Below are 72,089 nucleotides of genomic sequence, written 5' to 3' on the forward strand. Positions count from 1 at the left end.
GGTTACGATTTGAGTGTAGAGTTATGAAAGTAATATGGAGTTTCGAGTTATGTGTTTGGTTATGAGTTATAAAAATAATTTTTTAATTGAGTTTTGTTTTATGTGTTTGGTTATGATTTGAGTGTAGAGTTGTTTTTAAATTTAAAATATTAACATTTTAAATTATTTAAATTTCTTGAATATTAAAATTATTTAATTTTTTACGATTTAAATTTTTTGAATATTTATTTTAATTTTTTACTTATTAAATTTTTTAGATTATTTAAATATTTATGATTAAAATTTTTTGAATATTTATTTTAGAAAAAAATTATTTCCTTTGTAGTATTTTCAATTAAAAATTGATTAATGTTATTTTCTCTTAATAATAAATTTTTTTAATTGAATTTTAAAAAGAGTTTGGTTATAAGTGTTGATTAGAATTTTCAATAGTGTGAAAGTAATGTGTTTTGTTATGAGTTATAACAATTTAAATTAAGTTTTGAAAATTTTTTCCAAAACTCATAACTAAACAATTTTTTTTTACTTCACATGTCAAATCAAACTTACAAAACTCAATTCCACGAGCAAGGATCCTCTAGAGTGATTTTTTCCTAAAGTTTCCTAGAGTGCTACATTGTGTGGTTGAGATTTACTGGCAACAATGTAGCACTCTAGGAAACTTTAGGGAAATTTCACTTTGGAGGATCCTTGGTGCAATTCCACACTCAATTCAAAACTCAATTCAACACTCTATTCAAAAATCATAACCAAACAAATTTTCTACACTCAAATCATAATTTCACGACTCATAAACTCAAAATACAATTTATACTCTCAAATCATATTTACAAAACTCTACCAAACGCAACCTAAAATTTCACTCGTTTTTCATTTTAAACTTTAATATTTTAATTTTGAAAAATCAAACTCTAGAGTTCCATCTGTGTTTAAATGTGCCCCTTCCGTCTATCTCTGTCTATTTAAGGTAATGAAGAATCATTTTGGGATTTTAAAGTGAAATATGCGTAAAACTTTGAATTTTTTTTGTAATTAATCCTAATATTTTTTTTTTTGTATATATAACTTACATATCTTATTGTATATGTACATGCGTGCTTGTATATATAGTGAAATTTTTTTATTCAAATTTTGATTTTTTTGATGATAAAATTTTGATTTCGTCTCTAAATTTGATGACTATATAAGAAAGGTTACTTGAAATGTAATTAATTTTTTTTTTTTTTAAGTCTATGTTAGAGTGTTTGATGTAATTTTTATTTACAACTTGTGAGGTAAAAATAACTTAAATAAGTTATAAAAAAAATAATAAATAAAAAGACCTTTTTGGTGTTATTTGGTGAAACTTATCTGATTTGTTTATAATTTTTTATTTTGAGAATTTGTGACAGCCTGTTTGTTACAACTTTTACATTATTAGCTAAAAATAATTTAAATAAGTTGAAGAAAAACATATTTATGAAATTTGGCCGAAAGGTTTGTCTTTTGTTTTTAGATTATCAGCTTTTAGCTACACCAAACACATCATTTGAAAGCAAGAAATTGATACTTTTCACTTATATTTTTTAATTATTAATTTTTAACTTATAATAAATTACACCAAATAGCTCGTTGTCTTTTGATGGAAAGTAATAATAAAGTGAGGTTGATACATGAACCAATCGTCCCAATGCTTGGCTCTTAAATTCATGAACCTCATGTTATTATTAAATTGATATCATTTTTAAATAATTTTTTTAAATAAAAAATATGAGTTATTTTAAAGTTATTTTTTAAATTTAGATTATTTTTAAAACTTTATTCTCAAAACACCAATCGAAACTCAAACTCGTGTTTCAAAAAACAACTTTAAAAATTTTAGCAGGCCTAGAGTCCTGTTTCGAGATGGGATTTTATAATTGTTTTTTTAATATATATATATTTTAGTGGTTTTAATTTTTTTTATTAAAAAAAAGATTAATTACAAAAAAAACCCAAAATTTCACATATTTTTCACTTTAAACCTAAGTATTTTTCATTTTAAACTCTAAAACGATTCTCCATTACTTTACATAAACAGAGTTTAAAGTGAAAAATACATAAAACCTTAAGTTTTTTTTTTTTGTAATTAACCCTAAAATATAAATATATACTAATATATTTTGGGTGGGTTCCACTTTTACATAACACACCATTTAACACACCTAACTATATCAGTGGAACACGCAATTACTATCTAAACTAGCAAACACTAAGGGTGTGTTTGGTAACGTTTACGTTTTCAATTTATATTTACAAAAATTTAAAAAATTGATTTTTGTTTATTTTTTGTTTATTTTTAGAAAAACATAAACTACAAACGCATTTGGTAATTGACAAAATATTTAAAAAAATTTAAAAATATAAAAAAGAGTGAGAAATGGCAAGTGGTGGCAAGTGACGGCGGAAGACGGAGGTGGAAAGTGGTGACGGTGGGTGGTGGAGTAGCTGGTAGTGGTGGGTGGTGGAGTGTGGGTGGTGGTGGTGGGTGGGTGGGTGACGGTGGCGGGTGGTGGGTGGTAGCAGTAGCGGTGGCGGTGGCGGTGGCGCTGGCGGTGGCGGGTGGTGGTGGGTGGTGGGTGGTGGGTGGTGACGATGGCAGGTGGGTGACAGTGGCGGGTGGTGGGTAGTAGCGAGTAGGGGGTGGTGGTGGTGGTGGTGGTGGTGGTGGTGGTGGCGGGTAGGTGGCAGGGTGGTGGTGGTGGTGGGAAGGTGGGTGGTGGTGGTGGTAGTGACGGCGGGTGGCGGGTGGTGGGTGATGGTGGCAGGTGGGTGGCGGATAGCAGGTGGTGGTGGGTGGTAGCAGGTGGGTGGTGAGTGGTAGCAGGTGGGTGGTGGGTGGTAACGGTGAGTGGGTGGGTGACGGTGGCAGGTGGTGGGTGGTAGCGAGTGGGTGGTGATGGTGGTGGTGGCAGTGGTAGCGGGTGGTGGTGGCAAGTAGGTGGCAGGTGGTAGGTGGTAGCGAGTGGGTGGTGGGTAGTGGTGGCAGGTGGGTGGCTGGTAGGTGGTGGGTGATAGTGGTGGCAGTGGTGGTGGTGGTGGCTGGTGGGTGGTGGTGGCTGGTGGGTGGCTGGTGGCTGGTGGTGGTAGGTGGCTAGTGGTGGCAGGTGGTGGATGGTGGTGGATGGTGGTGGCAGGTGGTGGATGGTGGTGGCAGGTGGGTGGTGAGTGGTGGTGGCAAGTAGGTGGCGCGTTGTGGTGGCGGGTGGTGGGTGGTGGCGGATGGATGGCAGATGGGTGGTGGTGGTGGCGGCGATGGATGGATGGTGGTGGCGAGTGGGTGGGTGGTGGCGGATGCTGGGTGGTGGGTGGTGGTGGCTGGTGGGTGGTGAGTGGTGGTGGCAGGTGGTGGTGGTAGGGGGTAGGTGGTAGGTGGTGGCGGCGGAAGACGGTGGTAGAAAATGGTGGCGGGTGGTGACTAGCGTTGAGTGGTAAAAAAAAAAAAAACTCAACACGCAAAACGGAAACACATTTTTTGTGTTTTCATTTTTTGACCAAATTTATAAACTGAGACCACTGAAATCATTCAAGAAGATATTTATTCTCAACCCCAATTCAATGAAATCATTCAAGAAGATATCCTCTCTACCTTGAAAATCAATAGCCAGCTCCTGGGCCGTTTGGGGAGAGCTTTATTCGCATGATCCAACAGACCGACCTGAGGGTCCTGCTCAGCTTTCCTTTGGCAAACCCGATTGTCGCAGATGCGAATTGCTTGTGTGGACAAAGAAGATTGCGATAATGAAATTGGAAGATCATTTGCATAGAATTCTTCTTACCCTTATTAATTACCTTCTTTTTTCTTTTTCTTTTTCTGGTTTTCCCTTTTTATGAACATGATGAAAGGCATCCCTCCCTAGCTCCATTAATGATTTTTTTTCTTTGGAGAGGTCGTACTTTTCTTGTTAATATTAATTAACTTATTGAATTGAACATGAAACTGGGATTATGTAAACAATACTAGTCCAAGTCCAAGGACTTGGAGATCGATTGATTGTCTTTTAGTTAGATGGATAATAAGTTGTTCAAGTTTAATTTAAAATTCTCATAGATTTAAAAATAAAATAAAAATTATGAGTTAACTTATAAGTTGAGAGCGGGCAACATATCTGTTTGGCTACTATTAATGTATGTGATTATATCTAACAACTACAACACACACGGTATAGTCACTCTCGATTTGTAAAGTCAGTTCTTACATGATAACTCTATTGAAAAATGTGTTTAGATTAGATTAATTTTTTTTATACAATTTTTTCGTAAATGTAAATTTCTTGAGTTCAAACTGAGTTAGAAAAAATATTATCAAGTTGCAAAATATATCTAAATTTAGCTCATTCACATAACGAATCAATTTTCAATAATTTTTTTTAACAAACCTAACACAAGTCAATCTTAAATATATAGCCTCATTGGTTACTTAATAATCGTTACACCACATTAGCTCATGTACAACATGACCAACTATTTATTTTGAGAGTTCTTGTACTAAACAAAACAAGTTACACAACACACAAATAAGTAGACAAAAACATAACAACATAATCAGAGTTTTTACCCACACTTTTATCAAGAAACATCAAGTAAAATTCTGGATAATATTTCTGGATATATAGTTTTATTACCGTAACTCTGCCGCGGTCTCCAAATCCTCTTCAACCACAGATGCCGAGTCCAAATTATCCGAATTCCTCACTGAGCAATTCGCGCGAATCTCTCCTTTCCCACCCGTCAACACGCTCAACTGGCCCATCTTTATCATCGCGGACACGAATTTTTCAAAAAACAGATTCTGATCATGAGCAAAGCTCTCAACAATGTCGCGAGTCCTCTCATCGGTGTACAAGTCTTGGTCGGAGGTGAAGAGGCCTTGCCGGTGCACGAGATCAACATAGTACTTGTTGTCAAATTTGTTAGGGGTCCTGATATCTAGCACAGCTGTGTTGGTTGAGTTTGTTGTTGGGCATATGACTTTGAGGTCACTAGCAAAGTCTGTGTCCATGGTTGGGTCTTGAGTCGGGTAGAGCCTGTTGTTGTTGGGGATTTAGATATTATAAACACGTGAAACATATAAAATTCACTTTCAACTTGCGAAAAAGTCATGAAATAATTAAATCAAATGACAGTAAATAATATAATGTGGGTAAATTACACTTGCAGTGATTGTTGTTTGCATCTGGTTGTTAATTTGATTTTTTGTAAAATATATTGTATCCAGTTTATCTTTAAATTTTGGGTAAATTATAAATACACTCCTGAGGTTTACTTAAAATATGAATTGCCTTCCGTGATTTGGAAAATTACAAATATCTCTCCGTCAAAATTTTTTATTTAACAGAATTAATTGAAAAAGTGAAATTTCTAGTTGTTTATCTATACAATAATAAAATTATCTGAATTATTAATTGAAATAAAATTTTAACATTATTAAAAACTGCTAATTAATTTGATGATTTATTAATAAAATGATCTATTTGGTACGAAGTTAGAAACTTTAAGGAGTATAATGTAATTTCTAAAATTACATAATATAATTTGTAATTTAAGTGAATCTCAAGAAATATGTTTATAATTTACCCTTAAATTTTTTATGTTACGTGAAATTAGTCCAATTGACAATCTCACTGTAAAAATTGTATTATAAATCAAGAAATAAAATAATATATTCACTCAAGATTAAGAGTTTTTTTTGGGGAGCAAGAATTGACCCTCAGGCCCCGTTTGTTTGGGGTTATAGGGAGGGAATTGGGTTTGTTTGGGGTTTTAACAATTCCTTACTATTAATCCCCTCACTATTAATCCCCTCCATTCTATTTCTGAAAATAAACGACGCCTCAAGATTGAGAGGTTGACCTCAATTTGAATGGTTCATTTCCTTTTAAATGAATTATTTTGCCTTTTCTTTTGTCTAATTTCTTTCTTGATATTATCGATTAGATTAAATTAAACATAATATGAAAATTTTAAAGGCAAAACTGATACAATTGGAAAAACAAGGCTAAAGCAATTTTTCCACAATAATGGTGTGGAAAGAAAATAATTTGTGAGATTGATGAGGTTGTTGTTTAAAGCAATATTCAATGGGTTTAGTTTCAGTTTTCTAAAAATTGAATTTTTGTTTTTCTTGTTTTTTTTGTTTTTAGTAAATATTTTTAAAATTTTAAACAATTTTTTTACTTTTTTAGATACACCTTACTTAGATTTATCTAACTAGTAAAATATTTGTGAAAAAAATATTTTAAAAAATTAATAAATACACAAAAATATGAAAAATGTGCTGATTTTATATATATATATATATATATTTTTGTATTTTTTGATATTTAGTGTATTTTTTAAAGATTGTTTTTCACAAATATTATACTTTTAAAGTGTTTTTATGTTAGGTGTGTCTAAAAATAAAAAGAAAATTGCTTGAAATATTAAAAAAAATTCATTGAAAATATTAAAATACGAAAAATATAAAAGTATGATTTTTTGAAAATTGTTTTCTATAAATCAGAACCAAACAAGCTGATTCATCTCCTTTCCAGTTGATAATTCAAGATACAATTCAGAATCTCAAAGAGTACTACACGATACACGACGCATGACAGACAACGACGATAATTATGTTGTCCAAAAATTTGGATTGGGCATTCATTGGACCGAGCCGGATTCGAGCCGGATTGACACTGTATAATAAGAAATTTTGTGTCTACTGAAGCTAAACTCGGCCAAAGCTTAACATCGGGCCTCTACATTTGCCCAAGTCCAGCTCAAAAAATAATTATAAATCTCAAGCCCATCAATCCAACTATATGTTTAAAAATAAAAATAAAACATTCCATAATTAAATTCAATCACATATTATATTTATTAAATAAATATACTGATATCATTATAAATTGAAAAAATTTGTATATAAATTGAAAGATTTCTTAAATAAATTCAATCACGCATCACCACAAATGTAAATTTTAATATAGTCAACAAAGATAAAGTATAGATCCCAATAAAAAAATATATATTTTAATACAAATAATTAATTAATTTAATAGCGGGCTGGGCCGGGTTGAAAGTATAAATCCCAATCTCAGCCCATTAATATATCGGGTTGAAAATGTCGGCTCAAGCGACCTTATGGGCTAAAACAATATTCCCAAGTCCTAAAAATATAGGATTAAGCATGGCAAACTAGGCGGGCCAATGAACCGATGCTCCCAAAAATATGTTAAAAATAGTAACTTATAAATAAATAATTATGAAATCAAAAATAAATATGTAATTATGCACCAACATATGTAAATATGAAGGCAATAATAAGGATATGGAGTTTTCCATATTTTAGGACGTGAAGGTTGTTCCTACATATATTGGACCATGGGTACCCATTTGCAATGGGCATGCCTCTGGGTTATGTCTATTCTTTTGGGACTTGGAGTAGGTGTTGTGGCTTTAACTCAAAAGACATACCCTTTTCGTTTGGAATTTGAACAAATTATAATGTTACTCTCCATATTTTGATTTTTATGTTATTTTGGTTTTTTAATTGAATCGATTTTTATCTTGAATTTTCAAGTTTTTCTCAAATTGATTCAATTGATTCTAATTATTAGGCTTTTTATGACAAATACACACATAAATAGCGTGTCACACTTTTATGAGTAAAAGTGTAAATTTAATCAATTCAGTGATTTAGGGTTGATTTGGAATGTTCTAAAAAAGTACACTTTTTGATTTATTGGCTTATATGGGTTGGGTTTGATGTGATGTGTTAGAGAGGTGATATAATTTAAATAAGATGATGTGATTTAAATAGGATAGTGACTTTTTGTATTATTTAGTTTATGCCAAACCAACCCTTAATCTCAACTTAATTTAGTGAAAATTTTCTATTAAAAACTCTAATTGCATTATTAATTTGATTAAATCGACACAAAATCTAAAATTAAGAATTAAAATTAAACCAATTGAAGCTATATGAATTAAAATGACAGAAATGGAAAAATATATTGACTACTGATGTAATTTGTCGTTTAAATTTTGAAACCTGGTTTCAAATACCTCTTTTCGAAGGAAGTGCAGTGGCTGCGGCCAATGGTATGGCCACCAGAGAGGGCCACGACGTCAGTGGCATCAAACTTCTTCCTGGCGAGGGAGGTAAGGATGACGCTGGCGTTGTTTGTTGGTGCTGGAAGGTTGTCTAGTGTCACATTCGTCGTTGCGAAAGTGAGGCTATCTCGCCTTCCCAAAGGGACATCGTACTCGGGCCCTCCTGACTGCACTTGCAACAAATACATATGAACAATTTGTTAGTTAAATCATCCCAATAAAAAATCTCGTTCAATTTTTTTGGCATGGATTGGATTGGATTGAATTCTCAGCCAATATATAATGTCGTTTGACTTCATAAAAAGTTGCATAAATGTCAAAATTTTAAATTAAAGAAAAACTACTAAAGTACTAAGAAGGAAAAATCACGTTTTGAGTTTCCAAATAATTGAAAGATTTAATTTTTTATTTTGTTTGTAATTTTTCATAATTTTTTTCATATTTTAGTCTGTTTTTTAGTTTTATTTTTTAAATATATCTAATCTAAATAAACTTTAAAAATACAATATTTGTGAGAAAATTTAAAAATAATTCAATAAATCCAAAAAAATATTAAAATATGTTTTCACAAATTTTATATTTTTGAAGTGTATCAAATTAAGTGGATCTGAAAGTTAAAAAAGATTTATTAAAATATTTCAAAAAATACTAAAAACTAAAAAATACAAATTAAAAATTTCAAATATGATTTTGTGAACTTCAAAACTAAACAGAGTGCATGATTTATTTTAATGATTTTTATATTCACTAGATTAATGTAGTTGTGATATGTTCATAATTAAAAGACAACTTTTTGGCTCACAATTCAGTAATTTGTATAGCATTACTCAAAAGGATAGATTTTTCATGTTCTTTTATACCAAATTCTTTTTCTTTCACATGATCTGACTTGATCGTGTAACGAGTACACAAAAAACCTAAGTTCCTAGCCGTTCGCCTGGTTATACATTTTCGTATCTTTAAAGTCTCAACTACATCATGAAATTAGAAGTGCATGGTATTAGAGGGACAAAATTTACAACCATGCATGCATGTAGCATTTAGTTCAGCATATGGTGACACATTGTTCTGTGCTTACTAGACTAGAAAACAAAATAGAACAGTGGATATGAGCTCTATTGCAAACTCCCTATTCCATTTGCTACTTTCTTTCAATGGCACAAATACCTTCTATAGCCTTGCAGGCAATTTAAGCTCCAAAAAATTTGATTTAGTGCATAAATTATTGGGAGAACTAGATAAACTTGAGTAATTTTACCAAGTAAACAGAATCGCGTGCTGCAAGAGCAGTAATATCGGCACAGGAGACGACTCTGCCACACTCCTTGTGAACAAGTGCACGGAGGTCGTTGATGATCTCAAACGCGGTCGCCCTCAGACTTAGATTAGGTGGTGCTTCCTGCTCGCTCGGCCTGGTAGCCGATCCTTCAAGTAGCACTGAACCATCACATCCCTACCATATGCCATAAAATGGAGAACCATTTATAGACCTTGCAATATCAAGTCACACAAAGTCCTAATAGCATGACTAAAAAGTGCAGTAAATAACAAATTGATAATGTTATATATCAAGAAAAATTTTACAAAAAGGTATTTAGAATGCAGTGTGGCAACTGCAAAGCGACACATATTTATTCATATGTATTTTGTGTGTCTTTATGTGTTCGAAGCACACCTGGCATGGTTTTATGTAAAGTGGGTAGTAATACTGCAAATTCAGACGTGATTACTCATAAATTATCCAAAATTATTATATTGTGATTCAAATTTATTTTGCATATACACCTCACACTACACAAATTTAATTTCCACCACAAATCAACCACGTAGAAAAATCGAGATGGATATTGACTAGTGTGGGCTATTATAGTACAATTGTTGAAAGTGGGAAAATGATCCATTTTCACAAAAATCTCCTGCAAAAGCATCATTTCATAAACTTTGACCAATAAGAATTTAGCACTACAGAATAAGTGAATAGACTCTAACTGGTCAGAATCTATGAATGAATGCTTTTGTAGGGATATAGCACAACTACTGAAAGTGACAACACTGTTTGGATTAATATAGAAATTGATTTGTGCTATCATTTTCTATTTTTGAAAATAAACAAAAAAAAAAACTTGTTTGATTGTTTTTGAAAACTACAATAAAAAAAAAAAGGGGTAAATTACAAATACACCTCCTGAGATTTGCTTAAAGTACAGATTGTTTGTTGTGGTTTGAAAAATTACAAATACCTCCTTATAGTATTTTTTATTTAACAGAATTAACTAAAAAAATGAAATTCAAAATTGCTTTCCTATGCAATAATAAAATTACTTAAATTATTAATTGAAACATATTTCTAACATCATTAAAAACTGTTAATTGACTTAATGATTTATTAATAAAAGAGTGATTTATTATGAAATTAGAAACCTCAGGGATGGAATGTAATTTTCAAAACTACAGGGAGTGATTCGTATTTTAATCAAACCTTAGGGAAGTGTTTGTAATTTACTCAAAAAATAATAAAAAAATAAAATAAAATATAAAGAAGAAACACACACACAAATAAAAGTTGGTTTTGAATTTCAAAAATTACTTTTGCACAAAAATAAATACGATCTATTTCTGAATTAAGTTTTTTAAAAATTGAATTTTTTATTTTTCATATTTTTTTAAATGAATATTATTTCAGAATCTTTTTTTTTTACTTTTTTCGATGCATCTTACTTAGATGTATCTAAAAAGTAAAATATTTGTAAAAAAAAATTTAAAAAATTAATAAATACACAAAAATATACTGAATTTTATTTTTTTATTTTTTATTTTTTGGTATTTAGGGAAATTTTTAAAGGTTTTTTTCACAAAAATTATACTTTTTAAGTGTATTTATGTTAGATGTATCTAAAAATTAAAAAAATTGCTTAAAATATTAAAAAATTTGTAAAAACAAAAAAAATACAGAAAATAAGAAAATATAATTTTTTGAAAAGTGTTTTAAAAAAACTAAAACCAAACATAGAAATAATAAAAAAAAGAAAGAAAGAAAACACAATTAACCAAAATGCCCTTAGATTTCAAATCTGAACATAGCGGTCATGTTTGGGCTTGTGAGACTTAACATTTTGATAATTTAAATTATTTATTTGGTTGGGTCTTTCTCGTATATTATTTATGAAAAAAATTAAATTGATCTAACAATCGTATCCATTTTATTTTATTACATTTATCTCGAAAAAATAAATGATTTATTTTTTAAAAACAGATTTATAGTTCTTTTTTTTTGAGAAAAAATGTAATAAAATAAAAATGTTACGATTATGGGGTCAACATAAATTTTTTATGAATGAAACACACCAAAAATCATTCATAAAGAACAGTTCAAATCATTAAAACCGAACATGTGATAGACTCTATGAACCCAAATATAACTCACAATCAAATTTAAATTTAAATTTAAGGGAACCTAACTCTTAAATGAAATAAACCAACTGTTTTTTGAAGTTTGGGGATGTATAAACTTCCACCAATGGAAAATCAAAAAATAGACAATAAAAGAAAACAAAACAAAACAGGACAAAAAGAGCATGAATATACAATCATTTTTTAAAGCGGTATGTGTGTGTTTGAGTATGAGTAGTTATTTTAGAGAGATCTAACAAGAATGATCCATGAAATTAACATCACAACTAGCAGGTTTGATATGTTGATGATTAGTTACCTGAACAAAGCAATCATGGAAGTGAACGCGAAGCAAGCCAGCAGCTTGGCCAATATCCTCCTTGAAAACCTTCTTGAGATGTTTTCTCACAATAGATTCCAACTTAGGACACTCATATTCATAGAAACTCCATGAAAGTCCCTTCACTAAATGGTGATGTGAAGATGATGAATATGATGAACTGGCCTCTGATCCACCAAACACAAATGGTGAACAAGATGCCAACAAAAGCAGAGTGGTTAAAGAAACAGCTGAGAGGTTAAAAGCCATAGTTGATTTTTTTGTTATTCTCCATTGGCTTGCTTGAACATGATATTTATAGCAATAAAGCTACCTACTTAAAACTCACACTCAGAAATTTATTTTTAAAAAATAGTTTATGGTTCAGATTCTACTCTTTTTTTAAAAAAAAAAAAAAAAATTATACATTTTTTTATAAAATGCCAAAAAATACTAAAAAATGAGAAATTATTTTTTGCTCATCGGACAATGCCATATGGTGTTCCAACTTGATATTCATTGATTTATTACTTTTTGTTGTGTTTTGGGGAACAATTTGAGGAGTGTTAAATCATAAATAGTGTGGAACAAGACCACCAAATAATCACTTTTAAAAATTCAATTTCCAAAACAATTTTGTGTGCTTTGGACATGTAAATTTTATTGTATATCCCTTTTTTTTGATTATTTACCTTTTTTTTTTAAAGAGATTATGCTAAAGTTGATCAAAGATGTAGAAACATTAGAGTTCAAAGAAGCTACAAGGGAAGTTACAGTTGATTTTTATTTTTGTTCTTTTGAAAAATTCACATGGCAACATAAAAGAGGGTTTATTTGGGTCCGGGCATGCAAAAAACACCATCAACCCTCCATCTACGTAAATCAACCCTTATGATTTGAGAAGGTGAATGATTTAAGTTAGACGGGATTAGAGGTTAGATGATAAAAATAGGCAAATCAATTATTTTATGCATACAATTTGATCTAATCTGCTTATTTGAATGTGCACAATTGGATAATACCCATCCTTCATTTTTTGCAATATTTTATTTTTTCTAATTTGATTGTTTTATATATTAGTTTGTGAAATATGATTTTGAATAACATTACGTATTCAATTAATTTATGAATTTTGTGTCAAGATTTGGAATGAATAATAAATTTTTTGTTTGAAATTGTAAACAAAAATTAGTTAGAAGTTTTCTATCACTATATATTTTAAAACCACCTAAACCACTCAAACCATTCCCACTACTATATTAAAATTGTTAAAACATTGTACAACTTGTTTGTATTTTGAAGATTAGATGTGCATTTAGGGCAGACCTTGACTTCAAACCATTCCAACTAGTATATTAAAATTGTTAAAACATTGTACAACTTGTTTGTATTTTGAAGATAGATGTGCATTTGGGGCCGACCTTGACTTTTTGAGGGTCTAAAGTGAACTCAGAAAATAAAATCCCGACTTTGATATATATTTCAAAGTATATATATTGTTAAATAGTAACAATTTTTAACTTACTTTTTATATTTTGTTTCTACTTCTATAAATTTGTTGCATATTGTAGATATAATTAAGGGAAATTTTTTTTTAAAATCCCTGATATCAAGATTTTAGAAGATAAACGACATATAATATTTTCATTGTAGTTGTAGTCCTTCAACATTTTCACATAAAAAATTCGACACTGAGAAATTTCTCCAATTTTATAGAGAAATTTTGAATTTTCTTTGGTATAATTACAAAGAAATTTCATCGAGAAACCTTAACTAAAAAAAACATGTTAGACCTCTCCTAGTATCCAAAATTGGAGATGAATGTTTCACTAATTTTTCCTATAATTATTGATGTAAATCATAATTATTGAGATAAATTTTGAACATTTTCAATTGTTTACATTATTAATTTATTTACACTTTTTCCTTGACGTTATAAAATTTGATTAATTTTAACTTTAAAAAAAATATTTATCTAGAAGCAATTGTAACTCGTATTGTCAAATAATATTCTGTAAATAATTTATACATTTGGCAAGTAATCATCCATTATTTTTAAATAATTCACCATTTCAATTGTTTGTTTAAACCTTCATTTTTAAACTATTGATGTTATAATTGTTTAAACCTTCATTTTTAAACTATTGATGTTATAATGTATTCTTAGGTTCACTGATGAAATTGAATTGAATGTAATGATCATTCTTTAATCTCTTTAAAAAAAACCTACTATTCCCTTTCATTTGTAATCTTTTTTAGTAAATCAAGATATTATGATGAAATGTTTATAATAAATCAAACTTAATTTAAGATTGAAATAATTAATCAAACATGGTTTAAGATTAAAATTATTTCAGGACCTATTTTTTTAAACAGAGTTTAAGGACCCGAGGCGTGGACGTTGCCTATCTTACCTCAGGGCCGGCCCTGTGCGCATTGATTGTGGATTAAAAAAATCTCATTCGACAAAAAACAGTCAATGCTTTGATGGCCCGAGATTCCAGGAAGCCATATTCCCCAAGATAAAGGAGAACCACTACAGTACCGGAAAGCGGTTTTCGGGGGCCATCCCAAAAAAAAAGGGTAAATTACACTGACACCCTGATGTTTATATTTATTATAGTTCTTCTTCTTATTTTTTGAAAATCATATCTCTCCTCTGAGGTTTAAAGTTTCATTATATATTTTTTTCTTTAGCAATTTAATTTTTTTAAATACCAATTTTATCCTCATTGGGTAAATTACATTGACACCCCTCACATTTTAGAAATTACAATCCCCTCCCTAAGCTTTAAAGTAGCTACCAATTGCCCCATCGGTTAGTATTAGTTAGAAAAAAAAATTCATTGAAAAAAAATTAATTGAAAAAAATTTTGTCAGTAAAGTTTTTAAATTTCTGTTTAAAAACTAATGTAGGCTCATTTTTTGAATTTACGTTTTTTCCTCAAATTTACAAAGTGAGCTAAAAAAATTATCAAACAAGTTTTTATGACAGTTTTTTTAATTTTTGTAAATATAAATTAAAAACTAAAAATGAAATGGTTACCAAACAGGCTTGATGCTAAAAATGTCGTAAAATTAACAAACAATTAAATAAATTACCAACATAAGAAATGACTTATTAAAATATTCTTAGGCTATGTATGATTTGATTTTTAAATTTTTTTTTTAAATTAAAAATTAATTTATAAAAAAATAAAAAATAAAAAATAAAAAATAATTATCAAACCATACATAGCCTAAGAATACTAAATTCTTAGGCTATGTAACCACCAAACACATAATATTTTTTACTTTTTTATTTTTTATTTCTTAACCAAATTAATTTTTAATTTTTAATTTTTTTTCTAAAAATCAAACCATGCATAGCCTAAAAATCTTTTGATAAATCATTTCTTACGTTGGTAACTTATTTAATTATTTCTTAATTTTATGACATTTTTACCATCAAGCCTGTTTGGTAATCATTTCGTTTTCAGTTTTCAATTTATATTTACAAAAATTTTAAAAACTGTCATAAAATTTTGTTTGGTAATTTTTTTTTATTTATAAAGGTTGTCTCAGTATGTAAATTTGAGAAAAAAACATAAATTCAAAAAATGAGCTGGCGTTGGTTTTTAAACAGAAATTTAAAAACTTTACTACAAATAAAATTTTCAATTAATTTTTTTTTTTCAAATTAATTTTTTTCCAATTAATTTTTTTTCTAACTAATATTAACCGAGGGGGCAATTGATAATGCTACTTTAAACCTTAGGAAGGGGATTGTAATTTCTAAAATGTGAGGATTGTCAATGTATTTAACCCAATGCGAGCAAAATTGGTATTTAAAAAAATTAAATTGTTGAAGGGAGAATCTATAATGAAACTTTCACTACTAAAAAAAGTATTTTTTGCGACCGCTATAAACCGTCGCAAATAATAAAAAACAGTCGCAAAAGGCCTTTTGCGACGGCCCATGCGACGGCAAATGGGGGTCGCAAATATGGGGGTGGCAAATACTTTTTGCGACGGCAAGGCAACAGTCGCAAATTATTTGCGACCGCCTAAATTACTTATAGCGACCGCTATTTTGCCGTCGCAAAAAACAAAGAAAAACACTAACATGATTTTTGGCGACCATCTTGTTACCGTCGCAAAAAGAAATAAAATAAAATAATAAAATAAATAAATAAAATTGTAACATTAAGCACTCTAGGAATAGCAATGACAATAATTCATACCGTATAACATTGTAATTTAATCAAGCATTCCATTTGAGTCTCAAAATTGGAGCCATATGTAAAAGTTATTACAACTAAAAACTTGAAAAAAGTTCTTTTAAGAAAAAATTACAATCCAAATAGAATGCTAGTAAAGTCAAAATCTACAATGTTGGTGTTCACCACTGTACAAGGTACCGGTTGAGTTCCAATTTGTTAGCATAGAGATATATGTTCCTCAAATCCAAGCTTGCACCTGATCAATACACATTATGAAGGGGAATAGATCAGAACACAGACTACCCAATTTCTAGATCTTTTTTTAGATATAAAGCCTCAAGCAAAGCAAACATTGCAAAAAAATTATGAAAATCAAAATAGACAGCTAGAAAACAACCAAGAAGCCATTTACAAAACAAAACAAGAGTGGTTCCATATAGAAACATCTATGATGAGTGCATATAGAAAATTATTGTCCATTTTGTTTCCTGGTCATCCAGCAGGAGAAGCCTCCCTAATTTAATATTTTATCCCTAAGTATAAGACAGATAAACAGTAGACAACAAATGTACTCCATCCTGAAAGACAAACAAGAAAGATTTGATCTTTTCTACCCTGTTTAAGTAAGATTCTATCAATAATCTGAAGAACAATTCATTAATCAAACTTTTAAACGTTCCAACTGCCACAAATGAACAATTTTCAGTAAACCTTCTAGTCCATGCTTTCGAGCTCTCCTGACAAATAATATCAGTAAATGCCACCTGATACCTTTACATCAGGCCAATAAACCAACCACATTGAATTCTAAATCAATTCAAAACTCTCAAGAATGATAACTTAGTGACTATGAAATGTATCAAATTAAGTACATGGCTACAACAGATCTCATCAGTTTAGGGAACTCACAGCATTGGCTGCCTTTTCTTCTAAATTTTTTTGAAGTATTATAGTGTATGCAAGCAGTTGGTAAAATTTGCAGAATGTACAATGTGCAATTTGCATTTTGCACCATAGTAATTACTACAGAAATTGTAATCATACCTCAGAACGCAGAGTGTGAAAGTACCCAATTAGAGCAAATTTAGAAGCAGAGTATACGGCCTGACCTGGTGTAGGTGTCTTCCCTGCAGCACTGCTCATCATCAGCTAAAAATGCATCTTCATCTAGATAGCAAGACTTTTTCTTTCATCATTCAAAAATTGAACTGATTTAAAAGCATTTCAAAAACCAAAGGGATATGGTGCAAAAAAAGCAATGGAAATGCAAGGAATCATTAGAAACATAAACTAAAACTTATCAATATGTATATACTAGCAGTAACCCATGTTATGCATGAACCTTATATTCCAAAATGAGTCATTGTAGCCATCTCATAATATAAAATTTGTGATGATATAATTATACCACTTGAATTTTGTGCATAGATACCAGCCACATATCAAGAAAATGGGTTAAAGAGAAAAATAAGAGCAAAAGGGATTAGAGTTCGTAGTGGAAGGACATACTAGAAAACTATTTCTTGACTCTCTAATTCAGCTTCATTTCGAGCAGAAATGATAAGCTTAGCACCTAAACTTGCAAGTTGTTTGGCAAGAACCTCCCATTCCATCCAATAGTAAAGAGAAAAATAAGACTTTCTATAAAACATGGAACAAATGAAGCTCCAAAGTAGGAAAAACTCACACAACATTTTGGAAAATAAGAGGAAAGATGCCTAGAGCTCAAGAACCAAAACTAGAGCTCAAAGCATCAGTTATTGGAAAAAGATAGAGGAACTAAAATAAAATCTCTTGCTTCTAAATTATTTTCTTTATGATTAAAAAAATATATGGAAAAGGCCAAAATCTCGAACACCTAACCCATTTAAACAAGTTTAAAGACTTGATTCAACATTAAGGCCAGGTTTCATCAAGAGATAATGTACACACCTGCAAAACATTAAGCATCATCTTAAAATCAGTAAAGCACAAAAGTTACTAGGGCATTCAAAGTTAACAATAAGAACCCAAAGCATTTTAAAATTTTCCACCAGAAGTCATCAATCATTTTCTTGGTTGCAATTGAAAGGTGGTCATTCCAAAATTACATAATAAGCTCAAAACTCAAATATTTATATTTAATAGAGAACCTTCTAGCAAATGAAACAACCATCTAGAAAAAACAATGAGATTCCACAAATTTATGGTGTTTGCCTCGGAAAAAGACACCACGGTGCAGAACAGGATCCCACTCCCATCCAAATTCATCCCAGTTTGACAATTTCTATTCCTAAAACATTAACAATATTGGTATAATGAACTTGGCCTGGTCGTTTATGCACATAAAACCTATTTCAAGAAGATGAAAACTGCTAAGTGAAAAATAAAAGAATATATACACACAACATACACAAAAATGAATTTAATTTAAAGCTATAATTTCACATAGGCATATGCTATTTTTCTAACAAACAAAACAAGTATTCTCCTGAATTCATCAAAGGAGCTCCAAGGCATACCTCAAACAGCTAATTATCAGCATTCAAACCATGAAGTCAATACTTAACATTACTAAATCAAACATTAAACACATAAATTTGTTAATAAAAATAGCAATTAATCGCATACCAATGCCACGGCTTGCCCCAGTGATCAGGACAACCTAACCATTCAACAACAAAATAATCAAATCAATACTTAAAACATCAGAATAACAAACAACATGATAAAAATTCTTGAACGGTGATCTTGTTCTTAACAAAATTTGTTTGGTTTTTATGTTTAGTCTTGCAATGAACAAACTACAAGTACCGTCCGGAATGGTCTAGATTGATAATGTATAACTTTATGAAAGTGTCCAAAATGAAAATAAGGAATAATGACTGGTGAACACAACATTGTAGAGCTTCAAAACATGTTTTTACTTCTGCCATGAGCACAGAAAGAGCCACAAAAGAGAATTGCTTATATGCTAGTGCATGCCCTCTATGGTTCATGGCAGCCCATGCAGTGCAACACCTGCTTGATTTGTCCACTACATCCAAGAGTCATCAATCAAAATCCTGTCAAAACACCAATCTGGTCACCAACATAGATTATTAATCATAATAAAGCTATAGCGAAATGTATACAATTACTAGAAATTGGAGTCTTAACCCAATCCCATAAAACATTGCTGATGGTCTCGTGACAACCCCAAGGGTCACAGCTACTGTTTGTTTTTCATCTTCACAGACCACACTGCACTCAGTCGATAACGGCATCAGAAAAAGATAGTATAAAAATCTCTGCTTTCCGAACAGAATTGACAAAGAACAAGGCTGGCTTGCAAATGAACTATACAGTTTGTCTTCAACCAAGTGAGCAATAAAAAATAGTATGTATAATCAACAACAGATGCCACTCCCCATACAGATATCACAAGTGGCATTGCTACAAGCAGCTTTTCTACTTCTCATACCTTGAAAGAATCTTATATATTATGTAATGATACTCTACAGAATGCTGATTATGCACTTCCAGTAGAACTGTGATTCAAATGGTGAATTAACCCAGAGAACAAGGCACAAAAAATAAAATCCCAATAATCTATCTTGAAATAGAAAACTTGCTAGCATGATCTAGTTATGATTTTTTTTTTTTTTTTTGCCTTGCAAGTTTAAGGTTTCAGATTTACTCTTGAAGCTTCATTCGATTTTCACTCTTGGTGATGGAGTACTATTCTTCTCTCCTTTCCAATGGATTTAAATCTTCTTCCGCCCAAGTTTCATCAATCCCTCAATCCCTTTTATGACAACAACAATACCACTCATGTCACCATCATCTTTGCTAGCACAAGATTCAAGGGTGCCACAATGATTGGAAGATGAAGCCACATTTATTGGATCTTGCACTAATTTCTTTTTTTTTTGTTTACTTTTTTTCTGAAATAATGCTCAAATTTTTTTACATTTTAGTTTTCTTAATTATTGGGTAGTTTCAGAATTTTATGTGATGTTGGCTACGTAGTTCTTCCGATAAATGAGGAACTACAAAACCATATTATATTAGATATCATTGTCTTATTGGTTAAAAAAATATTCTATCGTCATTGGTTGGAATGAATCATATAAACATTATAACATGATATTCTAGGTACTAATTCATTCTTGTTTAAGGCATTGATGCTGCAATTCTAAAATCAAATTTAGCTGCTATTCTAAAATCAAATTTAGGGAATATATAAAATCAAATTTAGCTGTTATTCTAAGAGACGACTTTTGAAGTCTTTCTAGATGAAACCCCCACTACAAATTTCCATATTTCTTCACTCATAATAAGAAAGAAAATAATTGCAATAGTACCAAAATATACAAGAATGGGTTTATATTTTATAAATAGGTAAAAGCTTAGACAGATCAAAACAAAAGTACGAAACTTATCAAATTCCAGACAAAGCAGAGCATTGGTGAAGCTTCGTCTAGAAAAATGAGTTGTTTCCTACAACATAATCCACATTTCCAACTAAGTCAAAAAAATAAATAAATAAAATAAAATAAAATAAAATAAAGAAAAAAGAAAACAATTATTGCAGGTTCATTGATTACCAAAATCATCTCATGCTAGAGGAATGAATCAAATAACTTGGTCGAGATGGTTTCACAGGCATGATACATGCTACAAACATTGGTTATGTTTAATAAGTAAAAGCCTATCAATTTATATGAAAAAAATCAGGATATGACCATGAGATTTAGTGATCAAAACTATGGCAGAGATATATCTAGAAATGGATTGCAGATTTGCAGTTTTAGGTGACAGTTTGAATGAGAAAGCATGGGTGAATCAAATGACCAGAGTGACAATATGGAAATGGCACCTGATACTCCACTGTAGTCTTTGTTGTGCACTCATGTAAATTCTGCAATAATGCTATGATCATACATATATATTTTCATGACAGGACTTACTGTCGTTGAGTCCTCCACAGATCTTATAGACTATAGGAGCATACTATAAAATATATTAAGAACAGAGCATGTACTACAAGTGAGACAGATAGAAATGTAAGGAGAAAAATGTTCAAACAAGGTTGCAACAATTTTGCTTGGACTAACGAACTTTGCTTGAAAAATACTGTAAAATATAGTTGAGAAAAGGGAGATATTCTTTGATGCAAGTGCTACACGCTAACCTGTTGATGAATTCGCTTCTTCAGCTGAATAATTTCTAGACTAATAGCGTCATCCTCTCTGAGATATAACAAACCAAAGATAATGTGAATGCTCTCTGATATTCATTTGTTGATTCATTTCTCTCAAATTAATAGCAGATAAGGAAGGAATTATTCAAACCATAGCTTGTTTCCAGAATCAGACTACCTGGTGGAAAAATCAATACGAATGAATGATTCGAATTACAGTGAGTTCAGATGAAGAAGTTGAATACGAATTACAGTGAGTTCAAGTGATCGAAGTAGAGAGATGAATAAGTTGAAATACGAATGAATGATTCAAAGAGACTCGCTGAGAGAGAGAGAGAGAGAGAGAGAGAGAGAGAGAGATACCGTTGGAGATCTCTTCTTTAGACGACCATGGTGATCTACAGAGCAAAATCGAGAGAGGGATCTTGATCCAACAATGAACCTGGTTACTCAGACACGATCAAGTGATTTGGGGAAAATGATAGTCTAGGGCAAGATATAAATCAATGATCGAGCGATTTGGGGAAAATGAGAGTCGAAGAAAAAAGGAAAATATAAATTGGGCTGGGTCCCAATGGTGGGCTGGCAAGTTTTTGTTTCAAAATATAAGCCCCAATAGTTGCTTCCCTGGTTCGTTGCAAATAATATTTTTTGCGACGGTCAAACAATCGGTCACAAAAAAATAGACGCAAAAAATTATTTTTCTAGTAGTGTTTGAACCTCAGGAAAGAGATATAATTTTCAAAAAGTGGAGAGAAAACTATAATAAACATAAATTTCAAAGGTGTCAGTGTAATTTACCCAAAAATAAATTTCAGCCATTAGATTTGGTAAAATAATCTGAACTATTGAATTCTCAAAATATGCTTAACCGATTATAACCGGTAAATCTCCAAGAAAGAAATGCTCTACACAGAGCCCAACAATTTGGAGAGTTGCACTGTTTTTTGTCATGTACCGGTCTGTGTCCTACAATTTGGAGAGTTGCACCGTTTTTGTCATCTAGAGGAGTACTAAAAGTAAGAATAAATATAAATACACCTAAATTTATTTAAAATATAAATTATTTTTTTATAATTTTAAAATTTATATTTCTTCTGTTCAAGTTTATAATCAAACAAAAAATAATTATTTTTATTAATAAAATATCAAGACATTTAATAGTTTTAATAATGTCAGAAATGTATTTCAATAAATAATTTATTGTTATATAAAAGAGTAGTTAAAAATTTTGACTACATTTGATTTGAATTTTCAAAATGATTTTTGAGAGCCTAAAATCAAAAATTTATTTGTTTATCTCCCTTTCCAAAACTATTCTCAAAATTATTTCAAATTTTTCTCTATTTACAAAATTATTTCAAACATATTCCAAATTTATCTCTATTCCTAAAGCTATTTCAAATCTATTCTAAATTTATTTCTATTACCAAAGCTAAATTAATTGAATCGATATCTATGTTGAAGTATGTGAAAATATCATATTTTCAAGTTCATCAAAAAAAAAAAAAATGCTTCACAAAAAAAAAAAGTACATCAAATTTTTTTGGATGAAAACTGAATTTTTTTTGTGTATATTTGTTAGTATGTAGTGATTTTTTAATATATTTTTTTATAAATTTTGTATATTTTAAGTGTATTTAGATTGAGTGGATCTAAAATTGAAAAATATTGATTAAAATATTTAAAAAGTTCACTACAAACAATAAAATATGAATTGAAACTAAAAACTTATTTTTGAAAAACTCCAAAAGTAAAAAATTTGACTAAAATACAAAAAATACATTAAGAGTAGGTGTATCTAAAAAGTAAATTTAGATTATGTGAACCTAAAAAGTATAAAAAAAAAATTACTAAATACAACAAAACACAAAAAATAAAAAATTCAAAAACCCAAAAATCCAAAAATTAGTTTTGAAATCTCAAAACCAAATAAGGTTGTCAACTCTTTTAGAAAATTTATCTTTCAAAATTGATTCTAAAAATTAAACCAAACGACGCTTTATTTTTTGAAAAATTACCATCTAATGGTACTTTCAAAAACAATATTATACATACATGAAATGTTTAAGAGTTTCATTATTAATATTGGTAAAATTTACTAGAGATTTGTAATGTATTTTTATAACTTCAACTAATATGCTATTTCCCTTTTATTTTTTCGATTATTTCTATTAAATAAAAAAATATTGACAATAGAGTATTTATAATTTCCAGAATCACAAGAAGTACTTCATATTTTAAATAAAAATCAGAATATTTATTTGCAATTTATCTTAAAATCCACATTATCATATTTTAATAATAAGTCTTCTTAATCATCCAGAGTGGGTTTCACATTTTTTTTTTTTAATTAATGTGAATTAAAATTTAAAAAGACCATTCCACCTTCATCATCATCATCCAGCCATCCCTCTTCTAGCAAACCCTATCTCTATCTAATAAACCCTAACTTTATCTACTAAATCCTGCAAACTCTAACTCTATCTAGCCCTCACCTTAACCAGCCACCCTAACTCTATTCTCGATGTTCATCGTTGTATACTCTTCCATCCCCAACCATCATCACAGCCTCTTTTCCTATCTCAGACCGTCGTCATTGTTTCTTCTTCCATCTCTGACCATCACCCTTTCCCTTCTCAGACCATTGCCACCGCCATCGTCTCCTCTCCTATCCCCATACATCTTAAAATCCATATTATCAAATTGGGTAGTAAGTAAAGTGTGATGAACTAATAAATGGAAGCTAATTGAGTAGTAAGTGGAGTCCAGTAAAGTAATAAGTGAAAGTTCATTGAGTAGTAAATGAAATCTAGTGAAGGCTTTCTATATGCATTTGTCAGATACATAGAATCAAACATCAACATATCACCAAAACACAAATAATCTGTTCGAGATCCACTGTCTGCCCAAAACAAATTATTTAATCGATTTTCTTCATCCACATCATATTTATAATAAAACATTGGATGCTCTTCTACTTTATCACATAAGTAAGCTAAAACACCTTCTGCATCACCATTGACAACTTACGCTCTACACACAGTCCCAAAATGGTTGTACCTGTCCTTTTGTATGAACCCAACATTCTCATAGCCACCTGCTTGTTGTGCAACAAAGTCCATAATATGACTTGTCCTCATATCAATGTGATGCATTGCATAGCCTTGTGCCTTGTCGGTACTCATAACATTCCTATGTGAGTGAAGAAATTGAACACCAAGAGGCCCTATGCTGTTTGAAAATTTCATTCACTTTATATTTTAAAGTACTCCGATTGTATTTGATACGGAAAAAAGTATGACAACCAACCCTAGTTAATTATTTTGGTTCTCTTTCACGTTCTTCAACCTCAAGGTATTTAGATTATCTATGTCATTCTTTTGAGCAAACCCACTTCCTAGGTATGACCATATTACTCTTGTCTTTATACAACTAATCCCTTTGAATACTAAAGCCTTTCACCTTAGCATACGAATTATAAAATCTTTCTCTATTTCATCTGAATCAAATGTTATTTCAAACACATCTTTTTCTATTAATTCATCTAGACGCGTAACGTCTCTTTTCAGTTAGGAGATCATTATAATTGATGATATCATCTTCATTACACTTACCATCATTAGCATCATCATCATGATCTAATTCATATATAATGTTATTCTTATTTTGCTCGATGTTGTCTTCCATCTGCAATAAGTACAAGCAAATTAATTAGGAAATAACAAGTAAAGATGGTAAGTAGAATACTAAGTGATAAAATGGTAAGTGGTAAGTTCAAGCACAAAGAGTTGTAAGTAGGATGAGATCGAATGGTAAGTATTGTGTTTTTGAATGGTAATTAAACTCTATTTACTATTCAATGAGTCCCTACTTACGATTTTATTATACTTTGCTTAGTACACAATTAAATACCACTTACTACTTAATAACATTCTATTAGACTTTAATTATTACTTAATGAGTTTTTACTTACTGTGTGAGTGATTTTCTGACCACACTGCCCGCTTAGTAACCAGCTGGAGAGCACCGACAAAATAGATGGCACTTGGTTGACCTGCAACAGAAAGAGAAGATTCCGGCGATGGTTCGTCCACTCGGGGGCACTCCGACGATCAAGTCAGTATATCTCTCAAAGATAAATCAAGTGCTAAACTCACAAGCTTGAGTATCAAAAGCATACCTTAGACCCATGGGGATGCTTCTCTTTTATAGCCAACATAAACCTAGTCCCAATAGAAGCCTAACTTCTATGGACTTAGGATTACTGCTAATATTGGACTTCCAGTAAGATTAGGATAAACTCTCCAAGAGTCTTATCTTAATACAAACTGAAATCTTCTCTCATCCTAGGACTCTTGCCCTCATCCGCTTATCTCGGATTCCGCTATCTTCGGAGGTAACCTCGGCCTATCCGAGATGACCTCGGCATAACAACCAGGACACGTGGCACCTCGGCTGACACGTCGGCGTCACCTTGGCCACGTGTCAGTACTCAGAAAATATATCCCCACAACTGCCCCCTAGGTTCTATTACCTTGGCATTCTAAGGTGATGGAACCGACACTGTTCGTTCATCTGTGCCCCTCTGTCCGAGATCAAACTCGCCGACCTTAAATTTCCTTGGACTTTACTGTCCACTTCTATCAAGTATCAAGCTTCATGCTTTCCAAGCTGCTCAAGATCACACCTCCTAGCCGAGGTTCTTGTTTAATTAATTCGTAAACTCCAAGAGCTTGGCAGCTGCTCCACTCACATTCTTCGGTGGGTTCCCGACTTCCAGTCATCTATTTGACTCCAGCGATCTTCATATCGGCGTTTATTTCTCTTGGTAGGTTCATAAAGTCTTTTATTAAGCTCAATCTTTCATAACTCTTCTGAATCCGTTTACTTGCCCTCTGTTGTCTTCTATTTTCGTCTGTTTTCAAGTTTTGAATTGTTTGAACGCCTGGCACTGTTCTTGCCATATTCGCTTTCTGTTGCTAGCATCGTGTCTGGGTCATTACTTTCTTGTTCTTCACATACTTACTTAGTGCCTGTGCACTTGGCTTTATTCTTGAACTTTGTCGTCTTCTTGACTCTGATTTTTCTCTTTTTTCATTCAATCCTCTAGCTTTTTCTCTTTCTAGCTCTTTTGCTTAAATCTGTCATTGTTCCAAGCTTTCAAGCTCTACAACTGTTTTCGTTCCTCTCCTCCAGTGAGGCTTACGTCATTCTGTCATTTTCGCATCCATCATCAGACTTCGACAATTCTCATTCCGGCTTCCCTCTTTCTGGTAAGCCACTGTTCCTCCTGGTTTTATTTCTTGTTGCTTTTCAAGAATCTCTGCTTCATTGTTAATAACCATTGTTGTTTTACCCGTTGTTTCCAAATCATCTTCCTGAATACACACTAGTCACACATCTGTTGATTTCTGCCACTGTTCTTGGCTTGACACACTTGTGCAATCTTTTTGTCTTGATTTCCTGATAGCTTCATCACCATTCTTGATTACGAATTACATTCTTGTTTTTGTTTTCTGTGTCTTTTTACAGATTCTTGCTTTCAATCCTTGCCTTCAAACTCCGAGGTGCCAATCGCCAAGAAGAGCTTTTGATCAAACTCTTCGGGAGATCAATGTTAAGCTCGAGGCCGAGAAGGCTGCTGAGAAGTCTTCCCAACTATCTTCTATATCCTGCCATTGATGCCGAGTAGTTTTGTTTCCTTCTTTTACTCCTTGTACCTTGTACCTTGTACTTTGTCCTTCTTTATATGCTTTTAATCCGGCCGACGTGCCATTTTTGTAGTCTGAATAATTTATTTTTCAATATTCAGGCCGAAGTGCCTTCTTTCTTCTTTAAATGCATTTCTCTAATTTCTTCTTTGAATGAATGTCTTCTTTTTTCTGCTCTTGTATGATTCTACACTTAGAATAATTTACATATCTTCAAAGTACGCCTTGACTGTGCAATATCTTCGGGTAAAATACTTCTGTCACAACTTCTAATCTTGCTCATCTCGGCCTTGTCCTAACACTTGAAAATATTGTAACAAATATTTTCACAAGTGTTGCTTAGGACTTGTCACTTTCTCAATGTCTTCTATCAAGACTTCAGTTTTCCATATTTCAAGTTTTGACAACCTGGTAGTCTTGGCAAGTACGCAGATATTGCTTGAGCTTGACTTTAACTTGTAAATTTTTCTCAAAATTTCAACAAGTGTTAAACCATCTTCCTTTCGATACGACATCGGTTTAACTTCAACTTGTAAATTCACACAGAATTTCAACAAGTGTTAAATATCATCTCGGTTTAACTTCAACTTGTAAATTCACAAAGAATTTCAACAAGTGTTAAATATGACCCCGGTTTAACTTCAACTTGTAAATTCACACAGAATTTCAACAAGTGTTAAACATCACATCAGTTTAACTTCAACTTGTAAATTCACACAGAATTTCAACAAGTGTTAAATATCATCTCAGTTTAACTTCAACTTGTAAATTCACACAGAATTTCAACAAGTGTTAAACATCGTCTCGGTTTAATTTCAACTTGTAAATTCACACAGAATTTTAACAAGTGTTAAACATCATCTCAGTTTAACTTCAACTTGTAAATTTACACAGAATTTCAACAAGTGTTAAACAATGATTTCGGTTTAACTTCAACTTGTAAATTGTCCACAAATTTCAACAAGTGTTAAATAATGATCTCGGTTTAACTTCAACTTGTAAATTGTCCACAAATTTCAACAAGTGTTAAACAATGATTTCGGTTTAACTTCAACTTGTAAATTGTCCACAAATTTCAACTAGTGTTAAACAATGATCTCAGTTTAACTTCAACTTGTAAATTATCCACAAATTTCAACAAGTGTTAAACAATGATTTCGGTTTAACTTCAACTTGTAAATTGTCCACAAATTTCAACAAGTGTTAAACATCTTTGTCTTCTCTCTGCCCCCTAATTGTGTGTTTCTTTTTTATCTTCTAGGATCTAAGATTTTGCTCACTGAACTCTTCTCTTCTCGGATTTAAGTGCCGAGCTCTTGTCTTTTGGAATCTTGGATTTGCTCACTCAGGTTGAGCTCTTCTCTTCTCGGACCTATTCATCTAGGCCGAGATCATGTCTTCTGGGATCTGGGATCCAGGATTTGCTCAATTAGGCTGAGCTCTTCTATACTCGAATGTCATCTCCTTGGGAGCGCTCCTGCCCCCTGTCTTTGAGTCCCTTCTGGAAGGGTCTTCATTCTATTTATGTCGACAAATTCTCCATCTTTGCTAAACTCGTCATTTCCGCTACGTTGATCTTGTACGATGATGGCCATCTATTCTCCTTTCTTTCCCACAGACAGCGCCAAATTGTATGAGTGATTTTCTGACCACACTGCCCGCTTAGTAATCAGCTGGAGAGCACCGGCAGAATAGATAGCACCTGGCTAACCTGCAACAGAAAGAGAAGATTTCGGCGGTGGTTCGTTCACCCGGGGGCACTCCGACGATCAAGTCAGTATATCTCTCAAAGATAAATCAAGTGCTAAACTCACAAGCTTGAGTATCAAAAGCATACCTTAGACCCATGGGGGTGCTTCTCTTTTATAGCCAACATAAACCTAGTCCCAATAGAAGCCTAATTTCTATGGACTCAGGATTACTGCTAATCCTGGACTCTCAGTAAGATTAGGATAAACTCTCTAAGAGTCTTATCTTAATACAAACTGAAGTCTTCTCTCATCCTAGGACTCTTGCCCTCATCCACGTTTGTGTTTTCAGGGAGTAAAGCGACGACGTACGGAGGAGCGCAGACTTGATCAACAAGATTATACGAGAGGGTTTATTTCTTTTCCGTACAAAAGCCATTAAATAGTAAGAGAAAACACCTATAGAAAACGTGGATTGATTCTTATATTTTAGTGTTATCCAAATTTAAATTTTCAAATTGATTAATTAATTTTTCTTTTCAAATTCCTAAATTTGAATTTTGATATAAACTTGTTAACTTTCCCTTTCGAATTTGTATATCATGGCTTAGAATTTTTTTTTTAAAGCCATTAAATAGTAAGAGAAAACACCTATAGAAAATGAGGATTGATTCTTATATTTTAGTGTTACCCAAATTTAAATTTTGAAATTGATTAATCAAATTTTCTTTTCAAATTTCTAAATTTGAATTTTGACATAAATTTGTTAATTTTCCGTTTCAAATTCGTATATCATCTTTGTCGTTGTTGTTGTTGGTTTTTTCTGTTTGTTTGTTTGTTTAACTATTGAATGAGAGCTAACGCATTTAGGAAGATTAGGGATATTAGGAAAGGGTTTTTTTTTTTTTTTTCTTTCCATTTATTTATATTTTCTTTTTGAAATCATAAATTATGTGATTATTTATATTTTCTTTTTGAAATCATAAATTATGTGATTATTTATATTTTTAAAATTGTTAGTTTAATGGATTAGTCAATAGCATCTTTAGAATTTATTTTTAATTATAAAAAAATCAAAAATTTACTTTGAAGAATTACTCTCTCCCTTGCTTTAAACAATATATATATATATATATATACACTAGTGGGTGGCACTCATGATGTGTGTGCAATTTAAATAAGTAGGAATAAAAAATAATAATAATGAAATTAATATTATAATGTGTATTTAGCTTAGGTGGTATGAGTCCTCGTACTTAAACCCATGGTCATGGGTTCAAGTCTTGCCCATCTCTTTGTTTAACTTTTTTTAAAAAAATAAAAAATACTGCCACATGGCATGAGGAGAGTAAAGCTTCAGGACACCATAAGAGGTGTTCACTTTTTTTAAAAAAATAAAAAATACTGCCACATGGCATGAGGAGAGTAAAGCTTCAGGACACCATAAGAGGTGTTCACTTTATAATAGTACTGCACACACGATGTGTGTGCAATTTAAATAAGTAGGAATAAAAAAAATAATAATGAAATTAATATTATAATGTGTACTTAGCTATAATAGTACTGCACACACGATGTGTGTGCAATTTAAATAAGTAGGAATAAAAAAAATAATAATAAAATTAATATTATAATGTGTACTTAGTTTAAGTGGTATGAGTCCTCGTACTTAAACCCATGGTCATGGGTTCAAGCCTTGCCCATCTCTTTGTTTAGCTTTTTTTTAAAAAATAAAAAAAATACTGCCACATGGCATGAGGAGAGTAAAGCTTCATGACACCATAAGAGGTGTTCACTTTATAATAGTATAGAAGATAGATAGATATATATATTTTAATTTTAATTTATAGATTTCTTTTCATATTTTAGTGGCCTTGAAATTTAAATTTTGAAATGGAATAATATACTTTTTATTTGAAAGGCATAAATCAATAAATGTTATTTATTTATTTTGCTAAAATGAGGCTAGCCAATAAAATATTTTTTAATTATTTAAAATCAAAAAATTTTAAATTTTGGAATGAGAGTTTGGAGTTCTTAAAAAGCTTTTCATTAGAAACGTCATTTTCCTTGATATATAGTATATATAATATCATTTGTCATTTAATATTTATTAGGTTTTTTTTTAAAAAAAAAATTTAACAAAAAGTATTGGGTCCTACTGTTTTAACAAATGACAATTCGTTTAGAAATAAAATTTTTAGTGACCTTTTTAGTAATTTTTTGACTTTTTACAAAAAAATATACAAAATAATAAGAAGAATAGATTAATTTTTTGTAGTGATTTTTTAACTATTTTAACCAAGTGCCAAATATCTCCTGAATATCAAGTTGGGACACCATATCAAATTGGAGCACCACATAAATTTGTGTCCAAAGTAAAAAATAATTTCTCTATTTCAACATATTTGAGGATCTGTTTGGATATGATTTTTTATTTATTTATTATTATTTTTTTTTCTAGTCACTATTTTAAAGCTATGTTTGGTTTTGGCTTTTGGCTTTTGGATTAAAAAAACAGAAAAGACAAAATAGGCTACATAAGTCAATAAGACAAAATGCCAAATCTAAACCATAATTATTACACTTTTTCTCTTACAAAAGTTAAAAAAGTCAAAAATAAAAACCAAACGAAGCTAAAAAAACCAGGCTTAAATAGTTAAAAAGCCAAAAAAATTAAGTTATTTTAACTCTTCCCAAACAAAGATTAAATCACAAAAAAATTAGATGGTTTGGTTACTGTTTTTTTATAGTCGGTAATTGTAAAGAAAAAAGAAACTATTTTTTTAATAAGATTTATCTTGGTTGACAATTACAAAACAAGCCTTACCTTGTTTGGTTTTTCAAACTCAAAAATTATTCTTGAATTTTTTGGTTCATATTTTTAATTTTTTTGATTTTAATGAAGGTTTTTTTTTTTTTTTTTTTTTTTTTTTTTTTTTTTTTTTAAGAAGTATCTAATCTAGATACACTAAAAAAAAGGTAAAGCATTTGCAAAAAAGAAATAATTATGTTTTTTTCAAAAAAGTGAAAAAAAATAAACACATTGTTATTTAAATCAAATATCAATTATTGTGTTTAGTTTCAGTTTTCTGAATTTAATTTTTTGAAGTTAAGTTTTTTGTTTTTCATGTTTTTTATTTTTATTTTTAGTAAATATTTTTTAAATTTTAATTTTTTTTTTACTTTTTTAAATTTACCTTACATAGATGTATCTAAATAGTAAATTATTTGTGAAAAAATATTTTAAAAAATTAATAAATACACAAAAATATGAAAAATGTACTGAATTTTTGTATTTTTTAATATTTTTGGTCTTTGGTGAATTTTTTAAAGATTTTTTTTCACAAATATTATACTTTCTAAGTGTATTTATATTAGGTGTGTCTAAAAATTAAAAAAATTGCTTAAAATAATAAAAAAATTCAATTAAAAAAAAAGTAAAATTTTCTTAAAAGTGAATTCTAAAAACTAGAAACAAACAAACATGTTTAAATTGTATTTGTTTTATAAATAAATAAAAAAAATAGACAATAAATATAATTTTAAAACATCATTTATTTTTTAAGACAATTCCAAACACCTAGTGCGTTTGGTTTGTGTTTTGAAACATGTTTTTGAAAGAAAATTTTTAAAAACATGTTTGGTTACAAATTTTCTTAAAAAATTTTCAACATTACTTCTGTCACGACCCGCTCCCCGTACCCAAGAGTTAAGTATCGTGATAGCCAGTAACTGAAGTTACTTACGGCCAATTCATAAGCAAATTAATAAACGCAAGCGGAAGAAACATTTAAGTAAGGGTACCAAAATAATCATTGGAGCTTCTATTTTTATTACAAAATATATTGACCAAAAAGGCCGATATTTACATATAAAAATGTCATAAAAATACTGTGTGTGTCTATTCCGCAACCCGACTTTCCAAAAAGCTATTTCTGAAGTGCATTGATTCCTGAAAATTGGTAAACAACTATAACCACATGGTAGAGTGAGAAATATTATACTAAGAGTATAAAGGCACGAAATAACCATGGATAATTATGTAGCCAAAACATTTACATAAACAAATCATTTGAGTAGTAGAAATCATTTGAGTAGCAGAAACTGAAATACAGATATTATGTAAATATATCACCATAACCACGGCATAGAACAGAACAGAACAGAACAGAGCAGAGCAGAGGTCACAGAAGTGACAGTCAGAACAGAGGAACGGATTCAAGAGGTGGCTCGTACGGATTCTAGAGGTGGCTCCCACAATAGTGTAGCACTTAACTCCATATAGCACTTTACTCCGCACAGAACAGAGGTCAATGGATCAGAAGGCCACAAAGTAACCAAACAAAGGCCAATAGTTATTTAAGTCCCTCAAGGCATGGGACTCCCGTAGTGGTACTTACAAAACATAATTTTATATAAGGTTATAGCCAAATATTCTTTAAAAGTAAAACAAATATATCAATAGATTTTATTTTAAGCAAATAGGGTTCAGAAATAAAATCACGTAACTAAAATCTTTATAAAATATAACTTTTATTAATATACTAATAAAACATAACTTGTGTAAAACAGATTTTGATAAGTCAAAACATATATAAAATACATTTTAATAACTCAATGTATAATATAACTTACCTTAACTTTAATACCTCACTTTTTCTTTCAATTGTTAAAGACTCTTTTACCTTCCACCATTTCTTCCTTCTTTCTCTCTCTCTTTTCTTCTTTCCTTTCTTCTTTCTTCTTTCTTCTCCAGATGGATCATTCTCCCTGTTTCTAGGAGGTGACGCCACTCCTCGGCCAACACGTGGCCGAGCCATCTCTCTCCCTCCAGATTCGTCATAAATATATATAGATTTAATCTCATCCTAAATAAATAGTTAAGATAATTACCTTTTTGTTCTAATATTTTAATATAATTATATAAATAATTTAATTATTAAGTAAATTATATTTTATCGTATATCAACATAAAATTAATTATTTATTTTAATACCACACTCATTATTATTATTATTTATATTATCTATATTATTATTATTTATATTTTGACCCCTAAATTTTTAATAATTATATTATTTTATAAAATTACACATAATAATATATAATAAATTATATATTTTCTTAACTGAGATTAAATAATATTAATATAAATTCTACAGAATAATTAAAAATTTAGATTGTTACAATCTTCACTCCTTTTAAAATTTCATCTTCGAAATTTGTCATATGCATAAGCTATCCGCTGCGCACTCTGATAAATAAATATATATTAGATGATTAATCTGATAGAAAATAATACCTCAAAAAAAATTTTACCAAAAATAACTCACTGTCTAACTGTCAAAAATTGTTTTGGGCCAAAATAAGAAATAAGGAGCGACTTTAAAAACTTTTCACTCGTTTTGTTTATGATAAAAATAGATAAAAATGAGAACGCAATGACAGAATTATATGCAAGAATTGAAAAATTTGAGATGAACTTTTCATTGACAGGAAATAGTTTCGAAATTAGTATCTTTATAATTTGAACTTACTTTTAAAGAACATCAGAATAATTTTTTTTTTGAATACTGAACTGAAAATTATATGCATTTAATTATATTATAATTTTGGTAGGTGCTTGAGCCCGACATCCTTCTTTTCTTGTCCTTCTTTTACTATAACAAATATAAATTATATCTAATATCCTTCACAAATTAGGCACACTAAAAAAAAAATATTTATTATATATATATAATCATATAAAATTATAATATAATTAAATCGACGAACAAAATATAATAATTTGGTACTAATTACCCGTTATCTCAGTTCTTAAATATGTGCGTGTCCTATGCTCCAATGATGATTTTTTTTTCTTTTTTAAAAAAAAACCATTGCTCTGATACCACTTGTCACGACCCGCTCCCCGTACCCAAGGGTTAAGTATCGTGATGGCCAGTAACTGAAGTTACCTACGGCCAATTCATAAACAAATTAATAAACGCAAGCGGAAGAAATATTTAAGTAATGGTACCAAAATAATCATTGGAGCTTCTATTTTTATTACAAAATATATTAACCAAAAAGACCGATATTTACATATAAAAATGTCATAAAAATACTGTGTGTCTATTCCGCAACCCGACTTTCCAAAAAGCTATTTATGAAGTGTATTAATTCCTAAAAATTGGTAAACAACTATAAGCACATGGCAGAGTGAGAAATATTATACCAAGAGTATAAGGGCACGAAATAACCATGGATAACTATGTAGCCAAAACATTTACATAAACAAATCAGTTGAGTAGCAGAAATCTTTAAGTAGCAGAAACTGAAATACAGATATTATGTAAATATATCACCATAACCACGGCACAGAACAGAACAGAACAGAGCAGAGGTCACAGAAGTGACAGTCAGAACAGAGGTACGGATTCAAGAGGTGGCTCGTACGGATTCTAGAGGTGGCTCCCACGATAGTGTAACACTTAGCTCCGCATAACACTTTGGTCCGCACAGAACAGAGGTACGAATTCAAGAGGTGGCTCGTACGGATTCTAGAGGTGGCTCCCACAATAGTGTAGCACTTAGTTCCGTACAACACTTTGCTCCGCACAGAACAGAGGTTAATGGATCAGAGGGTCACAAAGTAACCAAACAAAGGCCAATGGTTATTTAAGTCCCCCAAGACATAGAACTCCCGTAGTGATACTTACAAAACATAACTTTATATAAGGTCATAGCCAAATATTCTTTAAAAGTAAAATAAATATATCCATAGATTTCATTTTAAGCAAATAGGGTTCAGAAATAAAACCACGTAACTAAAATCTTTATAAAATATGACTTTTATTAATATACCAATAAAACATAACTTGCGTAAAACAGATTTTGATAAGTCAAAACATATGTAAAATACATTTTAATAACTCAAAATATAATATAACTCACCTTAACTTTAATACCTCACTCTTTTTTTCAATTGTTAAAGACTCTTTCACCCTCCACCATTTCTTCCTTCTTTCTCTGCTCTCTTTTCTTCTTTCCTTACTTCTTTCCTTTCTTTTTTTTCTTCTCCAAATTGATCATTCTCCCTATTTATAGGGAGGTGACGTCACTCCTCGGCCAACACGTGGCCGAGCTATCTCTCTCCCAGATTCGTCATAAATATATAGATTCAATCTTATCTTAAATAAATAATTGAGATAATTATTTTTTGACCTAATATTTTAATATAATTATATAAATAATTTAATTTTTAAATAAATTATATTTTACCGTATATCAACATAAAATTAATTATTTATTTTAATACCACACTCATTATTATTATTATTTATATTATCTATATTATTATTATTTATATTTTGACCCCTAAACTTTTAATAATTATATTATTTTACAAAATTACACATAATAATATATAATAAATTATATATTTTTTTAACTGAGATTAAATAATATTAGTATAAATTCTACAGAATAATTAAAAATCTAGGTTGTTTCAACTTCTGTCTCTATTACACATCAATCAATCATTTTTCTCTCTCCTCTGCCATTCTCAATTATTTTTTTTCTCACACACATTTACTCAATTACAACAAAATATTAAATCATCTCAAATTCAAAAATTATTTTTAAAAATATAAAAACAAACTAAATTTTTTTTTAAATTCTCCCTTAAATTTTTTTTTTTAAAAAAAAATTATTCCAAAACACAAACTAAACACGTCCCCATCTAATCAATCTGAACTTTTTGCATAGATGAGTGGAATTTGAGATGGGACGGAACAAAACTGAACCTCCAATCCAAACTACAGGGTAGATGAAAGTTTAATTTTTTCGGTATCATAACTAAAAAATATTAGAGTTATTATAGAGATCTCTCTTGAGAATTAAAAAATATATAATAAATTTTTTAATTGTAATACAATTATACTAATTTTTTTTTAATAAAACTAAACATATTATAGTTAAATGGTGTGAAAATATAAAGATAAATAATAAAAAAATTATACATTTCTTTATAAAAAAAGGTGACAGCTTTATTTATTTTTATCTATATAACTAACGAATTTTTAATGAAAAATGAATTAAATTTTATGTCAATTAAAACCTTAAGAAAGTTTAATAAAAATATGAGAAATTTATAAGACTTATTATATTTTTTTTCTAAATTTTATGAGAGTTCAATATAATTTATTCAAAATATTACTAATTACCAAATATCACATAACTGCTAAAATTGTGGGGTTCAGCACAATTTAGTTTAAGAAATTACACCATTATTGTGGGATCTGCCTCTAAAATTACAAGTACCCAATCATGATACTACCTAGGAGCAAGACACAATTTTTCACTTGTAAGACAAATCTTGATTTGTAAGTAGGAAAGTCTAGATTAAACATGCTTATGCAACCACTACTCTTTTCAAAAAAAAAAAAAAAAAAAAAGGAAAGGAAAAGACTTGGAGATTGTAGAAGAAGAAACATTGAATTTATAAGTAACTTATGAAACATCTTACATAAATCAATAAATTATATATATTACTAATTACTTCAACCTATATCAGGTGCTAGACGCACCATTAGGTCGAAAAAATAAATTATGAGATTTATTAGATTGTACAGTATTAGTAGAAACGTAAAACAAAACAAGTTATTTAAATTCAACTCGTATTCAAGATTAACTTAGGTTCGTTTGTCAACTATATATTTTAATAAAAAAGTCAAAAAGTCACTATAAATTGTTATATCACTTTCTCTATTTTTCTGCACATCTTTTCGTAAAAAGTCAAAAAATTACTGAAATAACATATTCCCAAATGAAGTCTAAGGCTTACAATCCAAATTTAAATACATTTTAAAACTCGTTAAGTTTTCAAATCAAATTTACATAACTTATTACTTAAAGTTCATAACTCAAAATAATATTATATTTGTTCAGTTAAATCTGGTTTGAGATTAACCAACAAAGCTAGCTCGTATCACCTAGAAAGTCAGGAGTTTGAATTTCTCTATTTGTATTGTGAGTTTTGGTTCCCATATATTTATTGGGATTTCTCTCTCCTATTTTGGGAGGGTTGATATATATATATATATATATTAATAATAGTATGTTATATTTGATTTTTATTATTATGATAAACTTCATTGTAATGTCAAATATGAATTTTAAAAATAAAATTAAAAAGTCAATTGAAAATACACCTTATGATTTGCTTAAAATACAAAGTAGTCCCTGTAATTTTGAAAATTATCAATACCTCCTTATTAGAATTTATAATTTTATAAAATTGATAGAAAAAATAAAATTCCCAACTAGACTCCTACATAATAATGAAATTACCAGAACTGTTAATTGAAATATGATGGGTCATTGAATACACCAAAATTAAATACTAAACTATACCAAATTCTATTAGAATAATGGTAAGTCCAGGTATCGATCCACAGGGACTATTGTGAAATTAAACTAATTTAATTGTCAAATTCTTAAATTAATTTTGATAAAAAAATTGGTTGTTTATAACCTAATTTAATAACGAATAAATTAAACTAATAAATTAAATTATCAAGAATAATTGAATTTAGGTTTACTGAATTGGGGAAAAATCCTAGGGTAGAGAATTCACCACTAACCACATAATTAGGGTTTCCAATTGAAATTAATTATGATATGGTTTGAACGGATTAATGCTTCACAATTAAAAACTCAAAGCATTTAATAAGAAAATCATCACATTCAATGTACGAGCACGAACCATCTCAAGTAATACGAATTGTTCACTCTAAACTAGGGTAGTGATACGACTCGTTCCTCGTAGCATGGTTCGTCCCATACCTTGAATGTGAAGGAATAGAAAACTCATGTATGGACAATATTCAACAATCACAGAAAGTCAAATATTTGAAAAGATAATGAAAATTATATATAAAGAATTTCTAAATCACCATACAAATGTTCAAACCTTTACATAATTAAAAATAAAAAAGAAAACTACATAATTACATGGCTAGGGTTTCATCAAAACCCTAGAAAAGAAGACTAGCCACTCATGGAGGAGTGGAAGGAGGTAGAAGGAGAAGGAACCACCATGGGAGACATCTTGGAGCTTTTGTTTCTCTTCCTTTCCAAACCCTAGCCTCTCCCATTAGGTCCAAACAACTTCAGAACCCTAATCCAGCCTTTTACTTGCCTTTTTATACTTCCAATCTCATCCAAACAGGTTTAAAACATCGGTTTGACTTTCCCAGAAAAAGTCAACGCACGTGCGGGAAAGTCAACGCACGTGCGAGAAAGTCAACGCACGTGCGGAAAAAGTCAACACACGTGCGGGAAAGTCAACTCTGCCCAAATTCTGTCTTTTTGCTCATTTTATGCTCCAACGATGTACAACCTGATTGACACTCAACATACATAAAATATACAGTTTGACTAGCAAGTGAAATTAAGAGATTCTAATTAACGGCCTCAATGATGTACATTTCGGCCTTAATCAAAATATATGACCGATAACATTAAAAACTATTCGGAACAATTAGTATTTTAAGAAAATTTTAAAAATTATATCTATAATTTCTCCCCAAAAAAAATCTAATTTACAATCAGCTTGAAAGAATCATAAATTAAAATTTGAATTACATTTCAAAATTTGTTAAAATTTTTAACTGGACTTATAAAAACCCTACAAGTCAATTCCACTGATAATTCAATCAACAAAATAATAAAGGGCATGGCTTCTGTCCAGTCCTTAATCGGACTGGACCGTGCTGTTGGGCCTGTGGAAGTCCACCACGGGTACCGTTTTGATAATCTGAACCGTTCAATGTGTAGAACTCGTTGAGTACTATATGCTTATAAAAAATCACGTTAATCGGATATCGATTGCTATGTGATCAAATCAGTTTTGTATAAAAAAAATAGACGGTGAATAAATTAACGGTTGACAAAAATCTGCTTTGATTACATAGCTATCGATATCCGATCAATGTGATTTGTTACAAGCATATAGTACTCGACGAGTTCTACACATTGAGCGGTTCAGATTATCAAAACGGGACCCGTGGTGGGCCTCTACGGGCACAACAGCACGGTCCAGTCCGATTAAGAACTGGACAGAAGCCATTCCCAACTAGGGCATAGCTTCTGTCCAGTCCTTAATCGGACTGGACCGTGCTGTTGGGCCCATGGAGGCCCCACCACGGGTACCGTTTTGATAATCTGAACTGTTCGCTGTGTAGAACTCGTTGAGTACTATATGCCTATAAAAAATCACGTTACTCGGATATCGATAGCTATGTGATCAAATCAATTTTGTATAAAAAAAATAGACGGTGAATAAATTAACGGTTGACAAAAATCTATTTTGATCACATAGCTATCGATATCCGATCAACGTGATTTTTTATAAGCATATAGTACTCGACGAGTTCTACATATTGACGGTTCAGATTATCAAAACGGGACCTGTGGTAGGCCTCCACTGGCCCAACAGCACGGTCCACAGAAGCCATTCCCAACTAGGGCATGGCTTCTGTCCAGTCCTTAATCGGACTGGACCGTGCTGTTGGGCTCGTGGGGGCCCACCACGGGCACCGTTTTGATAATCTGAACCGTTCATTGTGTAAAACTCGTTGAGTATTATATGCCTATAAAAAATCACGTTAATCGGATATCGATAGTTATGTGATTAAATCAGTTTTGTATAAAAAAATAGACGGTGAATAAATTAACGGTTGACAAAAATCTATTTTGATCACATAGCTATCGATATCCGATCAACGTGATTTTTTACAAGCATATAGTACTCGACGAGTTCTACATATTGAACGGCTCAGATTATCAAAACGGGACTCGTGGTGGGCCTCTACGGGCCCAACAGCACGATCCAGTCCGATTAAGGACTGGACAGAACCCATTCCTAACTAGGGCATGGCTTCTGTCCCGTCTTTAATCGGACTGGACTGTGCTGTTCGGCCCGTGGAGGCCCACCACGGGTACCGTTTTGATAATATGAACCGTTTAATGTGCAGAACTCGTTGAGTACTATATGCCTATTAAAAATCACGTTAATCGGATATCGATAACTATGTGATCAAATCAGTTTTGTATAAAAAAAATAGACGGTGAATAAATTAACGGTTGACAAAAATCTGTTTTGATCACATAGCTATCGATATTCGATCAACGTGATTTTTTACAGGCATATAGTATTCGACGAGTTTTACATATTGAACGATTCAGATTATCAAAACGGGACTTATGGTGGATCTGTACAGACCCAACAACGCATTCCAATCTGATTAAAGACTGGACAGAAGCCATTCCCAACTAGTCACAGTCATCATAAAACTATATGAATGAACTGCACAACGCGTATTCAAGCGTAACGTAAGCGTTGGGTTAGAATTGAAGAGGCCTGTTGCTTTCAGCTGACCAAACCATGAATGAGCTTTGAAGAAAATGGCCACAAACATCAACGAGTAGGTTGTTTCCTAAAGTCAAGTTGTTTGGTTTCAGGGTAGGATTTAGGTTTGAAAAATATTAAAAATTTTAAAAGTTATATCAAATATTTTATATGGGTGTGAGATTCATATTATGTGAGTCTCATACTTGTGAGATATTTAATAGAAATTTTGATAGAATTTTTAGAATTTCTAGCATTACACTTTAGGATTTACTTTTTAAAAAATTGAAATTTTTTATTATCAATAATTTTTTGATTTCACTGAATTTTTTTAATAGTTTAAGTGGTTTTTTAAATTTATAGATACATCTAATATAAATACACTTAAAAAGTATAATATTTGTGAATTTTTTAAAAAATTCACTAAATACCAAAAATATAAAAAATATATACTAAACTTTAGTACATTTCCGTATTATTATGTATTTATTTTTTAAAATATTTTTTTACAAATATTTTACTTTTTAGATACATCTAAATAAAGTTCATCTAAAAAAGTAAAAAAATTACTTAAAATTTTAAAAATATTTACTAAAAATTAAAAACAAAATATGAAAAATAAAAACCTCAATTTTCAGAAAATTGAATTCACAAAATTGAAACCAAACACAGTGTTTTGTGTAATTATTCAATAGTGTCAGGCACAATATGGCATTATTTATGTAATGTTTTAAATTACTTAGAGCGAAAAATTTTATGAGTGAGATATACTGACTTACTTTTGTTAAGGAGTGGACAAACAATTAATTACTAACTTATTATTGCGTGTAGCAATTTCTTATTTGTTGAAGTATTATACTTCAAAAATATCTAATAATTTTTTTTAATGAAAATTTAACCAGGCCGTTTCTTTTAAATGAAATATCTTAATCTAAAAGTCAGAATGAAATGACTCCATTTGCACAACCAGACGGAGCCTGCAATGCATTAAATGGCATACAAATGTCTAAATCCTCGGCCCAGGCACATACATAAAAGCCAGGCCAGCAATGCAGAGTCCACCCTAGCCTATCCAAAAAAATAAAGATGGGCTCTTCATCGGATAAAGCCCAAGTAAATAAGTTGATGGACTTTAAAGACTCATCCTACCAAGTTGTTGCTGCTGCTGTTGTTGTTATTTTTTTGTTTTGTTTTTAATATATATATTTTTAATCCAGTACGTCTTGCACATAGAATGAGTCACAAAATCAAACATAAAAATTAATTTTGATTATACATATCAAACAGTGAAACTGTTGTAGAAGAGGAGGTTTAACCCATATTGAGCAAACTAATTTTCATGTGTTTAGAATATCTTTACGTGATACTTCAAATCTAATGTGACATTTCAATAGTTATATTTTAGCATCAAGTATTAATTATATCCGATAGCTTTTGAATATCCGATAACTTCATGTGTTTAGAATATCCGATAACTTTTGATATCACTCCTTCATACTAATTTTGACATGAAAACCCTTGACGCTTTTTTTTTTTTTTTTTTTTTGTTTTTATTTTTCTTTTCTTTTCGTTTTAATTAAAACATCCAACGGCACAATTTATAACAATGGTGGTTGTCAATCAACCCACGTCATGTCGTGACTTTCTTCTATTTTTTTTTTACCAACGGTAATATTATTTAAAAACGGTAATATTTTTTATTTTAATAAAGAAAAAGCAACCTGCATGTCTTTATTACCATTGTAAACAAAAAATTTTAATTTTTTAATTTATTTTATTATCTATAAATTTGAAGTTAGGTAATATTTTTTGTAACCATTCACACTATGGATTCACCACTCTCAATGAATAAAAAATTTGAATTTTGTTAACAAAATTATTTTATAAATATAGCATTTTTTGAAAAATATAAAATACTATTTAAATGGCATCAAACCTCTTTTAAAAATAAATTTATTAAAAGAGTTTAAATTTTAAAAATAATATAATAATATATTTAACATATCAAGTGGAGAGCTTCCATTCCACCCCAAGTCTTCAAAAAAATTTGACATGCCGAATTTTGAAGGTTTAAGTAGAGATACTCTTAGTTCCATCTCCGTAGTATTATTATTATTTTCTAAAAATTTTGGAAGATAGTATTTTTTTTTTTTTTTTAAACAAAGAAAAGAAAAATTATTTCATGCACACAAGTGACCATATAAAAAGAAAAAATAAATAAATGAGACCTGAGATCCTAATTTAAGAACAAAGATGTAGTGTAATGTAAGAATTTTCTATGTGTGAGCCACTGTGCCCAATGATTTTGTCCAATGGAAAAATCGGATCGGTTTTTGTTTGATCCTATAACACAAGTTGGTGATCCCATCCGACCCCTAGGGATATATATTTTTTCAAATTAAAGAGCACATAAATACACCATCGGCTGCAAAGTCTATCTATTAGAATTCTTGATGGATGAACTCGTAAGGACCACTCAATATATATAAAATGAAGGTTAAGGGTCGACTTGGGCTTGGCTAGTAGTTTTGGAGTCACACTTTAGGGTGTAATGGGAGGAATGTCAGGGATTTAAGTTGATAAAGTAGCGATTATCGTTTTAGTTGTAATCTAACTTTACTAACATAACTAATATCTTAGACCCTAAATAAAAATGAAGGTTAAGGATCACTTATTGCATTTAGAAGACCTACTCATGTGTTTATGCTTTTTGGGATTAAATATTTTATGTATTTTTTAACATTTAGTACTATAGAAAACTAAAATTAGAGGAAAACATTTTTTTTAAATAAAGAAAAACAAACTCATTTAAAAGAAAATGTTTTTTTTTTTAATTACTTTTGAAAAGTTGAAATCATTTTTGGGAATGAAATTTTACCAATGCCACCACCTCTACCCTACCGCCACAACCACCTCCATGATGCCACCATCTCTACCACTAGTGATATTTCAGAATTTTTTTTATATAAAAATAATAATTTTGGCCCAACTAATACTGTAAATGATAAAACTACTGCACCTCATAGATTCAAAGAAGCCGATTTTGAGAGTTGGAAGTCAAATGAATGACTTTGGGGCTTCAACATAATCAAATACCAACCAAAACTCCTTATTTTTAAACTGTATGCAACTATATTATAAATCATTCAATAGAGCTTCCGTGATGTGTTAGATTCAAAATTATTATAACTTGAAAAGGTTCACACGGATGATAATATTTCAAATATGTAGACTAAGACTTTATCAAGAAACAAACATTTGAAGTGTCGAATTATTGGGTATACCTCTTTAGTGGAGTATGACACCCAATTGGTTTATTAAAATAATTTAATTTAGTTTAGTGTTAGTTATAATATACTTTTTATATATTATATCTAATTTTTGGAGGCCCAATAAATATTTAATAATTTGTTTGGTAACAATTAGGACTTTGATAAAAGGCTTAAGAATCAACAATATATATATTGTTTTTGTTTTTCCTTTGAGGTTGTGGCTGCTATAAGGTTTGGTCCTTTTCGGTGGGTGTGTTTTCGACTGGTGCTTGGCTGCTTTAAAGCATTATCTTTGTGCATATTTGGTTGTTTTGGTAGAGATTGATTTGGGTCTATTATTTTGGATCTTCTACAATATGTTTCGAAAACTTGTTCATTTATTTGATGAGGTCTTTCTTTTTATTTATTTGTGATTATTTAGAATTCACCTAAAGGTGTTTTTATGAAACCATTTGTGTCTCGTTTGTAATCGTTTAAAAACTATTGGTTGATGGTGTAATCAGATTTCACTACAACAAAAAACACATTTGGCGACCCAAAAATTGGTCGCCAAAAGTACAAATTTCGTCGCCAAAAGAATCGGCGACAAGTATACAATTGGTCGCCAAAGGCCTGTCACTAAAAGTTTTGACGATGAAATCAGAAATTGTCACCGTATGTAGACATTTAGCGACAAGCAAAATTGGTCGCCAAAAATTATATGTTTTGTCGCTATAAAATTACAGTTTGTCGCTAAAAAGTTAAAATTTGGATAGGCTATGTAGTTTTAGCAACAAATAAATGCGTCGCCAAAAGTACTATTTAACGACAAAATTAATTTGGTCGCTAAAAATCACGTTTTTAGCGATGAGTAAGTTTCGGTTGCTAAAAGTTCTTGAAATAACCACTAACTTTTAGCGAAAAAAACAATAGGTTGTCGCCAAATATATTAATAGCGACCAAAATACCACCTGTCACTAAAAATTCACTACACAAATTTTGATTTCAATAATTTTCCTCTTCAAAATAATCCAAAACACATGTTTTCCTGTGCACAACATATACACAAATGTAATGTAAATAATAATACACTTGTGCAAGACATTCATAATAATTCAAAATTAATAGCTATGAAAAATCCCAATAAACATAATTACAATTCTCTCACAATCTAAAACATGCATACCAAAGTACTTACAAACTATTAACATCAAACCCATAAATACATTACCAAATCCTATGTCAAAATATTTTCAAAAACACAACCAAATATTTTGATGCTAAACATCTAATCAACAAGTCATTTACCAAAATCCTATGTCAAAATATTTGCAAAAATACAACACCAAATATTTTGATGCTAAACATTTAATCCATAAATCATTTACCAAAATCATATGTCAAAATGTTTCCAAAAACACAAAATCAAATCTTCTGATGCAACTCGAACTATTTTCCACCATTGCCAATCTATCACATGAAAAAAGAAAAAATAATATTAGATTGACAAAAAAAAAAAAAAACCTCGATATGAATTTCACAATTTTGATTTTAATTTTGTAACGGGAAGTCCAATCAGGTGCTGTTTGCTCATACAAGTTTGCTCATACAAGTCTATTTAGGATTGAACAAGCTGCTCGTGCCAAGTTTCGGTAGTTTCAGTGGTCATTTTGCAATTTTGACCCCCGAACCGGCCTTTTAAATCTTGTGTTTTACATTTTTTCTTGTAATTTTCTAACCGAAAATCCAATCGAGGTCTCGTTTGTTCCTACAAGTCCATTTACGTTTGAACAAGCTTTCCGTGCCAAGTTTTGGTGGTTTCGGTTGTCATTTCGCAATTTCGGCTCCCGAACGGGCCTTTTAAGTCTTGTGTATTACAATGTTCCTTCTAATTTTCTAACTGGAGATCCAATAGAGGTCCCGTTTGTTCCTACAAGTCTATTTAAGCTTGAAAAGGCTGTCTGTGCCAAGTTTCGGTGGTTTCGGTGGTCATTTCAAAAATTTGGCCCCCGAACGGGCCTTTTAAGTCTTGTGTTTTACATTTTTCTTTCTAATTTTTTAACCGGAAATCCAATCATGGTCTTGTTTGTTCCTACAAGTCTATTTAGGCTTGAACAAGCTGTCCGTGCCAAGATTCGGTGGTTTCGGTGGTCATTTCGCAATTTCGACCCCCGAACGGGCCTTTTAAGTCTTGTGTTTTACAATTTTCTTTCTAATTTTCTAACGAGAGATCTAATTGAGGTCCCATTTGTTCCTACAAGTCTATTTAGGCTTGGCAAGGCTGTCCGTGCCAAGTTTCGGTGGTTTCGGTGGTCATTTCGAAATCTCGGCCCCTAAACAGGTCTTTTAAGGCTTGTGTTTTACTTTTTTCCATCTAATTTTTTAACCAGAAATCCAATCGAGCTGTTTGTTCCTACAAGTCTATTTAGGCTTAAACAAGCTGTCCGTGCCAAGTTTCGGTGGTTTCGGTGATTATTTTGCAATTTCGGCCCTCGAACGGGTATTTTAAGTCTTGTGTTTTACAATTTTCCTTCTAATTTTCTAACCGGAGATCCAATCGAGGTCCCGTTTGTTCCTAAAAGTCTATTTAGGCTTTGAACAAGCTGTCCGTGCCAAGTTTCGGTGGTTTCGGTGGTTTCGGTGGTCATTTCACAATTTCGGCCCCTGAACAGGCCTTTTAAGTCTTGTGTCTTACAATTTTCCTTTTAATTTTCTAACTGGAGATCCAATCGAGGTCCCATTTGTTCCTACAAGTCTATTTAGGCCTGAACAAGCTGTCCGTGCCAATTTTCGGTGGTTTCGGTGGTCATTTCGCAATTTCGGCCCCCGAACGGGCCTTTTAAGTCTTGTGTTTTTTCAATTTTCCTTCTAATTTTCTAACCGGAGATCCAATCGAGGTCCCATTTGTTCAACACAACCAGACATGTTAAATGAAATGCTTATAGTGATTTGAAAAGTAAATTATGAAAAATATACTTACAAAAGTGTTTGTCAATAAGATTCCTCTGATGGATAATCATTTTCATCAACCTGCATGCCTGCTCGATCCTTGGTCATCCTCATAAACTTCTCAATCTCTTCAAATCTTTTGTTTTGCATTTCAATCATTTTAGCTTGCTCTTGTGCTACCAGGTTCTGGGCTGCAATTTGTTCTTACTGGACCTTGGACAAATTCTTCAATGACTCTAGTTCTTTTTGTAGGCTCGAAACCACCTCAGTATGTACTTGTGCAGTAATAGAAGATCTAGATGATGATGGTTTTGGACCAACTGCAAAGCCTTTTAAATATCCTGATTTCTTTCCAAGAATCTCGATTGACAGCTGCTCCTAAGTTAAAGGTATTGCCCAGGCTCTAAAAACTCTTCACGTTGCTTTTTCAAAGCTTCCTATCAATTTGTAAACAACTTTAACAAATACCACCATTTACATAAATATGTAACTCTATTAATTGACATACTTACATGTAATTGACCACATTTTGGCTTCATAAAGGGTTCATGGAATCACTTGATCACTTACCGGTAGAAGGTCCTTTAATATCCCAACAACATGTTGAAAGGCTTATTGCTTCACTTGTTCAACACCTTCACATGAAGCATCTTAACAACAAATGATAAAAGAGAAAACTTACGACACCCAGGGTACAACTCTCTTTGAGCATCATTCAACAATTTGTTAAAGTTGGGCACGCCCTCTTTTTCAATATTGTTAGCCACATCATCGTCATTGTCATTGTCATTGTCATCGACCTCCTCATCCTCTTCATTTTCATTATCATTTATGGTAGTCCCCATGTAAACATCTTCTAACAAATTTAGGATTTCATCTTGATTTTCGCCTGTCTCTGCTTCCATTCTATCCCCAACACTTCCAAAGTCATTGTGGTTGTCATCATTCAATACATGAGATTGATTCATGGGAACAGATTCCCCGTGATGCACCCAAGTCTTATAAGAAGGGGACATCCCTTTCACAACTAAATGATACTCCACAATTTTACAAGTATGTCATTCACAATTCAAACAGTCCATACAAGGGCAAAGAATCTTATCATTTGTCCCTACATTCATCATTGCAAATTGAACAAAAGCCTTCACCCCATCTTGATACTGGGAACTCATTTTATTCTTAAGTAACATCCAACTATTGTCCATATTTGGTCACCTACAAAGCCATGGTTATGTGAAATTCTTTTGAATTAGAGAATTTACAAGATTATGGTTCCATATCTTTTGGTGACCCACAAGATTATGGTTCCACATCCCTTTCATGACCAAATGATGCATCACAATAGTAAGTGATAAACAAGAATTACTATTCAAGTAAAATATGCAATTTAGAGTAAAGGGTGAAAAAAAAATCATATAGTAAGTGATGATATTCATATATAGATTACAATTGCTATATAAATTGTGGTCTTGAAATTGTTACATATTAGTTTAGTTATTCTTGGAAAAGCATGTTCATCTATTTTAGCTATTTGACGTATTTCTTTGTTGAGTTAGACATGAAATTGAGATTTTGAAACCAAATATAGCAGCCATCCCTAATCATCGCACTTGGTCTTATTTTGTTTACATGTCAAATAGTTCCTTGAGTCATCTAAGTGTTTGTCATATCATGAATGCTCAAAACATTAAGTAAAAAATGTGAAGCTTTTAACAGCCACAAATTTAATAAAAAAAAAAGTGCCAAAATTCTCTAAATAAATAAAAAATGCCCTAAAATATAGTCAAAGCTTACTTGATGTAGTAATTGCCCCCAACGAATGATTGCAGCTTTTTTATCTCTTTGCATTAGCCAATAACCTATAACATTTGAATTGTAAATCAAAGTTTAAATTAAAATCGCACTATACATGAAATTAATGAAGAGTGGGCATGAAATGAATGTTATATGCCTCTACTAATGGCCCCGTTTTTAGCAGGATATGACAAACATGGAGTATATTCAACAATAATAAATCATGTGCAGCTTGTCAAAGATTTGAAAAATTCAAATTCAATTCAATTACCTAAACAAGCTGAGGTTAAAGATCTGAGAAATTCAAATTCAACTCAATTACCTAAAGGTGCTCAAGTCAAGGACAAACTAGAGCTTTGAAAAACAATTAAACTTGAATTAATATGCACTTTTAGAGAGAGAGAGAGAGAGAGAAGATTACAAGCATAATATTAAAAAATGTTGATATTATTAACAATTTTCATATATCAAGTAGAGAGAGACATAGAGAGTTGTTATCAATTGCTACAGTGACAAAATAAGTTAATTCGGCTTAGTACATGGATCCTAATACATCCTAGCTCACAAATATATCAGCAAGTAAATAAATGACATTAGACCAAACTCCAAGAAAGAAGAGGAAAAGCCAGTGCATGTTCAATCGATCTCTAAAATTCAGATTGAAACATGGACGTGCCATGTATGGAATTAGTACAATAAATGAAGAAAGTGTTATTATTAATAATAATATTTTTGCTTACATTTCTATTTTATTTTGTAAAAATATGTGTAATTAAATTTACTATGGATCCAATTCCACTCCCAAAACCAACAATCACATAGCCTTACTACCCCAATTCAAAAAGAAAAAAATTGAAAAACACAGCCTTATTGCCAATAGTAGTTTTGTGAATTTAGTAGTTTGGTTAGGTAATGTGTCGTGATGATGTAGCAATTTTGTGAATTTAGCATCAAACGGCTTGTTTTCAGTCTTCAACTCAATATAAATTTCACAGCCTTACAAAATAATGATGCAATTAGCTGTACAATGCGCTCTTCCAACTCCTCTTTGTAGCCTTTTGTTCTTGTTCTTGTACACAAGAATCTGGACAATAAGGTAAAAACAAAATAAATAAATAAATTAATAAACAAAAATAAAAACAAAACAAAATGGATAAGAACAGTGAAACATACTAAGATTATCACCTTTAATTAAGACACGACCAAGTGGATTAAAGAAACAAATAGACTCATAAAAGTGCAAATCTTAACACACTAGTTGTGTAATGAAAGAAAAAGAAATAAATAGATCATATTTCAAATAATTCACCAACCAAAAAACACTTTTCAATAGTGAATCATTCTGTCATGTTGTGTTTATAGTCAAATAACTTTAATTTTTTTAAGCTGTACAAAATTCAAAAAAGTAAATAAATAAACAAAAGTGCCATGAAGACCCTACATGCTAAAGACATTATGCATCAATCACTACAATGAATTTAACATTGTTGTCTAGGTTCCACATGTATTATATTTTGAACTAAAGAAATTAGCTTCTTCATAAAAGTGCCAAAACCACAGCATCAATAAAGAACGTTGAACACTTAATCCAAGTTCACTATGAAAAGCAAATATAGCATGCCTGATGAGAGAAAGAAAATACTCAAACACCACATTCATAACAAATTATTGATTCCACAATATTGTTAATGGATTAAATATTAATATATTGAATCTACTTCTTGGTGACAAAAGCATTAACTCAAACATACATGTACATGAGGAAATTTGTGCCAAAGGAGATGAAAGGAGAGTAATTACAAAAGCTACCAAACTTTTAATAAAAAATCAAAACACAAGTACTTGATTTTATAAAAATCATTAATATTCTGTTTCTAACGAAGGAAACCATGCATAGATTTTTGATTAGTGAATATTATTTTAGGACAATAAATCTATGAAGAAAAAAAAAATTTGAACCCAAATCAGTCCCAAAACCAAAATGAACAACGAAGTGTTGTCTATGAGCCTTTGATAATGAACAACAACAACAAACAAACAACGAAATGTTGTCCTGTGTTCCAAAATCAGTCCCAAAATCAACATATCAGCCCCAAAATCAGTCCCAAAATTATAATATCAGTCCCTAAAAAATACAAAATCAGAATATCAGCCCTAAAATCCAAAAATCAGTCCAAAATTTAGAATATACCAGTCCCGAAAATCAGTTCCAAAATCAATCCAAAAATTAGAATATATCAGTCCCGAAAATCACAATATTAGTCCAAAAAATCAGAATATCAGTCCAAAAAATTAGATTGATGACAAAGAAAAAAAAGAGAAAGATGAGAGAGTGTGAGAGAGTGAGGGAAAAATCAGTCCCAATATCAATGTTGTGTTGGGTTCCACCATGCCGAACAAAAGAATGAAATTGATGACAAAGAAGAAAGAGAGGAAGATAAGACAGTGTGAGAGAGTGAGAGTGAGAGGGAAAGAGAGACAAAGAAGAGAGAGAGAGAAGACATACCTCTTTGTCTTCTGCTGTGCCGTTTCAGGTTGTAGAATGAGATGAATATTAGGTCAATCTTGTTTATTCACCTAAAGGTCATTAAAAAAAAGAAAAAAAGAAGAAGAAGACAGATTCAAAACACGTCATTTTGACAAAATATTTATTGGCGATGAAAATCATTATGTTGCCATAAATATCATTCACCTTTCAGCGACTATTTTAATTATGTCGCCAAAAAGTCACAATTGGCGACAAAAAGTTTCGTCACCATATATTAATTTGGTCGCCAAAACATTTTTAGCGCTCCTGCGCAAAAAAATAAATTGACGCCAACCATTTTTTGCGATCAATTGAGATATTTGTTGCTAATAGTGTATTTTTTGGCGACCAACACATATATTGTCGCCAAAAACATACAATTGGCAACTAAATTCAATTTGGTTGCTAAAAAACGCCACCAAAAATGCTTTTTGTTGTAGTGTTTCGATCTCGTGGACGTACTTACAATGAGGGAACCACATAAAATATCTCGTGTCGTTATTGATTTAATTTTTCCGCATTAGTTTTTATTTTCATTGTTTGATTTACTTGTGAAAAATCATCTATTTTCCTTGACAACTGATATCAGAGCTTACGGTTTATTTAAGTTTATTTATTTGTGTAAATCAATGAAGGGGAATGTGGGTCGTATGTCTAGCTTCAATGGAAGCAATTGGGTAACTTGAAAAACTGAAATAGAGGACCTATTATTTTGTAAAGATTGGTATGGACGTACCTCACATTGAGGAACCACGTAAAATTCTTGTGTCGTTGTTGATTTAATTTTCCGCATTAGTTTTTATTCCCATTGATTAATTTACTTGTAGGAAATCATCTATTTTCTCTAAGAAAAACCATATTCTAACTCTATAAATCATTTAGTAGTTAGGATGCATTCCAACTTTGCTTTAGACCTGCCAAGATTCTTCTCTTCCTAAAAAATAAGAGGCAAAGCCAATAAAAATTTCTTTTTTTGATTCATTCCTAGAGTTGAAATAAGGGATAATTATTTATAAGTCCTATTATGGGAACTTATTTAATGTGAAATCTTGTGAAATTTCTTATAGAGTTTCAAATCCTATTTAGATTAAAATGTGTTCCCAAACGTCTTATAAGTTGTGAATGAATGGTATTTGTTTACTATTGTACTCCTAATTTGTTTCTATATGTAAGTTATTGTATCATTCAACATATCACGTTGTTGGAGGGTTTTAAGAAAGTGCATTCTGGAGGCTACGTCCGTACGCGTGGATGGCGCATTGATCGTGGATTCTAGTGTAGTTTAAAAATGTTTCTTATTTGGATGTGGATATGGCTGATCTCGTCGTTAAGGTTGGGGATTGTGTGTTGTTTGATTCTCCCAATTTGGACTCCAATTGGTTGATTGGAGAAGGTATGGTTTTCGTTTTTGGTGGGATTTGTTGTTATACAATGTCGTATGTTCATGTTTAACTTTCATTTTAACTAGTACAGATTTCACATTCTGTTGCGGACATCCATTGGCACACTATCATTGTGTTTTGGTTGATGTTACATTTAGTTTGTAATGTTACATTTATGTGTTCTGTGTGTTATGTTCGGTTATATTTGTCTTTGAATTTGTATTGTATCATTGTTGTAATTAGTGTATATATTCATGTCATAGTACATTGCGCAAAAGTACTAGGTGTTTCATTTTTTAATTCAATGTGGGTAGAATCTCGTCATATGATGTCGAAGTTATGGTGGGTTACAGATGATGGTGGTTCGATACATTGGACATTTACATTTTCACGTTTGTTCCTTATAGCGAATAATAGGTGTCAATATTGTGCTTACAATTGTTTATAAAACACATATATCGCATGCCATATTTTTTTGTTTGGTTGCGGAATGTACTAACATGCTTGTTGTTTCACTTATCTTGTTGCCCAAGGTATGGACATTATGCTATTGTGCACATTCGGTTCCTCCACTGTTGCTGTTAGGGGTGTTAACAGATTGACATTCACGCAATTGGTAGATAATTTATGTGGGAGGTGGGCAGACGTGACACCGTCATCAATTTTCATGTCTTACAAATTATCGTGTCACGAAAACCAATTCATGATGAGTACCGATATGAACGTGAAAAACATGTTTTCCCTTGTAAGATCCTTCAGCGTTAACCATATTTACGTTGTGGTTGGCTCACAAAATGGGGTAGAGGATGTTATTCGAGGTGAGTAGTATAGTGGGACGATATCTGCAAGCCAAATGTATCATAACATGGAACGAATTTCGGGGGCAAAAACTAACATAGATTTTGTGGGGACATAATTTTTGGATGACAGCAAGTGGCCGAGGTAGCACCAAAGTGTTAGCCGAGGTGTCACGTGTCCTGGATATGATGTCGAGATAATCTCGGCTAGGCCGAGGTTATCTACGAGAATACCGAAATCCGGGATAAGCAGATAAAGGGCAAGAGTCCTAAATTGGGAGAGGACTTCAGTTTGGATAAAGATAAGACTCTTAGAGAGTTTATCCCAATCCTACTGGGAGTCCAAGATTGACAATAAGACAGAATCTATTGGAGTTAGACTTCTATTGGGATTAGGTCAGTGTTGGCTATAAAAGAGAGACACCCCTGTGGGTCTAAGGTATGCTTTTTATATTCTAAATAGTGAGTTAAGCACTTTTGCTATCTTTGAGAGATAACTGACTTGATCGTCGAAGTGCCCCTAGGTGGACGAACCATCACCGGAGCCTTTTCTTTCTGTGACAGGTTGTTTGGGCGCTATCAATTCTGCCAGTGTTCTCCAGCTGAGCACTAGGTTGGCAGTGTGGTTAGAAATCGACTCACACAATTTGGCACTGTCTGTGGGAAAAACAGGAGAATAGATGGCCAACGACGGACAGAAAGAGAAGGCTGGGAACGACATTCCTTCTGGGAGTGGGAAACATATTGAGCTTGATGTCAATGAAGACAACCATAATGAAGAAACTCGTGGTAAGAATCACGAAGAGAAAGACGTCGGCAAGGAAGCGCGACGTAACAAAGAAATCAGATCGAGGTGGGTATTATAACGAAGATGACCTCCAGGAATGGAAAGATAGATGCCTACGGAGGGACAGTGAGATGAAAGAACTGGCAAACAAATTGGCGGACCTGCAATCGGTCGTCAATTTCATGATACAAAACGCCGTCATGCAGCCACTATTCCCGTTGCAAGACACGCCGATTCTAGCGGCCAAAAAAGATGCCCACACAGGAGGACAAAGGATAATTCCTACGACTCTTCAGCACGATAGGACCAAGGAACACTCTCACCGGCCTTCAAGGGAGGTCGGGTGAGGAGAGTCAAGAAGGGGAGATTCTTCGAGGATGTATCGGACTAAGGAAGCTAACCCCAAAGAACATCGGCATGTTTAGGGGAAGAAGCTGTGCTTCGACGCAATGAATGGAGAAAGGTCCAAGAGGACTCATAATGATACTGGGAGTAGCACACCAAAAAGGCTGAAATCCGTTGACAGCTGAGCTCCTGAACGGACCAAGGAGGACATGAGGGATTACCTCCAGAGGAAGAAACAAGATGCCGAGGTAACCTCTACGGTCAAGCTGAGAACACCGTTCTCGGTGGAGTTGGAGAAATTTAAGGCGCTGAAAAGGTTCCATATGCCGAGGTTACAGATATACAACGGTAAGTTGGACCCTAACTTTCATGTCGGCTTGTACCTGAACTCAATGGCATTATACGCCGGGAACGAATAGCTGCTCTGTAAGGTATTCCCCTCATCCTTTGGAGAGATCGCATCAGACTGGTTTTACAAGTTGCCGAAAGGAACTGTGAAAAGTTGAGAAGGCCTGGCCGAGATGTTTGTGGCCAGGTTCATGACAAACAAACTATAGCCATTAAGGGTGGATGCCCTGATGGCTCTCAGAATTGGCGAGGACAAAAGCCTTAGGGCCTATGCCAAAAGGTATTATGAGGTATTCAACCGAATACCAAGATGTAACCAAGAGGCGGCGGTCGTGTCTTTTAAGAACGGCCTGAAAGATGGTTGCCTGCTTTGAAAGTCATTGGCAAAGACTTTGCCAAAAAGTATGGAGGAACTTATGGCCAGGATAGAAAAATATGCCAGGGCTAAGGAAGACATGCCAGGGACAAAGGCGTTAAAACAAGAAAAGAAGAACAGCTTGCCGAAGCGAGGCCGAGGTGATGGTGGATACAATAAGCAAGAGACAGGACTGAAGGCTATACAAGCAGTCACTACCGTATTCTGGATTTCGATCTACAAAGTCCTAGAGAGGATTAGAAACCAATCGTATTATAGGGCACCATAAAAGGCTCCTAGCGAGTTTATAAGACGAAGTCTGGGGAAGCACTGCACCTACAACAATGGGAATGGGCATCTGACTCAAGGGTGCAGAGCCCTAAAGACACATTTAAAAGACCTGGTAAGACAAGGTCATCTAAGGGACCTGGTAGACGAAAATAGGACAAGAAAAGAACAAGCAAGACTACCTCAGGCGCCGGCAGCACCACCTCCCCCAGCACAGCAACCGCAAACAGGCGGACCTTGAATCATCAATGTGATTCACTCGAAGGTCAATGAGAATGAAATACGTAGAGAGACTCAGAAGGTAAAACACTTGCAACATATGTGCCAGGTCCGCCAGAAAAGACCTAGGGCAGACGAGTGCCAAGGACCAGTAGTGTGATTTACAGAAGACGACCTAGAGATAGTACAACATCCACACAACGATGCCTTAGTAATATCCCTCCAGATTGGAGAATGCCAAGTGAAACACATATTAGTTGACCAAGGCAGCTCTTGTGACATCATGTATGTTAGATGGTTCAAGGAGCTTGGCCTTCACCAAGATGATCCGGAACAATCCAATGGTCTAATGGTCGGGTTCAATGGAACGCCGACGTGGCCCTTAGGAGCAGTAAGTTTGGAAGTACAGGTTGGCATCAAAAAGATTAAAACTGAGTTCACTATAATTGACACTCCCTCACCTTACAATGCTATCCTGGGAAGGCCATGACTGCATGCAATGGGGGCAGTTCCCTCAACATTACACCAGCTGCTGCGATTCCCAACAGAGCATGGAATTGAGGAGGTCAGGGGGGATCAACTGTAGGCAAAGAATTACTCCATGGCAGCAATGAAATCTACCTGCAACATACGAGAAGCAGAAACAGCAGAGATCGAGGACGAAGACGTGAAAGTCCTGGAAGACGTCAGCAAAGAGCCAGCCGAGAAGAGTGAGGAAGCCCTGAAGAAAATCTTCATCCAGCAAGGGGATGAAGTACGCTTCTTCCTTCTCGGCTCAGGCTTGGCTGAGGAAGAGAAAAAAGAGCTAGAGGCATTCCTGAGAGCAAATCTAGAGGTGTTTGCATGGACACCATACGAGATGCTTGGCATTGACTCCGAGGTCACTTGCCATAGACTGAATGTGGACAGGTCGGCCAAACCTGTCATCCAACGAGTAAGGAGGCCGACATAAATGCATGTTGAGGCAGTAGAAGAAGAAGTAGATAGACTTCTGGAGGCCAGAGCCATTCGAGAGGTAAATTACCCGACATGGTTATCAAACACAGTAGTGGTGAAGAAAAAGAATAGGAAGTTGAGAGTCTGTGTGGACTTCACTAGCCTGAACAAGGCTTGTCCCAAAGACAACTTCCCATTGCCCAAAATTGACCAATTAGTAGATGCCACTTCAGGACATGGAAGGATGAGCTTCTTGGATGCCTACATGGGGTACCATCAGATAGCCATGTACACCCTAGATGAGGAGAAGACTGCATTTATTACCCCCAAAAGGGTTGTACTGCTACAAAGTGATGCCTTTTGGATTGAAAAATGTATGAGCAACTTACCAGAGATTGGTGACAAAGATGTTCAGACATCTAATTGGCAAAACTCTGGAGGTATACATAGATGACATGGTCGTGAAGACCAAGGAACCTAAGGGTCATCTGGAAGACTTAAAGGCAGTTTTTGACATCCCTAGAACATATCGGCTCCGACTCAATGCATCGAAGTGTGCATTTGGAGTTGGGTCTAGTAAGTTCTTAGGATATTTGGTTACTAGAAGGGGCATTGAGGCTAACTCAGATCAGATTAAGGCCATCCTAGAATTGAAGAGCCCAACATTGGCAAAGCAAGTGCAGATGTTGACTGGAAGGGCTGCAGCCCTGAACAGATTTATAAGCAAAAGCTCTGACAAGTGTAAACCTTTCTTCAACTTAGTAAAGAAAGCCGCAGACTTCTTGTGGACGGAAGAGTGCGAAGCCGCCTTGGCCGACTTGAAGAGGTATTTGACTACAGCTCCAGTTTTCTCAAATCCAGTACCTAGAGAGGAGCTGTTCTTATACCTGGCAGTTTCAGAGTATGCAGTAAGTGCAGTAGTAGTCAGAGAAGAAAAGGGAGAGCAAAGGGCAGTTTACTACATGAGTAAAACCCTGGCAGATACAGAGACCAAATATCTACCCTTAGAGAAGTTAACACTAGCTTTAGTAATGGCTTCCAAGAAGCTAAATCATTACTTTCAAGCCCATAAAATTGTGGTGCTGACTGAACATCCTTTAAGGTCCCTGTTGCAATAGGGAGATTTGACAGGCAGAATAGCCAGATGGGCAGTGGCCTTGGGCAAATATGACCTGGAATTCAGACCCAGAACAGCAATCAAAGGCCAAGTCTTGGCCGACTTTGTGGCCGAGTTCACACCAGACGCCGTCATACATCGGGCTCCTTTGAGCCGAGGTGTACAATGTCCAAATAAGCAAGGAAAAACCCAGCGGGGGACAGCAGACAAAGGAAGGAAGAGAAACTCAGACCCTGCAATATATACATCGGCGACTCCTTCTAGCTGTTTGTCGATGGGAGTTCAAATCGACAAGGAGCGGGGGTAGGAGTAGTGCTAGTATCTCTAGATGGGCAGATACTGGAACAATCCATTCGTTTGGGGTTCAAGGCCTCAAACAATGAAGCAGAGTATGAAGCACTAATCGCAAGATTAAAGCTGGCAGCAGTAATGGAAGCTGACAAAGTAATAGTCTTCTGTGACTCCCAACTTATCATTAACCAGGTAACAGGTGAATGCGCAGCCCGAGATGAGAGGATGTCGGTCTATGTAAAGGAAGTGGGCAGACTAATGGCATTGTTCCAAAATTGTCAACTACAGCAAGTCAGCCAAGATGACAACAGCCATGTCGATGCCCTAACCAACCTGGCTAGTGCAATAAAACCTGGAGAGGCAAGAACAATAATAGTTGACTACTTTCCAGGACCAAGTATAGAACCACTGAATACAGAGCATGAAGCAATGTGTGTAAAATTGGGACCAAGCTAGATGGATGCAATAAAAGTATTCCTTAAAGAAGGAAGACTGCCAACTGAGTGAAAGGAAGCGCACAAGATCAGACTGAAGTCGGCAAGGTTCTGTTTGACAGTAGAAGGACATCTCTACAGAAGATCTTTTGCTGGACCCCTTCCGAGGTGTGTGCATCTTGCATAAGTTGAAGACTTTCTGTATGAGATACATGAAGGAGTATGCGGAAGCCACGCTGGGGACAGGTCACTTGCTCATAGGGCCATTACTCAAGGGTACTGGTGGCCCTACATGCAGAAAGATAGAGAAGTTTATGTCAAGAAGTGTGAGAAGTGCCAGATGTTTGCACCTTTGATACACCAACTAGCAGCAGACTTAAACCCAGTGTCCAGCCCTTGGCTATTTACCCAATGAGGCATGGATCTTATTAGAAAACTGTCCCAGGCAACTGGACAAAGGAAGTACCTGCTGGTGGCAATATATTACTTTACCAAGTGGGTAGAAGTTGAACCCCTTGCAAAAATTCGGGATGTTGATGTGAAGAACCTCATATGGAAGAATATCATCACCAGATTTGGGATCCCAAGGGCAATAATAACAGACAATAGCACGCAGTTTGACAGTAAGCTAATCAAGAACTTCTGTGCAAAATACAAGATCAAGAATTATTATTCCACCGTAAGTTTTCCTCAAAGCAATGGACAAGCAGAAGCATCCAACAAAGTCATATTGGATGGGATTAAGAAAAACTGCATGCAGCAAAGGGAAAGTGGGTGGATGAGTTAGCCAGCGTACTCTGGGCATATCGGACTACGCCGAGAAGATCAACTGGGGAATCTCCTTTTGCCATGGTTTTTAGCACAGAGGCAGTAATTCTACTAGAGGTCGGCATCCCAGGGATCGGAACCCAGGGAGTAGAAAATGGGACCACTGAGGCATTCTTAGCCCGAGATCTAAATCTGCTAGAGGAACGAAGGGAGAAAGCAGCAATTCAGCTGGGGATACACCAGCAGCAGCTTGCCAGGGCTTATAATAAGAAGGTCAACCCAAGAGAGTTCCAAGTTGGTGACCTCGTTCTAAGAAAGGTCATCGGCAACAAGAAGGATCCCAGAGAGGGCAAGCTTGGCCCAAATTGGGAGGGACCTTATAGAATCATCTCGGTCTTGGGCAACGGGGCATATCGGCCAGAGGATAATGAAGGCAAAGAGTTGCCAAGACCCTGGAATACTTGCAATCTGAAGTTTTTCTATCATTAGATTTTCTTGTTTTTTAAGCTTTCTTTTGTCTTGTTATTAGTCGAAGTAATAATAAAGTTTTAGCTTGATTTTTACACTTGTGCAGTACGACTGATAAGATACTTGACAGTGCTTCTGATTGAAACATGACGAATAACTTAGACTTATTATATGGAAGAGTTTCTACTTGCATATAATAGAGTTGAACTAAGTTGGCGATATTTCTGATTGAAACATGACGAATAACTTAGACTTATTATATGGCAGAGTTTCTACTTGCATATAATAGAGTTGAACTAAGTTGGCGATGTTTCTGATTGAAATATGATGAATAACTTAGACTTATTATATGGCAGAGTTCCTACTTGCATATAATAGAGTTGAACTAAGTTGAATTAACCTGAACTTGTCATATCAGCAGAATCAGACACAAATTGAAGCTAAGTGCATGTCAGTTAGATTAACAAAGAGGCCGAGGTTCATAACCTCGACCAATCTTGGTTTGAATCTGACCTCGGCGACAAGGTCAAAGTCACATACTTAATGAGAACCTAAGTGGAACTTAAGTTCACATTAGGGGGGCAGAGAGTTGGAGAATGATGCTTGGGAATTGGAATTTACAGGCTAAAATTGGTTTTAACACTTGTTCAAATTTTGTGAAAAATTTACAAGTTAAAGTTAATCCGAGGTCATGTTTAACACTTGTTAAAATTTGTGAAAAATTTACAAGTTGAAGCGAATCCGAGGTTATGTAAAAGGAAGATTGGTTTAAACACTTGTTGAAATTTTTGAGAAAAATTTACAAGTTAAGCCAAGGTTGTATTGGAAGAAGTACCTATGTACTTGCCAAAATAAACTATTAGCGGGAATAACTGAAGTATTCCACACCGAGAAGATTACACAGTTAAGGTGTATGTTGAAGACATGTAAATTATTCCAAGTATAGAATCATACAAGACAGTAAAAGGAAGACAAACATACAATCACATTGAAAGAAGAAAGTCATACTTGCATTCAGATAAGGAAGTTCAAATACAAAAAGGCACTTCGGCTTGATATTGGAGATTACTTGTTCAGAATAGACAAAGGCACATCGGCCAAATAAAAGCTTACATTGTTTCAAAAGTAAGAAAAAGTACAAGAAGTAAAGAAACTAGACTATTCGACGTCATTAGCTGGTTGGGATTGGGGCTCGGAGGACATTTGGGAACTCTTCTCGGCTGCCTTTTCAGCCGCGAGCTCGGCGTCGATCTCTTTGAGAGTCAAGTCGAGGCTCTTGTCGGCGATAGGCGAGTCCGATGTTGCCCTCTCAGGAGTGGCATCTTTGGAGACCTCACCCTCCTCATCTTGAGACAAGTCCACGACTTGCTCATTCAGAGTAGGGGACTTGGCCCCAGCAGCTTCCTTTCTCTTCTTGACCAAAGTTTCCTCCTCGGACTCAGAATCATCTTCGGATTGGCTTGGAGTAGGGGAGAATGGCAGGGAGAGGTTGCCAGCATTCTTGAGGGGGGAGTCCTCGGGGACATCTAGCTTTTTGAGGGCAGCCATCCAACCATGGGTGAAACCCTTGTTGCATGCTTGCTTCACTTGTTTTTTATAGTCCTCCTTGACGTCGGCTGCCCCCTCGGTGTACGCCTTTTCATCGGCGGCCCTGATCTCGGCCTTTTTTGTGGCCAGGGCATCTTGAAGCTCTTTTTGGGCATCAACCATCTTTGCCTCGGCCTCTTTCTTTTTAGCCGCAAGGACCTTGGCAATGGCCTCTGCAGCGTCAGCCTTTTCCTTGGTCTCGTCCTGAGCCTTCTTGGCTGCCTCGGCCTGATCAGTTAAACCCTTCAATTTGCCTTCATCCTTGTTAAGGGCTCTTTGCAAGCTTGCAGCCTCCTTGGTTTTATTTGCCAACTCCTTCTTGATGGCAAAGGCCTGCATCGCAAAGGAGTGGCCATGCTGGATCGCCTAGAAGAAATGGAAAAAACAAGTTAGCAAAACTCTCTAAGTATGAAAATAGAAGAAAATGAAAAAGTACCAAGTGTTAGGGGCTTACTTGGACGGAGTGTTGCAACATCAGAGCAAAATTCTCATATTCGCTCATCTCGGCGTTGCGATTGAGATCGTTAGGAAGGAGCAAGGCGGTAGAGAGGGAAACGCCGACTTCAATGTTGTCGGCGCTGTCGCCAGCTCTGACTGGCTTGTCTTCGATTGTAATTGCAGGAGCCCAAGGGGCATCAAACTTCAGAGAGCCCGAGGTTGTTGCCGACACAGACCCCGTCTCTTTGACCTTGTTGAATCGGAGGGTGCGGCCTCGGCGGGCCTCTTCTCAGTAGTGGAGGAGGTCTTCTCGCTCTCGGCCAATTTTGAAATTGGCAAGGTGTCCTCAGTGTCAATCTGAGTCACTGTTGCCTTAGACTGAGCCTTCTTCAGCCTTTTTTGTTTCGACTTTGGCTGAGGCTGGGATGGTGCTGGTTGTGCGTTGACAATGTCGGGGATATTGGCCAAAAGATCGTTGGCAACTGCTTTCTTGCAACCCATCTCGGCAGTAATTGTAGTTCGGGGTTGGCATTTGAGTTGAGATGGAGGGATCAAATATGGAGCCAAGGTTGATGGCTGCTCAGCTAGATCAGAAGTTGATCCCTGATATGGCCGAGGTGATGAAGTTGCTGGTGGAGTTGTAGCGGAAGGAGGAGACTTGCTCTTCTTCATCGAGATATTGGGAAGAACTGACTTATAAGTCAGGATGTAGTTGAGTAACAAAGCAGCTCTCCGCCTTTGAACTGGCAGATCTAACAACCTCTTCAAGTCCTTGCTGGGGAAGAAGGACTTACAGAAGTCTTTTGCCGGCAGTGGAATAGCTACAAGAAAAATAGACGTTAGAACATATAAAAAGAACAAAGTATTAAAGACTTGAAAAACGAGTAAGTGTAACACTTGGCTCTTACCATTACCTTCTATGAATATTGTTCGGCTAAGAGGGTAGAGGTGAAGGTCCTCATCTAGAGCGAACTCCCAGTTTCCCGAGACAATGAAGTAATCGTCCCTGGCTCCCTTGTTGGAGTCTGGGAGGTCGGCAACAAGTTTGTATTCTGTGGACCTCGATTTGAGGTAGTAGATGTAGCCTTTTTCTAACTTGAGGCCACACATGGTGTAGTAGTATTGGATGTCGGCTAAAGTTACCCTAGCGTTCTCTTTTTTGGCTAAGGCTATTATGCCGTTGATAACTCGGTAAGGGTTGATGGCAAGCTGCATTGGGTTCAATTTGTAGTAATGGAGGATTTCTCGAAAAATGATGTCAAGTGGGAGCCTAAGTCCACACTCTATGAAAGTTACAACTGGGAAGGGCATGGAATCAACTGTGGGCATAATGGAGTCATCCTCCCTAGCCAACCTAAGATGGACGTCGGCCGGGATGTCAAACTCCTGCCTGAAGTATTCTAACTTTAGTCGGGGTGTCTACCCTATACCTCCACATACCCATGATGTCGGCTTAAGGAGAAAGTATTAGATGGAAGTGTTTTGCAGGGGTTTGAGAGACCTCGGCTAAAAACTAAAAGTGTGTTGGGGCAATTTTTTTTGAAAGATCTAAGGGGAATTCGTTTCAGTTTTCCCTGAGATTCAGGAGTTCTACAACAAATCCCAAACCTAAGTCTAGGCAAACAAAGATTGAAGGCAAGAATTTGGAAAAGACACAGAAAACAGAAAAAAAAACAATGATTCAGAATCATGAATAGTGATAAAGTTTGTGCAGGTGTGAAAGGCCAAGAACAGTGGAAAAAATCAACAAATATGTGAGCAATGTGTGTATACACAGGAAAAGATTGGGCAAAAATAGAATCATGAGGCGAACATGCCCTTATACATGATTGGATTCAACGTATAAATGAAGATTCAAGAACATGAATAAAGTCACAGAAGCAGAATATAAACGTAACAGTTTGAGAAGAAACAAGATATAGAAACAAGGAGGATCAGTAACTCACCGAAGAAAATGAAACCGGTGTTGACTGCGCCGGAGTCAGATGATGGCAACAACCGGAAAAGATCAGCAAAGGCTTCGCTGGAAATGAAGAGTGCAAGTGGTTGCAGAGCTTGAAAGCTTGAAACAATGGTGGATTTGGGAGAGTAGAGAGAGAAATTTGCACGAAAATGATGGTGAAAAAGTGGAAAGACGGAGAGAGAAAGGTAATTTTGATTAAACACGGAGAATGGTGGCAAAAATACCATCAATGTGCCTAGGGCGACGTGCTTGTCAGACGGTGCACACAGATGCAAAGTGACTTAAAGGTGCGTGTCAAGTACGATCCAGTGAGGGAAAGACGCGTGGCCGAAACGGTTGAAATACTGTGCGTAACAGCTCATATGCGTGATAAAACTCTTGGAGTTCTTGATTTAATGAGGCAAAGATCTCGGCTACGGGGGCAATCTCGGCTCAATGAACTTGAACAGATTTGGTTATTGGTTTTAAAGCGTTGACACAAACACACTGAAGTGTTTATCATATGGAGCCGATGTTTGTCAACCTTGGTAATGAAGGATAGAACAAGTTTAGTCGACGTGCTCACCTCAGGATGCCGAGGTAATAGAACCTAGGGGGCAGTTGTGGAGACATAATTTTTGGATGACAGCACGTGGCCGAGGTGGCACCGAAGTGTCTGCCGAGGTGCCACGTGTCCTGGATATGATGCCGAGGTAATCTCGGCTAGGCCGAGGTTATCTGCAAGAATACCAGAATTTGGGATAAGCGGATAAGGGGCAAGAGTTCTAGATTGGGAGAGGACTTCAGTTTGGATAAAGATAAGACTCTTAGAGAGTTTATCCCAATCCTACTAGGAGTCCAAGATTGACAATAAGACAAAATCCATTGGAGTTAGATTTCTATTGGGATTAGGTCAGTGGTGGCTATAAAAGAGAGACACCCCCATGGGTCTAAGGTATGCCTTTTGTATTTTGAATAGTGAGTTAAGTACTTTTGCTATCTTTGAGAGATAACTGACTTGATCGTCGGAGTGCCCCCAGGTGGACGAACCACTGCCGGAGCCTTTTCTTTCTGTGACAGGTTGTTTAGGTGCTATCAATTCTGTCAATGTTCTCCAGCTGAGCACTAGGTTGGCAGTGTGGTCAGAAATCGACTCACACAGATTTGTTGCCCAATTATTGTCGCCACATTGAGAAAAAACTATTTTCTTAAGATACTGTGAATGCTCATCTTTCAAATTTGTTGTTGCCACAACCTTCATAATTCTTGTGATGCTCAACCGGCAGCAAAATCTAGCTGGTCTGGTCAATGATTTTGGAGGTTCATATTTGACCTTCTTTCTTTTTCCACCATTGCTTTGCCCTACTGTGGCTGAAAAGATATTTTTGCTTCATTTGATAAACTTCAAATTTAATTTGAACATTTTCACGTGTCATTACGTTTCATTTCTGTTAGATTAACATATATTTCTGAGCTACACAATTTAATGCGCATCCTTCTTTAGTAGGAATGTACTTATAAATCATGTGAACATAATCTAAAGGACACAATACCTTTGTGATTGAAAGCAGCACAACACCATTAGTTTGAAGGAAAAATTAAGATGAAAAACATGTGTATATGGGTGTTAACATCTTCAGTCCAAAAACAAACGGCCTAAATATAAATTTTTACAACAATATGCAAATTGACATATACAGAACAATGTCATACATGATATAACATAACATATAGCATAATGTGGCGTATGCCATTTTATCCAATAATGTGACAATATAAAACCATAATGTGAAGTGAAACGTTTGGCATGTAACATACCCCGAACATGAGTGTGACAACATATAATGGATATGTGCAACTTTGTGAATGTGATGAAATGAGAGACAATGTGACATATGCAAATTGAAACATGAACCAAATCTACCCAACACAAAACACAGCCCATAGTTGTATTATTTGTGCCGCACAATACAATTGATGTTGCAATGGAAATTACCCCACCTTATATTTCACAAACTAACACATAACTATGTACCCACATCCCCACACACGTTTACAAATGTGACACTAAAGTACGTGACATAAACGTGAATAATGGGAGACATGCCAATTCATTGAATAATGTGAAAATATAAACAAGAATGTGCTAAGTGAATATTGATGTACAACACACTACGAACACAAATGTGACAACATAAAATGGGCACGTGAAACCACAACCACAACCCAAGGTTGTTTTAGTTGCATTATTTGACTCACTGTGACAATCAACAAGCAGTCTCCTAAAAATTTACGTTCACATTCAAAATTTCTTACATGTATTATTCATTTCGCATAATATAATTGGCATTACTATGAAAATTACCTCACTATATATTTCACAAATTAACACTTAACTATGTACCCATATACCCACACACGCTTACAAATGTGACAGTAAAGTACTCAATGTAAATGTGAATAATGTCACACATGCCGATTCATTAAATAATGTGAAAAAAATATAAATGAGAATACGCTACGTAAATATTGATGACCAACCCACTACGAACACGAATGTGACAACATAAAATGGTGACATGAAACCATAACCACAACCCCAAATTGTGTCAGTTGCATTATTCAACTCACTGTGACAATGAACAAATAGTCTCCCAAAAATTCACGTTCACATTCAGAAATCTTAAAGTACGTAAAACAGGGATGTGGCACCAGCCATATTCGACAACTTACTTTTGTTACTGAAAGCAAATAGCCAAACAACATTGTAGCATAACATGGACCCCCAAAAAACATACAATCAAACACCATTGTTTGCGTGGGTAAAAAATAACCACGTCATACGTACGATGTTACGAAGCTCCATTTAAACGTAAACATCACAAAATAAAACCCCTATTCGAGACCACATCAACAAATCACACACAAACGAAGAGAAATTGACAACCCACATAACCACCATCTAAAATCACAAACAAAAAACTCACAGCACACACCAAATCGACAACCTACACATACATACTGACAACTTCAAACCCAAAACTATCAAAACCTCGAATAGTCATAAAACACACAAAATATACATCTCACGTTACAACTTTTGACCAATAGAACCCGTAAATGTCAATAATCTCATATTCGCATAAACCCTAGTTATGGGTTGCAAACCAAAATCAAATTAGTCAACATTGCAAAACAGGGAAAAAGTCACACTTATGTTTCGGGGCCATCAATCGACGTTGTTTCACCGGAGACGCAATGCAGAGCCCACTGTTCCGTCGCACCTCGTCGCCGAATCGGACTATTTTTTTTTCTCGATGGTGGCCTTTCAAATTTTGGGTAATGAAGCTTCTCTTTTCATTAGCCTAATGAGACAAAACATATCTCGTATATTTTGTTTCCTAAAAAATAGCTTAATCAAAGCTGTAATCACCAAACATAACGTGAATTTTGAAATTCAAATTCACATACATATATATAGGATCATAATCTATGGTAACATTCAATTTTTTATATATGCTCTTGCCATTATTAATTATGTTAACAAATAATATTGAGGGTAAATGTGTAAATAAGCTTTTCACAGGACTTATAGAAACACAAGTTTTTTTTGTAAGACCACATGTAGCATAAGTCTCTCAAATAGGACTTATAAAAAATTATCACTTGAAATAATTGTTTTTAATCCAATCCATTAAAAAAGAAAAATCTCTCTTGATACATCAGATTCAACAATACATAGAGATAGAAGTTTGTGAGAATCTTTAAAAGTCAAATCACTTTTTTAAAAGACGAATATTTATTTTAATCTTCAATTATTTATTTCATGTTCCAAAGTGGATTTAGCTGCCCAATATATAGTGACAGCACTAAGTTGATGATCTTTTAAAGTAAATTATTTATTTTATGTTCCAAAGTGGATTTACAACAAGTTTCAGAGCTGCCCAAGACATAGTGATAGCACTAAGTTGATGATCTTTTAAAGTCAATCACTTCTTTAAGGCTCAGTTTGGTTAGAGAGAGAATATAAGAACGTGAAAGAAAAAGAAAAAGAAATAAAAAATTAAGCGTTTGTTTAGAAAGAGAGTCCTAGAATGTAATGGAAACTCTAGTTTCCTGCACAACTCAAACTAGCATATTAGATACTCTATTGATTTCACGCAAATTTCATAGGGAAATTTGAATTTTCCCACAAAACTTAGCCCGTTTATTTTGGTTTCCCTCTTTGCCATCTTCCCTCCATAACTCCCTCATATGCAGATTGATCTGATATATATTTTCATGTTTCCCTCTACAAAATCAACTAAGTACATTGAAGATATTGTATCTCTCCTATTTCTCTTTCCCAATATTTCATCATCTCCAGTTGCAAGAACTCAGAGCATTGTTGATTTTTGTTTACAATAGATCAACAATTTCAGCTTTTTGATTCACTGTGAGTTATTTTCTTTCTTTACTCTATATTGTTGTATTCTTAGTCTTCTTAACAAGATCAATATCTTATCTTGAATATTTTTGGAAATATGTTTATGTTATTATTTATTTATTTAATTTTTTTGGGTGATGAAATAGCTATCATAAATTTTGGATTTGTTTTCATTTTTTATTTGAATTCATAAGTAGGTGAAGGTTAGGATATTTATGTTAGGCTTTTTCTACTATCTATGTATAGGGTTCGTTGCTGTAAATTGGTGATGGATTTCAATGAATAATTTTTCTTGGGTTTAGCAATGATGGAATTCTTCTGTTGGTTTGAGCTTGGATTTGTTCTATTTATTTGTTTAATTGGATTTGTTCCATAAAATTATTTTTAGCTTTCTGCTTTGGTATATGTTTGAAAAAATTCATGAACCAGTATGACATCATATGTTCTTATAAGATCAATCTAGGTTGTATGATTTATGTGCCAAATATTTGTCCCTGTGTGTACTAATAAAAGGGGCACATGTATCTTCTCATTTTATACCATAAACAGAGGACTTCGAAATGTACATTTTAGCATTAAGTATTTTCTATTAGTTCAATTCTAACATGTGTTCATAGTGTTAACTCATACAGCCAACTTGGTGTTGGTGCATGAATCAAAATAATTAAAACAAGCATCCATACCGAACTGTCATTGACCTCATCTAATGCATTTTTCGTTGCTTCATCACTTGAACCAGAGTCCACATTATCCTCATCATCAGCGATACTTTGAACTGATGATGTTGCAGCAGCTGATGTAGATCTGCATTAACAAAGTTACACATAATGAGGAGAGTGACTGAGAGGGAGAGTGGCAATTACTTTTGCTTTCTTGTAATAAACATTAGTAGCCTTATAGAAGAAAAGACAAATGCTTTAACACCTCTCTTCAAGTACAAATTTTAGCAACCTTTCTACAAATTGTTTAGAATCTCTCTCTAGCAAATCATGAATAAGCATAATCTTTCTGCAGCTTATTAGTCAAGTGCTTGGTAGAAATGTGGATCTATTAGTTATCTAATCCATAATATGGAAAATCAGTGCTTAATATTGTTTAAACAGTGCTAAAGCTAATGCCGACAAAAACACAAAAGTGTGGACACAATTATGTTGTATTCATAAAAGATTAGATTGGAAATCAGTATACTTGATTAAATGGATGCAAAAATTGTTAGATTCCATTGTTTAAATCATATATTGAAGCCATTTGAGATCTCTGTTGATGAATTTGGATTAAAACTACATATAGAAGTGTTCTGACTTTTATCCATCATAATATGTTGTATAAACTTGTATGGTGACAAGTAATTATACCATCATGAAGAGCTTCCAGAGCAACAAAAAGGGATCTATTCAGCAAAGATAAAGCCATACTTTTCAATTTATATCCACAATGAGCAAGCAACAAAAATAATGGGAGTGTGATAGAAACATGATTAACCTCTGCGATTGACGGAACCCAATGGCTTAGTCTGGTGGTTGTTCAATTATGTTGCTCTTCCCAAATATGTTTAGCTAATCATGCATCTTGATAATTTTTTATATTTTTAATTTTTTTGGGATGTTTTCTATTTTCCAATTGTTTTTGCCAATTCCTATTCGAACTAGTTATTTACTCCTTTTTTTTTTTTAATGGGTGCATTTTGTTAGTGAGATGTCCTTACATGCTTATCACATCGATTTCATGTTTGTAGATGGATACCAATGTCGAATATGATGAAGAACTTACATTTTTAGATGCACAATTTGTTGGTGTCTTAGCATATGCCTATGGCGCATACTACTTAGAGTACGATAAGAGACCACCACGAAATTGTTATCTACCACAACGTGAATTTGTGGGTGAGGTAACACAAAGTGATGAAAATTGTCACAACTTACTACGAATGAACATAGAGTGTTTTCAAAAATTTGTGTACATCCTTAGAGGTACTAAAAGGCTAAAAGATACTGTGCATTGTAGTGTTGAGGAGCAAGTTGCAATATTCTTGCACATAGTATCACACAATGTCAAGAACTGTCCTGCAAAACGCTGCTATAAGCGGTCTGGTGAAACCGTGTCCTGATATTTTCATATGGTCTTAGATGCAATAATAAGCATGGAAGATAATTATTTAAAGCAACCTTCTGTTCAAATGGAGACTCCTAAAGAGATACATGACAATCCTAGAATATGGCCATATTTTAAGGTAAAATCTTATTATATATAACACAGTTTAATACCTCTACATGTTTTCTATATAGTCTCATTTGATGTTGCTCCAAGTAGAATTATGTGGGAGCAATCGATGGTACACACCTTCATGTGAAAGTTTCTGCTGAACATGTAGCTCGATTTCGTGGGAGAAAACAATGGCAGTCACAAAATGTATTAGCAGCTTGCACATTTGATTTGAGGTTCACCTATGTCTCAGCTGGATGGGAAGGGTCAGCATCTAATTCTAGAATCTTAGGTTATGCTATTAATAGGGAACATGGAATCACATGTCCTCTAGGTAAATATTTATAACATATAAATAATAATAATTTTTTTTTGAACTTATTATGTATTATTAAGCCAAATGTTATTCTTTTGTAGGAAAATACTATCTTGTTGATGTGGGATTTCCTTTACTAAAGCATTACATTACCCCATTTCGAAGTACAAGATACCATCTAAATGAAATTAGAGGTCGAGTGCCCACCACATTAAAAGAATTGTTTAACCATAGGCATTCGTCACTACGAAATGCAATTGAGCAAGCTTTTGGGGTATTAAAAAAACGATTTAGAATTTTGGTGGAAGAGCCAATGTTTAGCTATACGACTCAAAGGAAGTTAGTAATTGCTGCTTGTATCATGCACAATCATATTCGAGGAGTGATGCCATATGATCCACTTCTAAAAAACGATTAACAATGAAACTGCTCCTATTCATGATATCGTTGACGTACAATTAACTAGGGCTGAAGATGGAAGAGAAAGAAAGAGAATTCGAACGCAAATAATGAATGAAATGTGGGCTGATTTTGGTCAAAGACATCAATTGAATTCTCGAAAACTAATGTTTTGTTATTTGTAGATAAATGTAAATGGTAGTATTTCATTGTTTTCTATTATTATTGAACAATGGTAGTATTTTGTTGTTGAACTCTAAATATTAATAATGTAAATGCTAGTCATTTTCAATTGTAGTATTCTTAATTTTTTAATGATTTGATCTTATGTTATTGGTTAAGCATACTTGTGAGTTATTATTATAGGAAATTGAGGCTCATGAGTCTTAACATCCCATAGGAGATGGGAAGAAAAGAGGAAAGAACATAGTTTGGTTTAAAGAGATGGATAAGTGTCTTATTTTAGAACTAGTGCATCAAGCTAATGAAGGGTACAAAGTGGATAAGGGCTTTAAAGATCAAGCTTATATTACAGCTTGTTCATCTTTAAATTCAAGCTTTAACCTTTCTCTCAGTCGCGAGCATTGTGTTAATCACTTAAAAACTATCAAGAAAAAATTTAGATTGGTACATAAAATGTTGAGTAAAAGTGGATTCTCTTGGAATCCAATGACAAAAATGGTTGAATGCAGTGATCAAGTATGGACTGCATATGTTGCCGTAAGTATTTTTTTTTT

The 72,089-nt window shown here is 33.4% G+C and overlaps 1 protein-coding gene and 2 long non-coding RNA genes across 4 annotated transcripts; all 3 read right to left on the reverse strand.

Moving 5' to 3' along the window:
- Nucleotides 1–4,458: 4,458 nt before the first annotated feature.
- LOC114305605 (peroxidase 12-like) lies at nucleotides 4,459–12,533 on the reverse strand. The gene is made up of 4 exons (XM_028250711.2): nucleotides 11,822–12,533; nucleotides 9,371–9,565; nucleotides 8,065–8,279; nucleotides 4,459–5,045 (listed from the first exon to the last, which is right to left on the reverse strand). Exons 1-4 carry the CDS (start codon nucleotides 12,089–12,091, stop codon nucleotides 4,640–4,642), a joined length of 1,086 nt encoding a protein of 361 aa, XP_028106512.2. The 5' UTR covers nucleotides 12,092–12,533; the 3' UTR covers nucleotides 4,459–4,639.
- Nucleotides 12,534–16,056: 3,523 nt separating this feature from the next.
- Nucleotides 16,057–20,613, reverse strand: LOC114296485 (uncharacterized). Of its 2 annotated transcripts, XR_014331751.1 has the most exons (3): nucleotides 18,634–20,613; nucleotides 17,068–17,955; nucleotides 16,057–16,279 (listed from the first exon to the last, which is right to left on the reverse strand). It is a non-coding gene; the product is annotated as an uncharacterized LOC114296485 (long non-coding RNA). The 2 variants fall into 2 exon arrangements; XR_014331750.1 differs by having other exon boundaries at nucleotides 17,068–19,196.
- A 450-nt stretch (nucleotides 20,614–21,063) lies between these two features.
- Nucleotides 21,064–21,746, reverse strand: LOC145792817 (uncharacterized). The gene is made up of 3 exons (XR_014332752.1): nucleotides 21,551–21,746; nucleotides 21,339–21,365; nucleotides 21,064–21,236 (listed from the first exon to the last, which is right to left on the reverse strand). It is a non-coding gene; the product is annotated as an uncharacterized LOC145792817 (long non-coding RNA).
- Nucleotides 21,747–72,089: the final 50,343 nt, after the last annotated feature.

The sequence above is a fragment of the Camellia sinensis genome, chromosome 6, assembly GCF_055761805.1.
Source record: "Camellia sinensis isolate YWXY chromosome 6, ASM5576180v1, whole genome shotgun sequence".
NCBI classification, from domain to species: Eukaryota; Viridiplantae; Streptophyta; class Magnoliopsida; order Ericales; family Theaceae; genus Camellia; species Camellia sinensis.

Bases quoted from the DNA above. Each gene is read 5' to 3' on its own strand.
- LOC114305605 (XM_028250711.2), bottom strand. From the start codon at position 12,091: ATGGCTTTTAACCTCTCAGCTGTTTCTTTAACCACTCTGCTTTTGTTG. The intron at 9,566-11,821 runs GTAACTAATCAT...GGCATATGGTAG, and splicing joins TCCATGATTGCTTTGTTCAG to GGATGTGATGGTTCAGTGCT. The intron at 5,046-8,064 runs GTATTTGAAACC...CAACAACAACAG, and splicing joins TGCACTTCCTTCGAAAAGAG to GCTCTACCCGACTCAAGACC.